The sequence below is a fragment of the Nuphar pumila genome, chromosome 4 (genome assembly GCF_984573655.1).
Source record: "Nuphar pumila chromosome 4, dmNupPumi1.hap1.1, whole genome shotgun sequence".
NCBI lineage: Eukaryota > Viridiplantae > Streptophyta > Magnoliopsida > Nymphaeales > Nymphaeaceae > Nuphar > Nuphar pumila.
Genome location: NC_143252.1, coordinates 38,575,333 through 38,639,521, shown reverse-complemented (window position 1 = coordinate 38,639,521; position 64,189 = coordinate 38,575,333). Strand labels below are relative to the sequence as shown.

Sequence of the window (64,189 nt, the reverse complement as noted above, 5' to 3'; positions counted from 1 at the left end):
ACACTCAAACACTTGGAACTTAGTATGCAAAAAAGAGAGCCATGAAAAGCGAGAAAAGTCATCCACTATGAAGAGATAAAAATGAAAATCTTCTCGTGAAGAGACTAGAGCAGGCCCCCAGACATCTGCGTGAAGAATTTCAGGTAGAGAAGTTATAGAAGAAAAATAATGACCAAAAGAAATTTTGTGAGCTTTGCCAACAAGACAACTCTTATACATTTTTATTTTGTTATTTTTTAACAAAAATAGCATGACTAGAATTTAAGTAAGAAATTATCTTATTTGCATGTTTGAGACATTGTTGTCATATATCAAAAGAAGTCACTTTGCTTGTAAATGTTGCCACCTGTACATGATCATTAGATTTGATTGGGTAGAGTCTCATATTGGATTTTGGTCTCCTAAGACGAATATTGCATGTTTGACAATCCTTAACAAGGAATTCAGAGGGAGTGAATTCAAAAATACAATCATTATCTTTAGTAAACTGACCCACAGATAAAAGATTCTTCGTAATAATAGGAACATGAAGAACATTCTTTAAATCAAAGGAAGAGCCATGAGATTTTAGAATAAGATTACTAGTGTGGAAGATGGAAAGCATCTTACCATTGCCGACCATGATTTGTTCACTCTCATGATATTAAGATTTATGGGATAATTGTTGGTCATCCATGGTTAGATGATCCATAGCACCAGTGTCAGGATACCAGTAGTCATCAGTGGATTGCTGAAGAGACATGGCAGAGAAGGTTTTGGGGATATCTCAATAAGTTTTAGCAATATGTTTGCATTTTTCATAATATTGACATGTGACTACCCCCACAACCACCTTGAGGTTGAGATACACGGTTATTGTTGGATGTGTCTGAAGAAGAATTTCTCTCTTGTCCCCTACCATAGCCTCAGTAAGCACTGCGACCACAACCTCGACACCTGAAGGCAGTGTGTAGGGGTTCAAGTGTTTCATGGAGCTTGGCATGAATTAGAAGCACTATTTTTCCTAATTAAGAAGCAAATCATATAGATCTGTGAAGGTAGACAGTACCAGATTAGTGGTGACAGAGGTTACAAAGCTTTCGTACTCGAGAGAAAGACCATTCAAAGTTATTTAAACTAATTCTTCATCTTCTATAGGGTGATTGTGATTGACGACGGTAAGGGAGTTGGCTAGAAACTTTATATGGTCTAGATAAGACAACATATCGATATTTTCTTTCTTAATAAAAGTCAAGTCTTTTTTCAGAATCATGAGTTTCAAAGAGGATTGAGATCCATATACTTTTTTCAGAACAAGTCAGGCTTCACGGGTCATTTTTGTTCTCATGATTTGACCTATAACAATTTCAGAAACGGTAGCTTTGATCCAGTTGAGGTCCAGCTGATCAGAATGAATCCAAATAGGATAATTCGGATTCTCTATCTTACCTCCATCTATTGCGGCAATAAAGAGATCTGGTTGAGGAGAAGAGACATCGACAAACTTGAGGAGATCCTAACTGATCATGACTGATTCAAGCTAAGATCTCCACAACAAGAAGTTGTCCCGATTCAGTTTTATGGAGACAATGTTGGCGATAGCACACTTTGTCATAGGAGAGGGAATAAACGATGAAAACGTCATTGAAAACTCGTTGGAGCTTAATGGCTCTGATACCACAAAAGAACTATGAACAATATGTTAAACTCAATTTTTACTCGCTTGTCCACCGAGAGGATCAAGTATTCTATTTATAAGAATAACAATTTACAATGTTTAGAATACACAGTTCTTATCGACTAATATGAACAGTTTTTGATAACTCTATCAAAAATGATAATATCGGATATGGTTAGCTCACGACACTCCTAATTGAAATCGGCTTCTAGTAGCTGCATTTGATACATGTTTCTGAACTTCAATAGACTTATACATTTAATAAGTTGTTAATAGCTGAAAATATAAAAAGTTTTCATCTTTTGACAGACAAGGATGATCGTCCTAAACCTAAACCTAATCTTTCTTTTACTACTAAAAGAGTTACATCTGCTGCATGGACCACTTAACACGCCGAGTCTGCTGCCCACATGGGACAATTACCCCCACATTTAAAAAGGGAGTGAGATATAGTGACAAAAGTAAAAAAACGACAAAATGATGACAGCCAAAAATTCACGAGAATTTGATTTTTTTTAATTCTTGTGTTTTTTTCGCAAAATATCAGCAATAAATAATCATTTTAAACTATAAAAACTATTTTTTATAAGAATATATATATATAAAATATTTAAAAACAAAAACTGCATGGTTTTTTTATTATAAATAGCTGACAAAAACATAAATATCGTGTTTAAAATGAAATATGTATGTTTTTGATGAAAAACTAGCGAGAAAATGAAAATATCATGAAAAATTACTGTTTTTAACTCGGGTAATTTCTCGCGATACTTTTGTGAGATTTTTCACTATGGAGTTCACTCAGATTATATATATATATATATATATATATATATATATATATATATATATATATATATATATATAGTGTGTGTGTGTGTGTGTGAGAAAACAATGTCCACACTCTAGAGTACTGTACCCTCTATCTGAAGATTATATATGCAAGATTTATTTGAACAGATGTGTTCAACATAACCATTTACTAGGAAATGCACTTTGGATCGACTGGTTTGGACATAAAAATATCATTGTTTCAGCCACCAAATTTTTGTGCATTATGGACCCTTGAAAGTTATAGCCTTAAAAAATTATGTCTATACAACTTGGGACATGTTTTGACTAAGAAACTATATAGACAATATCCATCGGGCTTGATTAATATAAAAAAAGGGAAATGAAGAAAATGTGAAGGAATATAAGGAATATACTATTTCTACTAGATGGTACAGTACACTCGAGAATGGCCAATAATATAAATATAGATATAAATAAATAATATATATATATTACTAATGTACTATAAATTATTGGTGTAAGTTGGACTCAATCTAACTACATACATGGTTTGTTTCTAATGATCAAGCCTTGCATAATGCTTTTTTAATGTAAAAATGTGATATTTTGAGTTATAAACACGACTCCTTTAAAAACCTATAATTGTCATAATCACATTATTCAAAATATGTTCCTTACTAAACAAACCATGTAGATCCCATTTTCAACATTTAATCTACAAAAAAAAGGTTTTTTTTTTTTAAGAAAAGAGTGATTTCTACTCCCTTTTTAATTGCCAATATTATATATATATATATATATATATATATATATATATATATATATATATATATATATATATATATATATATATAGTAGCTCCTAAATAGATTATCTTTTAAATGTCCTAACAACTTCAAAAAAAATACAGTTGCAAAGATAATTGTGATTAATCTAAGCATGTGTATATATTTATCATTATTTTTTTACTAAAAATCATGCTTTGGATTGAAGTAATTTGATTAAAACTTTTGATATTTTTATCAAGTTCTAGAGTGATATGGGCGGTTACTTTTTTATCACTCCAAGATCACATCTAAACAGGAAAAGCACTTTATATAAAGCAAGTTTTTAAACTAAATATACTATATTATATACAACACATTTGTTTTGTTCACGAAATGAAATACTTACACACGTCTTTGTAAGCCATTTAGGACAGGTTAGGTGATAAAACTGTTTTGGCCTTACATGCAATATATATAGGTAGGTGCTAAATGATACGTGCTAAATGAGTTTCCAGGGTTTTATTGTTTTATTTTTAAATTCTGACTATACAGATGTATACAGATGTGATCTATGTACTTTATTTTATAGGAATAAGCTCTTGAAGTGTTCAATTCCGACACATGGGTGGGTTTTTAAAAGGTTAGGAAAATCAACAGACTAAAAATTTTGTAAATTTTTGAGGCTCTAAATATCATTTTTTTCATCAAAAATACATGATCCATATTTGAATTCCTCGTAAATCGACCATGCCCAACACATTTATGGGGTCAAAACTACAAACAAATACCAGAAGGGCAATAAAACCCATTTAGCACGTATCATTTTAGCATGTATGAATTTGGCACCTACCCTCTCTCTCTCCCTCTCTCTTTATATATATATATATATATATATGGGCTACTAATAAAGGTAATGAATAAAAATCAATATTTTCTTCAAAGATTTTCAATTTTTTGTAAATCAAGTATTACAGCTAGATGGTTTGTTTAGTAAGAAACTTATTTTGAATAATGTGATTATGATAAGTAATTAAGTTTTTAAATGGGTCCAATAAGCAACGGCCCACAGTGTGTCAAAATTTAATAACTCAAAAGATCACATTTTTACATCATATAAACACTATCCAAGGCTTAACTTTTAGCAAACAAACTATGTTGAACACATCTATGTGGTTAGAACGAGTAAATACAACTTGCACCTATAATTTTTTGCTCATTAATTTCTGATCTTCATTAATAGAAAATATATAGAGAGAGTAAAGGGTAGGTGCTAAATGACACATGGTAAATGAGTTTTTCAAGTTTTTTGCATTTTATTTTTAAATTCCGACCTTACAAATGTGATCTATGTACTTGATTTTATAGGGATCAGTTCATACAGTGTTTGATTCCGACACATAGATGGGTTTTCATAAGGTTTGAAAAATCAACAGTCCAAAATCTTTGTAAAATTTTAAGGCTGTAAATATAATTTTTTTCATCTAAAACACATAATCCAGGTGTGAATTCCTTATAAATTGACTATGCCCAACACATTTATGGGATCAAAACTGCAAAAAAAATACTGAAAGAGCATAAAAACCCATTTAGCATGTATCATTTACACTACAAGAAATTTATGCATTAGCAACGACCTCAATCCATCACTAATCCATCGTCAATCCGTCGCTAAACAGTTTAGCGACAGATAACTTCCATCGTAAAATTCTAGTCGCTAATTAGCGATGAAAACTATATGTCGTAAGTTTCATCGCTAATTTACGACGAATTAGCGAATGCCATGATTCATCGGAAGGTCATTACTAATATGTAGAGATTTGGTTTGGCGATGGATTAAAATCCGTCGCTAATCCCGTCGCTATTGTAGCGACGAAATTAGCGATGAATTAAAATACATCGCAAAAACATTGGCCGATTCACTTTTGCGACGGATAAATATTCGTCCCTAATCCGTTGTTAAATTGGGCACTGATAGTAAATAGCGATGGATAATACTCGTTGCTAATCCGTCGCAAACAATAAAAAAAATGTAAAAAAATTGTTTAAAACATAAATATCAAGAAAAAATTCTCATGATATAATTTATATTTCTTATGTATAAAAAACAAAGTATACATAAAAATACATATAAAAAGCAACTAAAATAATTTATAACTAAAATAATTTATTGATCCAGTATAATCCTCGCCAAGTTCTAATTATTTACAAGTGAACATTTACAAAGATTTTCTTTTGAAACAATAAGAAGGTACAATAAATTCAACACATGAATCTAATCATCGCCAAGATTCTATGCGTCATCTTCTTTATTGTCTTGATCTGCCCCTTCAGCTCCTCTAAGCTGATTATCTTCAGCATCCTACAAGAGAAAAGAAAGGTTAGTATTGATAAACAAAATATAATGAAATAAATTATATGCAATGCACCTAAGTTAAGGCAATCAAAGTAACATGAGTGAATTACACATAATCTAGCTAGCAATAAAGTGAAGGATATTAACAGAATTCAGATGTGTTCTAATGCTGACATAAAAAATTTATAATAATTCAATCATGCAAATATGTGTTCCAATCATGCATATACTAGCTTGAAATCTAACGACATGAAACAAATCGCATAAAACTTTCATACCTGAGAGGTACCTACATACGAAGTTCTCCTATCCCAAAAAAAGCTGCACAACTCATTACGGACAATGTCGGAAATTGCTTCATGTAAATAGTCACGCATTGTGTCCTTAACAAGCTGACATACACCATCCCAAGAATTAGGTCGGCCAGTCGGATGCTTGGAGCTGATGCTGGCGGAAGAACTCTGTGAGCCGTGATCGGAGGAGGCAAGGACTAGTGAGGTATTCATATTACTTTCAAACCCGAACACACGACCCTTTTTGGGTTCACTTGTTGCAGTCACCCATGATGTAGGATTAAAAGGTGAATGTTGAGTAGAGTCATCGTCATATCGCTCTCTCATCTGTTACTCATATGACTCCTATAAAGTAATGATTATAGTATGAATTAATAATTAAGAATTATAATGTTTATGATAACTTGTATATTATAATGTTTATTAATACAATAAATATATATCGTTGTCGTTCTCGCCTTCTCTGATACGAACTCTCTCGTGGTCTTACATTTATGTATTTCAACAATCACATCCTTGTATGGCACAATGCCTCATTTTTTTGCTTCCTACGAAGTTAAATGATAAAAAAATTATTTAACAGGTATGCAACAATATTTATAAAATTGATAATATATATTGACGAGTTACCATTTTCTTTAGGTGGCTCATAAAAGTCCTAGATTCACCTTTGTGTAGATGGGCATCAGGCATCTTCGCTCGATTTTGTGCAGCCTTCGCTGAGCGGTTTCAAAATTCATGCTCGCCCACTTGTTGCACATTGCATCCCAAACATCTGACCTGATAGTAGGAGGTTCATGGCCCTTCCACTATAGTGGTTCATCTATCCTGCCAGATGTTTTTCTTGTTGCAGCCTTCATATTGTGCAGCATGTCTGCAAATTGACTGACAGTCACCTTCTGTCATACCTTCTTCGCGTCCTGCTCCTCCATCGTAGTCGCGAAGCGATTTGAGCCTACAAATACTTTTAGAAAGTTAGTAGACATGACTATAACAAAAAATTAAATATGAAACACATTAAATATGAGAAACGATTGTATACCATGAATGAGGACCACAATTTGTCCAACACCTCCTTCGGATACTCTTTCCATTGAGCGACCGATCCTGGTAGATGTTGAACTAGTGAATACCTAATCTCTCATATTACTTCTTGTGGATCGAACCTCGCGATACACATTAACTATCAATATACAATATTTATAAGATAAGTTAGGATAAGTGAAAATGAAATACTTACGATCGATTATCGATATACATTATTTGAATGAGTCTTCTTGTGTCAGATTGAGAAGACCTTGCATCCAACGTTGTCTCGTGACTTGTATGAACAGCTAGTGTAGGTGGGTCATGTGCAAGTGAAACATCATCTGTAAAAAAATGAGTTAGAAATTTATACAATGCACATTTAAACTAATCAAGTATACAATTAGTTAAATGATATACCTATCGAAGCAACCCATGAAGATGAAGGTTGAGACTGATTACCACTGGGTGATCGACCACTGTAACCTCCACGGACCATATTCTAACAAATAAAAAATGTCATGCAATACATTCAAACATTGTAATACCTTCAAATCATTGCAATACATTTCAATACATTCAAATAATTCACATCAAATATTGCAATACATTCAAATCATTCAAACATGTTATAATATATTTAAATCATAACTCTATACATATCGAAGATATATAATTAAAGAATAAAAAACGTCATGTAATACATTCAAACATTGCAATACCTTCAAATCATTCAAACCATTGCAATATATTTCAATACATTCAAACAATTCAAATCATTTGCATAAAATATTGCAATACATTCAAATCATTCAAACATGTTACAATACATTCAAATCATAACTCTATACGTATCGAAGATACATAATCAAAGAATAAAAAATGTCATGCATTACATTCAAACATTGCAATACCTTCAAATCATTCAAACCATTGCAATACATTTCAATATATTCAAATAATTCAAATTATTCACATCAAATATTGTAATACATTCAAATCATTCAAACACGTTACAATACATTCAAATCATAACTCTATACGTATCGAAGATACATAATCAAAGAATAAAAAATATCATGCAATACGTTGAAGTCATTGTAATACATTTCAATACATTCAAATCATTCACATCAAATAGAGGTATGTATTACAAGATTTATTTCACTAGCTCGAGAATTCTTCCTCATCACTTGTTTGACTTTTATATTCTTATTCTTCCTCCTCCTCTTCTTCATCTTCTTCATTGGCCACCCATCCGCTTGGTATATCATTTAGATCACATTCTTCCATGAATGTTTCATCGATCAATGAAGATATGACATGCATACCATGTGTGATATCGTGACCATAAGAGAAGTCATACATATCATCGGATTGATAGTAATCACTCTCTTCAGTTAACTTGTCTTCTTGTAACTGATCATACTCGGGGTATACTTTGGACTTCACCTTACAAACTGCCCATCATTCATTTCTATCTGACTTCTTTGTACTCGGATATGAAGTATAGTAAACTTGTTGAGCTTGCGAGGCTAATATGAATGGTTCATATGTTCCAAACCTTGATTTATGATTCACCTCCACAATGCCTGAGGTCTTGTCAACTCTTGTTGCAGTGGAATCAAACCAATGACACTTGAATAAAGTTACCCTATTATTTATATCTAAGTAAGTCAACTCCATTATTTATTCTATAACACCATAGTAGTTATGTTCATTTTCACCGTAGCTGCTACCCTTGACAAACACGTCACTATTCATCATTGACTTGTTTACACTGTAGTCTTTTATATGAAATCAATAACTATTTACGATGTACCCATTGTAACATTGCACAACTTTGGTCAGACCATTTTGTAAATCACATATTTCTTGATCTTTAACATCACCATGGCAGACCTATAAGCATAAACAATGACTATGATCACGACCAATTAAGTAACTTATTATTGTTTACACGGAGACAATGTATGTCATTGTCCTTACCCACTCTATCAACCATGCTACAAACTTATTTTCACGTTTTTTTTATACTTCTGCATCACTGAGATGTGAAAGTTCTATTCGCAACTCCAGATCAAATCGTTTGCACTTAACAAATACTTATATTACTGAACCATGTATGCACGTATAAAACATAAAAGGATATAGATTTGTGTTGTGTCTACATATACTTACTCGATGTATGGGTCGATCACTGAGTAATTAAAAATGATATAGATTTGTGTTGCGTCTTGCTCTCGATCTTCCAAGAGTCTTGACCGGCAACTGCCAAAGGCATGCCCAAGTGGTTGAAATATCAACAGTTTGTCAGCTACAGTAAATTGTTCTCCATCATCGTTACGAGGTGGGCATGCGTAACGTGTTGGAATGTGAGGTTCAAACTACATAAATAAGAAATTTAAAATCTCTTTTAAAATATATGCCTCACAAATAGAGCCCTCTACTCTTGCTTTATTCTGAACTTTTTTTTGAAGTCAAACATGCATCTGTCAACAATATACATCTCGAATTATAATAAATTTCTCAATAGCATTGAAGAGAAAAATATAAGAAAACATACACCTTTCAAATGAGTACATCCACCGATATTGCACAGGACCACCAACCCTTAATTCATATGGCAAGTGTATGATCAAATGTTCTATAACATCAAAAAATGTTGGCAAAAAGATCTTCTCTAGCTAACAAATAGTAGTGACGACAAAATCCTCGAGATTCTTTACCTCAGATACTACGACTTCTGATGCACACAATGTTCTAAAAAATCTACTCAATTCGGATAATGCCTCCCATATAGATTTGTCTAACATATCATGGAATGCTAGGGGTATCAAACATTGCATAAAGACATGACAATCATGACTCTTCAACCCATATAATTGTCCCTCGTCTATCTTCATAGCCCGAGCAATGTTAGAGATGTATCCATCTAAAAATTTCAACTGTCTCAACCATTGACATACCTGTTTTACTTGATCTGGTCCAAGCACGTACCTTGCCTTTGGTTTCAGTACTTTACCATTGTACTCTTTGAGTTCCAAATCTGGTCTTTTACATATTACTTTTAAATCCATATGAGTCTTCGGATTATCCTTCATTTTCCCTTTCACATTCATTACTGTATTGAACACATTATCAAACATATTTTTCTCCACATGCATCACATCCAAATTATGTCGTATCAATAAGGTCAGCCAATATGGTAGTTCTCAAAATATAGATTTTTTTGTCCAATTGTGATCCTTCTCAAATCCAAGGAAGGGCGTCGAGCTACGAGCATCTGTCAGTCCATATGGAAAGTATCGCAATCTTCTTAAAATCTTTATTCCAGACAATCTTGTGGGTGAACCTTTCATTTCAGTTGTGCCTGCTCGAAACACATTCTTTTGTCGTTGAAATGGATGATCACTGGGTAGAAATCGATGGTGACAATCAAACTAGCACAGCTTTCTTCCATGCGTCAATCTAAAAGATTTTGTATTCTCCATGCAGTACGAACATGCCAACCTCCCATGTGTGCTCTAACCAGATAACATACCATATGCATGGAAGTCACTGATTGTCCATAGAACAACAACCTTCATATTGAATTTTTTTTTTGGGTATCATACGTGAGAACACTGTCATCCCACAATACTTTCAGATCATCAATTAATGACCTTAAATATACATCAAGATTTTGGCCGGAAGAGGTCGAACCAAAGATTAATAGAGACAAGAAAAGATTTTGATGCTTCATACACAAGCTTGGAGGAAGGTTGTATGGGGTTATAAATACTGGCCAACACGAGTATGGAGTTGATCTACCCCCAAATGGATTAAATATATATGTACATAAACCAAGCTTAACATTTCTCACTTCCATTGCGAAGGTTTAATGAGTACAATCAAAGTGCTTCTAAGCTTCAACGTCAATAGAATGCGTGATCTTGTCTTCATCATCTCTAACTTTATTTACATGTCATCTCATGTGTTTAGCTATCCTCGAAGACATATACAATCATTGCAATCTAGGGGTGAGAGGGAAGTAGCGAAACGACTTGTATGACACTTCTTTTGACCTTGTGCTACCATTGCCTCTTGTCTTTGACTTGAACTGAGGATGCCCACATGACAGACAGGATCTGCTATTTTCCTAATCTTTAAAATACAACATGCAGTGATTTGGACAAACATCTATCTTTTGATACCCCATACCTAGAGCGTTGACCATAACCTTTGCACGATAGAAATTTTGTGGCAATTTCTCATCTTTGGGCAACATACTCTTCACAATAGAGCACAAACGGTCAAAACGTGATCGACTCAAATTAAACTCGGACTTCAAATTCAGTAGTTGAAGAACTGCAGACAACATAGTGTGACTCCCGCAATAATTCCAAAGTGGCTCATCAGCATCTCTAAGTAAATCATAAAATCTACTAACTGCATTGTTTGGTGCTTCTTCCTCTACCCCAGTTGTTATATTACTAGGACTCATAGCAGAACCCAGTTCTGGTCCTACGACATCAAATATTAAATCCATATATAGATTATCGTGCACCACATCCACCCATGCATCAAAATTGTTCCTAAATTCTTCATCATGAAACGTCTAATTCTGATAATCACTCACAAAACCCTTCCTGTATAGGTGATGTCTAATGCCATGAGGTTCTACAAATCGATTGTTCTTACAAATCTTGTAGGGACACCTAATCCGACCTGTGGGATCCACTGTACTGATACTTGCCGTTGCAAATTCAATAAAACTGTCAACACCATCTATATATTCAAGCGATACCTCATTGTCAACTATCCTATAGTACATTCATTCATGGTTTGCAGTCATTTTGTCGTATGATGTTACAGATATTATCCTAACCAATTAAAAAAGAATCATCAGAATGTTATGATGAAGAAAATATCAAATTTATCGTGCATTCATGGTAGATGTAATGATTTGATATATATCACACACACACACATACACACACACACACACACACACACATATATATATATATATATATATATAATGTCATACAATCACAAGAACTATGATGCATGCATTGATAACTTAATATTTTCAAGTGCAAAACCATTCATTTGAAGCATTGATAACTTATCATTCATTTTCATGTGCAAACTCATTCATAATCAGATACATTCATTTGAAGCATGTTTTCATGACACAATTTCACATGGAAGTCATAAACAAATTGAAAGTAACTTCATGCAAGCATGGATACAATCACATTAAACATTGCAATACATTCAAATCATTCATATCAAAACAATGTCAAACATGTATCTGCAACAAACACACTCCAATATCCCGCTAACTACTACCATGACTAGCATGGAATCCGAACTCCAAAAATAAGAATACTTTTATTTTCATACATTAAAATCATGTTCAGCATGATCTCTGAACTCCATCAAAGCAGTCATAGATATCCATAACTAAGTTAGTGTGTGAACAGAAAAGTGTTGCATCCAAGAAATTAAATAACCTGTGATGCACATGCATCACTTACTCACCACGGGTATTTACCCGATTTGCATTGCTTTTGTCACTTACTTACCACGGATGGCGGGGCACAAACGAGATCCGTTGAGAAATTTGCAAGAGACACTGTGTTAAAATGAAGTTTATTACACGATAACAACGAGGGTGATGCCCCCTGTCGGAAACAAGCCTCAAAACTACAGGCGACAAGGGCTTTACCCCATCCAACCTGCCAAAAAAAAAACGGTCAAAGTTTGCAGAGCTTGACCCCTACCGACCTACACAAGCAAGCAGAGAGGCAACATGGCTTGGCTGCATCCTACAGACTCACCGGAAAAACCCGAGGATGTGTCAGGGCTCGACCCCTGCCCACCAAAAGAGAAAAAAGAGAAGGAGACGACCATAGGGCTCGACCCCTGCCAACCTACCGAGAAAAAAGGAGGTGGCAGGGGCTCAGCCCCTGCCAACCTGCCTGAACAAGAGGCAGGCAAGGGACCCAACCACCTTGCTGACTGAGTTACGAGCAACCCCTCCCCTGGGAGCCCTCTACCTAACAGAAGAGGCAACGCAGGCGGCAGCCCTGCCGCATGCTGGAAAGGAGAGGGGGCGGCAGAGGCCTGGCCCCTGTCGGCCCACTCGAGCCAGCCGACGGCAGGGTCTTGCCCCTGCCAACCCTCTATAAGAGGAACATGGGCGACAAGGGCTGCCGAAAAAGAAAAAGGAAGGGGATGAAGGGGCTGCCGAACACGGCGAAAGGGGGGTCATTGGGGAGTCTGTCAGTCTTAGGGAGGAAGAAGACCCTGGAGATGGAGGGTGTACCTGGAAGGGGGCTCGACTGATGTGGCTCAGCAGAAAACATAGAGAGGGAGCAACGAGAGAGAGAATGGAAGGGGAAAGAGAGAGGAGGTCATCGGGTGGTCGATGGGCGGCAGGCGGGCGACGAGAGGTTGACGGGCGGTGGGCGGGTGACGGGCGGCGGGTGGGCGACTGATGAAATAGAAAGGAAAAAAAGGCTCGCATTAGAGATTTACGAGAAATTTAACAACGGATTAGCGATGATAATATTCTATCGCAAACGCCGTCGTAAATGTGCGACAAAAAATTTCTGTTGTTGAGCCATCGCGATTTTGCGACGGAATTGTTGTGTAGCGAATCCATCGCTAATTCGCGACGGATTTCCGATGGAATTTTTTTCGTCGCTAATTCTGCAAATAATTCGAATATTAGCGACGAATAGTTTTCTCTAGCTAATCCGTCGGAAATTTGTGATGAAAAAATTCTGTCATGAATTTTTGTAGCTAATTAGAGTTTTTTTGTAGTGTTAGCACCTATCCATTACTCTCTCTCTCTCTCTATATATATATATATATTTGATGCTATTGAAGGCACAAAATTATATGAAACTATTGATATGAACGGTTGGTTTGTTTGCTAAGAGTCAAACCTTAGATCATGTTATTTCGATGCAAAAATATGATTTTTTGAGTCATAAAATTTTTGTGCATTGTGAACCGTTAATTTTTAAAGCCCATAAAAAACTTAGCTTATGTATCGCAATCACATGATTCAAAACTCATTTTCTACTAAACAAAACTTGTAGATCACATTTACAAGATTTAATCTACAAAAGAAATTTAAGAATTATGATTTTCAGCTCAATAGTTTCATATAATTTTATGCATTCAATAGTAATAAATATTAACCTTTATATATATATATATATATATATATATATATATATATATAGAGAGAGAGAGAGAGAGAGAGAGAGAGAGAGAGAGAGAGAGATCTGCCATAGATGTGATCTACATACTACATATTTTGTTTAGTAGGAACTGGCTTTTGGATTGCCGTAATCTGACCTGTATAGGTTGCTTCAGTGATCCAAAAATCAACAGCTATAAATGTATTGACTTTACCAACTCATAAAAACATATTTTTTCATTGAAAAAACATTATCCCATAGTCATTTCTTACTAAATTAAGCATGATGAACACATTTATGTCGTTAGATTGTGTCAAAATAACTCACATTGTGAGATTCCAACTAGATTTTTGGTAGGAATGATTTATCAAATATAAACCTTATATATATGAGTAATGCACTCCTTCCCCTCACTTTCTCGTTCTGCCCCTCAAAAATCATCTTTTTTGGCATTTTTTATCACATCTAACACCATAGATGTGATCTATAGTTTTGTTTAGTGGGAACCGTCTTTTGGATCACCAGAATCTGACTTGTATATAGTTTTTTTGGTGATCCAAAATCAATGGCTATGAAGGTATCAGTTTTTTTGGACTCATAAAAAAAATATTTTTCATCAAAAAAACATGATCCAAGAGTCGGTTTTCACTAAACCGAGCAAGCTCAACACATCTAACGGTTCAGATCTATCATAAAACACTTAAAAACTATGGAACAAAATGGGGCAGAATGAGAAATGAAGTTTAATATGTTCAGTTATATATATAGTAATGCTACGGTACTCCGGGGGTACCTACTCCCACATACTATAAATCATGGTTGGAGTTTGTATCTTCTCAATTAAGCCTTATGCATGTGCTTAACATAGTTTATTTGATAGGAATCATGTTTTTTTGACATAAAAATAGAAATTTTTAAGTCATGAAATTTTGATACATTGTGAGCCATTGATTTTTAAAGGTCTTAAAAAACATGTGTACGCTGTAATCACATGATGGAAAGCTTGTTTTCTACTAAATAATGCTTATGGATAATATCTATAGGGTCTGATCAACAAAAAAAGCTTAAGAAATTTGAAAATCTTAAGTTTTTATTAGGTACTCCCAGAGCACCTTTTATATATATATATATATATAAAGAGAGAGAGAGAGAGAGAGAGAGAGAGATAATCAAAACAGTTGTCTATACTACTTTCTTCTACGTAAAAGCCATGAATACAAAGTGTATCACACAAATTAATGTGAAAAGGTCACTCTCAAAAGTACATCACAAGGCTTCCACGGCAAAATAAAGATTTATTTTCTCCTCGAGTAATATAAAAGCTGCTTCTTTTTATCGATACTTGCCCGCTAAAAGAGTATTAGATGTTACTGTGGAGCCCACAGCCTCTCTGACTGGTCCGTGCCCCATGCAAAAAATGGTCCTTGACTGCCAACTTTGGGTCAAGTTTTCACTTATAAATTCTCATGGAGCTGACCGACAAGGGTTCCACCTTTTTTTCCTTAGTGGAGAACTGGGTCACTCAGTGGGCCTGGCCTGCCTCCTCTGCAAGGTAAACCTCCGGTGAGATCACCGATACTCAAGCTCTTAGTCTACCAGTTAAAGGCACCCACACATCTAACGTGAGTCGTCAGTACCTTCTCTCTCTGTAATTTGAGCAAACCGAGCAGGTATCAATGGCTCCACCATTTAATTGGGCCAATCATAGTTTGTCACTTGATATATGATAACCACTGTGGGGTTGCCCGCCTGGCCAGTAGGGATGGTTGTGAAGGTGCTGAGATGAAGAAACTGAATCAAACTCCACTGGTGCACGAGTGTATCAGTAGCTTAATTTCAGAAATGGGTCACATAAGGCAGGGTTGTTTTGGGGACCCAGTTTGAAAAAATATAAAAATTACAAGAGCACATTTTTTATATAAAACTATGGCCCACGACTTTATTCCTTAGTTTTGGTAGTGGCAAACATATTTGCTGAAGGGGAAAAGCAAAAACAAAGGGCTCTTCTGCTTATGCTTTATAGTGGATGTCAAAACCCTAGATGCTTTACTTATTCCATTCGCATAAAATATTTACTGTAGGGATACTTTTTTTTGTTGAACCGAACTCAAAGGATGGGATGATCCCGGATATTCTTGATGAGCAGGGTTGGCTGGGATTTTTTCGAAGCTCAAGTTGTAGTTTCTAGCAACGTCAAATTTCGTTATTGGGATTTTCTTGACCAGGGAAAAACTCCTAATAAATATAGAAAATGTGATCTACATGGTTTGTTTAGTAAGAAACATATTTTGAACAATGTGATTATGACAATTATAGGTTTTTAAAGGAATCGTGTTTATAACTCAAAATATCACATTTTTACATTAAAAAAGCATTATGCAAGGCTTGATCATTAGGAAACAAACCCTGTATGTAGTTAGATTGAGTCCAACTTACACCAATAATTTCTAGTTCATTAGTAATATATATATTATTTATTTATATCTATATTTATATTATTGGCCATTCTCGAGTGTACTGTACCATCTAGTAGAAACAGTATATTCCTTCACATTTTCTTCATTTCCCTTTTTTTATATTAATCAAGCCCGATGGATATTGTCTATATAGTTTCTTAGTCAAAACATGTCCCAAGTTGTATAGGCATAATTTTTTAAGGCTATAACTTTCAAGGGTCCATAATGCACAAAAAATTGGTGGCTGAAACAATGATATTTTTATGTCCAAACCAGTCGATCCAAAGTGCATTTCCTAGTAAATGGTTATGTTGAACACATCTGTTCAAATAAATCTTGCATATATAATCTTCAGATAGAGGGTACACTACTCTAGAGTGTGGACATTGTTTTCCCACACACACACACTATATATATATATATATATATATATATATATATATATATATATATATATATATATATATATATATATATATATATATATATATATATATATATATATATATATATATATATATATATATAATCTGAGTGAACTCCATAGTGAAAAATCTCACAAAAGTATCGCGAGAAATTACCCGAGTTAAAAACAGTAATTTTTCATTATATTTTCATTTTCTCGCTAGTTTTTCATCAAAAACATACATATTTCATTTTAAACACGATATTTATGTTTTTGTCAGCTATTTATAATGAAAAAAACCATGCAGTTTTTGTTTTTAAATATTATATATATATATATATATATATATATATTCTTATAAAAAATAATTTTTATAGTTTTAAATTATTATTTATTGCTGATATTTTGCGAAAAAAAAACACAAGAATTAAAAAAAATCAAATTCTCGTGATTTTTTGGCTGTCAACATTTTGTCGTTTTTTTACTTTTGTCACTATATCTCACTCCCTTTTTGAACGTGGGGTAATTGTCCCATGTGGGCAGCAGGCTCGGCGTGTTAAGTGGTCCATGCAGCAGATGTAAGTCTTTTAGTAGTAAAAGAAAGATTAGGTTTAGGTTTAGGACGATCATCCTTGTCTGTCAAAAGCTGAAAACTTTTTATATCTTTAAGTGAATAACAAAGCATGAATTGTGAAACGAATAAATTTGGGGGCACACCCTTACATGTATAAAAGTGAGTCAATATGCTTCGAGGATAACATCACCTGAAAAAAAAAAATAGATCTTCATTAAACTCATGCGTACCCACTAGAAAAAGCACTAGAAAACTTCCTCCCGAAGGAACCCTTGTACTAATACAAACAATTTTGTGTACGGGAAACTTATCAACATCCACTTTCGGCAGATTCACAAAGTTTAACCCTTCAAGCAACTCACACTTATTAGATTTTCGTGCTGTCAGAACAATGATCGTAAGTACGGCAGGTAGAGCCAGCACGGCTAAGAACATAATGCAATTTTTTTTTTTTTTTTGCAAAATGACATAATGCCAAAAATTGATTATACAAATTCAATGCTTCAAAAAAAAAAGTTTGGTAATGATATGTTAATTTACAAAGAACTGTAATAACAAGCACAGGTGCACGTAGAGTGAATACTTTCATACTTAATTCATATGGTCCAATTGCAATATTCAAAATCTTGAAAAAAAATAATTAGATAAATATATTGTATAACATAAGCTGTGAGAATAAGATATTACTAAGTTTTAAAATATTGTTTAAACATAAGATTAGACATGAAAAACTTAGTCAACTATATGTTTACAATCCAAGATTAGATAAATTCAATGTTGTATAACTGACTCAATGACATGCTCTTACCAAATCATGAATTTCAGATCCGGAGTAGAACAAACCTATCCTAAATCAGTGTAGAACCAACCTATTAAACTTGGTTCAAAGGGATCATTTGTCTCTAGTTATTCACTTTGTATACTGATTTGAGTTGTAGAATTAATCTATGACATGTTGCATATGCTGCTTTTCCCTAAATTTGTTCTTACATCAACTTCATTTCAAGGTACCTTTACTTTTTCTCTAGCATGTTCCAATTAACTATCCGGGTCCGAACCATTAAGTTCAGACATCATACATAGTTGGGTATGGTTTATGGGATCTCATACCAAACCAGAGTCCAATCCGAGTTCAAATCTAGATCTGAAATTTTAATTTACAGAGTCTGGTTTATATAATCCTTATTGGACCTAGGTATGGTTTTCGTTGTGGTAGATCCAGTTGGACCAGGATACAGACCTGTTACCATCACTTCTTAGTTGGATCCAGGCCTGAACCCACACAACTTTGGTGTAGGTCCGACCTGTTGATACCCCTACTCCCATCCATACAAGTCAACAGTAGTAGGAGTGAGTTGACAACCTTCATAATCTTGATCACTATTTAAGCAATTTAATCAATCCTTTGATAAGCAATTTATTCCAATAAAATCTCTTGCTGAGAAATCTAAATATGAAAATTTGAAAGGTTGGTTAAAAGGGTACCTTATAGGTGAAACTGAAAGAAATATTATGTTGATTAATTAGGCATGAATTGCAAGACAGGGACTCTTTAATGACAGGTTAAAAAGCAATTTGACTTCCATTTTTGAGTTGCTTTCTTGAAGAGCCAGCTCAATCCCAAACTACGCACTTTGAACTGGGACAAGCCAAGTTCAAGGAAATGTTCAGGTTGACCAACGGGGCTCCGCTCGTCTGGTAAGAGAAACTATTGCACGTCACCTTGTGTTGGGACGTTGTAGGTTCAAAACCCAATGGTATAGTTGTATAACTGGATGGGGTCGGTCTAACCCCAGATGGTCTTTTCAAAAAAAAATTGTTCAGGTTGGATCTATTTTGAACCTGGTTTAGGTGCAAGCAAACTTACACATTACAGCTTGACATTCATCTAGCAGCTTTGCATGTTTCCTAAAGCTGCTAGATGAATGTAGCCCATACCAGATCCAACTAATCACATGTTTCCTAAAGCTGGACAATTACGTGTATTAAAGATTTCCTTGTAAATTGCTTAATAGAGTACATCTTATTAGTAACCGTATTTGATTTCCATACTGAATCCAACTAATGGGAGTTAGATTCAGGTTGGATATGGGATAAGATTCAATCTATTGAAATACCATGAAAGTAGCTTAAACCTAAACTAATCACTTCATGCAAAATTCCAACGTAGGCCAGCGAACGAATCTCCTTCAAGGAACACATGCATTTGTTAGGACCTAAGGCACGACAGGCAAGAAGAAATAAAAAGGAATTTTTTGAAAAAAAAATTACATTTTTTGATAAAGTAAAAAAAAAACTAATCTTTTCTAAACTGTTAAAAATGCACTTAAAATTGATTGCCACCTAGAAGGTTATTTAAGAGCGGTTTTTTTTTTTTTGAAAGATAAGCTGGGGTTAGGCAAACACCCACCAGTTATTATACAACATACCACACTGGGTTTTGAACCTGCAACGTCCCACAACAAGGAGACGCGCACTGACAGCTCCTACCAATCAGGTGGAGTCCCCGTTGGTGTATATTTAAGAGCCGTATGTAAATATGCAACAATTGAGGAAAGCTATTGTTTAAGATTAAGAAGAATAACCCTCCAACCTACTAGTATCATATGTTATTTAAAATAACCGTTAGATCACCTGCATATCATATAACATATGCTGTATTCATTCAACATATCCCAACATGATCAAACCAGTGACTAGCACCATATATAAAACATGGAGAAGAAAAACAAATTTTATCGACCTGAATAATCCAGCAACCAAATTGGTAAAATTTCTCACAGCTTGCTGACCTTGGAATCACAAGAGAAATAGAAAAAATGTAGATACCACACTTAACCATACATCTCTTGCCAATAGCGGCTCTTAGAATTAGCAACCTCACATCACATCAAATCAAGCATTGACAAAATAAAAAATTTCCTAATCTCATTTTAGACCAAAGTTCTCACAGTCCCTGGATGTAGGTGCTCATCGCCAATCTCTGAAAATTCCTCACTTAATTAGGTGTTTTGTTAATAGACAACTGCATGCACATACTTTCGGTTAACAATTCATCAATTAGGGATGAAGTGAATTCTGGGTTTATCAAATATTTTGCCAAAACCAAATCAACTAACTGTCATTTTGGATCGACTTGGACCGTTGAGCGACTCGGGACCAATGGAAACAAATATATAATTTGGTATTTTTGACTATCAATATAAATTTTTAAAAATATAATTTTCTAGAATGATATTATTATTTTTTGTCAATGTTGTTATTAGGTTTATTTAAAATTTAAATTAAGTTTTTATTTTAATTAAGGTTAGATTAAATTAGGTTAGCTAGGGTTCTCAATAAAAGTCGTGAAATGCATATAAAGTTAGAAGCTTCTTGATTTTTTATTTAATAAATACATGTTAGTTGTAGTAAATCTTAGTTGATAAGCTTGAACACCCGAAAGTTAGTTAGATATGATGTAATTAAATAAGTCATCTTATGTGTCTAAAATGCAATAAGTTTTTAGAAAGTGTAGTAGAGTTAAATGCATGTAGTTGAAAAAATAAACATTAAAAGATAGAGAAGAATCAAAGTAAAAAACAAGTAAGGTTTTTAGATATAAAAATAAAAATTTTAGAAGACCCTTCTTTGGCATGGTTTTTGTGTGTTTGAGACATTCTAAGAGATAAAGCTTATGAATCGTGGGTTAAGCGTAGGCTTGTTCGTTCTCGCCACTGTAAGCTACGCGTGAAACATCGTTTTATCTAGCCCTTGCATAAGCTAATCAAGCTATTGAACCCTTGACCAGTATCCATCAAACTGGTAGCTAACAGAGTTATTGTGAACAACCTATTGGCCAGTTTTATATTTGGCGTAGAGGTTGTGTCAATCGAGTTATTGTGAACAACTGCATATCACTCGTAACTAACGGTGGCAAGAAAAAACCAGCTACGCTCAAGCCTACAGTTCATCAACTCTCTCTCTCTCTCTCTCTCTCTCTCTCTCTCTCTCTCTCTTAGAATGTCTCACACAAAAGAAACATGCTCAAGAAGAGGATTCCAGATTTTTTTATTTCATTAAAACAACTCACTCTCTTAATGTTATATGAAGTTTATTTAAATAGAATACGAAACAAAAATGTAAGCCTAAATAAACCATATTTAAAAACCCTACCTACTTTTTACATTAACTCTTCCCTAACTTCCAACATCTATTTGTTCAACTACATGCATTTAATTTTACTACACTTCCTATAAGCTTCTTGCATTTTAAGCATGAGACAAAACTTATTTAATTCTATCATATCTAATTAACCTTTAAGTATCCAAGTTTCTCAACGTCTAACTAAGACCTACTACAATTAACATCTAGCCCTTAAATAAAAAATCAAGAAGCTTTCTAATCTAGTTGCATTTCACAACTTTTATTGAGAACACTAGCTAACCTAATTTATCTAACCCTAATTAAAATAAAAAAAATCATTTAAATCTTAAATAAACTTGATAACATTGACAAAAAATGAAAATATCATTATAGAAAATTATTTTTTTTAGAATTTACATTGATATTCAAAAATGCAAATATCTCTCTCTCTCTCTCTCTCTCTCTCTCTCTCTCTATATATATATATATATATATATATATATATATATATATATATATATATATATATATATATATATATATATTTGTTGTTGAAGGTCCTAAGTCACTCCAAAGTCCAAGACGATAAAAATTGGCAGCAAGTTGACCTGGTTTTTAGCAAAATATTTGATGCAGGCATCAATTAGTCTAGGACAGCATGCTCCGGCCTGGTCACAATTATTTTTAATACATAACTCATCTATGCATCCCAACCACTTACCATGAACTTACAATTAATATAAGACTAATATCTGATTTCAGACCTACAGACGATATACACAATCAACTAAAAGTATAAATCAAGAAGTTTTAAGTCCAAGAAAATCAAATATGAATCAATTCTGACACCAAATAATAAATGCACATGCTAGAAGAAACAAGCACAGACTTATGATCACTAGCAAGCAATGCAGCATTATGGTCTTATGAAGGGACCAGCCTCCACAAGCCCCAATCTATTGGCTCCTCTTTCAGCTAGACTGGACAGTCTCCAGTGAACATGTTGATAGAAGCAAGCAATTCTATGCACATGGCAGATCCATGACTTTTGATCTCACTTTTGCCAAAATATTTATGTTAAGCATATCACTAATCTACTGGTGTGCAGTCAATTCATCTCCCTCAATCAACTTCAGAATATGATTTTTAGGATTTTTTGTATCACTTCCGCACATTTTTCAGAAAGCATATCACTTAATCTATTTGTGAAATGAATTCACCTCCCTCTATCAACTTCAAATTATATTGTCATGGGAATAAAAGAGATCCGGGCCATATCATGATGTGATGAGAATCAAGCAGAAAACAACCAGAAAGTCCAAAGCAAAGAACATAATAGTATCACTTGGGAACAACTGGGTGCCGCACCCACGTCGACGCGATGCTGGTGCGGCACCTTGTGCGGTCAACCTGACCTTGGGTGTGGTCAATGCACTCAGGGTCATTTATGTCCAACTTTTGGACTATATATATATATATATATATATATATATATATATATATATATATATATATATATATATATATATATATATATATATATATATATATATATATATATTTGTGCCGCACCCCCGCACCCAAGTTTTTTGAAAGTGCCGCACCCGCACCCATGTGACATAGCTTGGGAATATCCAACCAAGATCTGAAGGTACAAAATGAGAAGCCATGAAGAATAGTTCTGTAATTAGGGTGGAAGTACATGAAGCTAATCAAGTAAATTAATCTCAGAAGAAAAGGCGGTCTAGAGGAATTTAAGAGACATTGGGAGTCATGGCCTCATGGGCCAATGAAGAATGAGATTCAACATGATATGTCTGAGGAGATCGGAATAAACCTCACTAGAATCATGTCATCATAGGCTCCATAGGAAATACATTAACTATTAGTTGAAAATTTCAGCAGAGTTGCTAAACCTCAAATTATATCGATATGATGTGAAACATATATAGCAACTAGCAAGTTAAAGGAAACTCATGTTACTTCACAGTGCAAAATTAGGCAAGAGATACAAAACATAAGTTAGTAGGGGGCCAAGAGCTTACTAAATTCAAATTGAGGAGTTCCAGAGTTTGCGCATGCAAATTCCATTATCGTTGATTACCTGGCCATCACCAGGGCCATACCTGTGTTTTATGGGGCCTGAGGCGGAGGGAAAAAATGAGTCCTCTATTAATAGCAGGAGTTCTGGGGCAGGGCCTTGAAATTTTTTGAGCCCCTATTAAAAATGGGCTCCCTAAAAATAGGCCCCCTATTAATAGTAGGAGTTTGGAGGCAGCGTTTCGAAATTTTTTGAGTCTCCTATTAATAGTAGGAGTTCGAGGGCAGCGCCTCCAATTTTTTTGGGGCCCCTATATTTTTTTTTGCTGTTTTTGGTCCCCATTAAAAATGGAATCCCTATTAAAAATGGGCCCCTAAATTTTTTTTTGGCCCAGGGGCCCTGAGGCCCAAGTCTCATTGGCCTCTTGACAAGTCTGGCTCTGGCCATCACCAATCTTCTACCTTGCTGTTGACCAGAAATATAAGCTTTAACATAGTAAAAACAAAATCCTTTAGACACATCTTATCATGCGCTCCAAAACAATCATATTCATTACAACCATCTATGAATGTACCTTCTCTTGCAGTCAGTGTCTCAATGATGGAGCATCCTTTAAATTTTTAACCAAGATGGACATATTCGGTGAGGGTATTTCTCTGAGAGATTTTCAAAAGTTGATAAATCTCAGAAATATCTCGAAAACATACAAAAAATTAAATACAAATTTTTAAAAATAAGTAAAAATACACAAAATAGAAAATAAAAGAAACAATCCCTTATTCCCTTCCTTTTGTTCCTTCCCTTCTTCTCCTATCCTTTCTTTTCTTTTCTTTCCTTTCTTCCTTTCCTTTTCTTCTTCTCCCTCCCCCAACGATTAAAATTGAATCACGATGAACTCTTTTTTAATTTATTTTTCTGTAGAACAGACCCACAAACCCACTAGACCGACTAGAAGAATCGGCTAGATGAAGATCTAGCCGATTTTCACTATTTGGGTGAAAAAGATTGAAAAACAAGATTCAAATGAAGCAATCAATAAAAATGAATCTAATCTAACGTGCTGGTCTATGCACGGAATCTACTCTAAGGTTGAAACAAAAAGGAAAATAAGAAACACACAGAAAATAAGAAATTAAAATCAAACACACAATTTCGGTTTTAGCTAGAAGAGAAGGAAGAAGAAGACCTACCTCTCGGGTGATCCGACGATCGTGGGGATGAAGAAGAGCAGACTGTGGCTTGATCTTGATGTCCAAAACGGTTTGAGGATGCTGGAACTTCACCAAGAACAACACTTTTGCAGCTGCAACACGTTGGAGATCCACCGATGATGGAATGTGCACCGATTCTCGATCGGAGGGCGTAGAAAACCGGATGGAGGTAGGGCCGACTCACCTTGATGATGTGTTTCGCACTATCAAGCAAGGTTAGTAGTCTCCACCTCTGCTACACCTGCAAAAACACAGAAAAATGGTGAAAATGCAGTAAGGAAAAAGGAAGAAACGTATAGAAATCACAAGAGAGATCGAAATATGCTTGGAAACCAAGCATAAACCGATCTTCAATGGCCAAAACGTGGAAGAATGGAGAGGAAGAAGGTGCTGGAGCTAGATGCACTGCATGGGGCGTCAAATCCAAGCCAAAGACGCCTAGGGTTCCTCTAAAAGTTTATTTATACTTTTTTAGAAATTCAGAAACAGGGTTTAAAAAAACTATTTTGCTAGGCGCCACTTTCTGGGGGGTTTTCTGCAAAACTTTTTGAAATGGATATGGATATGCGTGTGGGTTGGATTTTGGACTTTCTAAAGGTTGATCCAAGGTCCAAACAGTCTAATTGGGTCGGATATGGATCCAATCCACCTCAAAATACGTGCCCAAACACTGAAATCGCCATAACTCTCTCATTTTAACTCTGATTTCTCTGAAATTCGAACCATAACCCCTTACTATCAAAATGCATCTAAACATGGGTTTAAAACCTTAAACTTGTTACAAAATGCATGAAAAACTTGTTAACATGATATGCATTTCATGCATCATCAATACGCAACATCGAATCTTCGTTGTCGATTTCCTCCCGCTCTTGTCCACTCGCAGGATCGTTCCTTGCCTCTTGAGCCATGTCGCTGACGAAGGAGGAAGGTTGTGCTATGATACCACTTTGATGCAGCGAGAGGGGGATAACAACTGTCACACGTGGATGCCGATGCTAAAGGTTGTGGTGCAGTGAGGGGGATCGACACTGTACTGCTTGTGGATTGATGTGGATGCCCCTTTCAAGGCACGACTCTGCAATATTTGATAACTCAATAGTCTCATTGAAGAGAATAAGCTTGAATCAATGAATCCGAGCAACAATGTATTAAATGAAATGGCAATTCTTATAATCTAATAATACTAACAGAAAACACGGCAGGCTTGCGCACTCAGGCCGGCGTCAGAAGGCCTTACGACGACCCCCGCATTCAGTTGGAAAGTGTTGCTGATCTGGTTACTCGCTGCTATTGGGACATAGTTCAAAAATGGTACCATCAGCAGGAATGTCGCACGACCAACGTCCCTACGCAAGTCTTCCTCGGTGCCTTCCGGTTGCATGACATGATGACAGCTCAGTTGGATGGGTTCGATCACGGCAGTATTGACGAGATTGACTACACTTTCGTCCACACCCGTACCCATTTATGATATTGACGTCGTGTGCGGCTCTGCTAGCGACTCTAGGGTGATGAGGTGACCATCAATCTCGTCCAACCATTTGGATATTCCTGCCACTTCTTTGTTCATACGCAACATGTTTTATTGTATTTTGGTCATCATCTCCATCATACGCAACATTGAATCTTCGTTGTCGATTTCCTCCCACTCTTGTCCACTCGCAGGATCATTTCTTGCCTCTTGAGCCATGCCGCTGACGAAGGAGGAAGGTTGTGCTCTGATACCACTTTGATGCAGCGAGAGGGGGATAACAACTGTCACACGTAGATGTTGATGTTAAAGGTTGTGGTGCAGTGAGGGGGATCAACACTCTACTGCTAGTGGATTGTTGTGGATGCCCCTTTCAAGGCACGACTGTGCAATATTTGATAAGCCAATAGTCTCGTTGAAGAGAATAAGCTCGGATCAATGAATCCGAGCAACAATGTATTAAATGAAATGACAATTTTTGCAATCTAATAATACTAACAGAAAACAAACCAATAACAAAGACTAATATAAAAGAAAGTAGACAGAAGGATTGAAATGACAGAAGAAATGAAAAAACCATAAAGAACGTGTGGTTGAAGCCAAAAATAACAGAGGAACTTTTCATAATTCAATAGTCTGCACGCAACCCTAGGATAAGTATTTAAAGACTTCAGTTGGATTTGGGTCTCGAGTTCGGTCCTGTATTCAAGACAAATTCTGTTTGTTGTTGGATCTGGGGCATTTGGGTCTGTGCTCGTCTGGAGTAGGTACGCAGGGATATGGGGCATCTCAGTACCGACTAGAACTGGAATGGATCCACTGCTTGGGTACGATCCTCGATCCCATCGTGCAGGTCCGGTTCCCTGCCATGGTCAAGTTGTATGCATCTGGGTCGATCCTGCTTTGCATCAAAAATCAACACAAAATAATATCACCATTAGGTGTTTCAATTCTAACGACAACCCAAGTTCTGGATTCATTAGTATTCAAGATAAGTCCTAAACAATAGAAACCAAAACTAACCAGACACTGAAGCCTCCGATTTAGGCCAGAAAAAGGGAAAAGAGGAGGCGCCTAGATCCTCCGACCCTGGAATTGGGGTTTGCTATAGCTGGAGACGGTGGGGGCATCAGGCTGCTTGACGACGCCCGGGAGGTCGGCCATGCCGAGGGCAGTGAGCATGTTGATGGTCTCCTTGTCGAACACGATGAGGTCGGTCTTGATGGCGGACTCGTCGGGGACGAAGTCTATGCGACGCTCGCGCTCCTCCTTCTGGAGCTTGAGGGAGATGTCGCGGATGGGGCCGCGCTAGATGCGCTTCATCAGGTGGGTGGAGAAGTCGACGATCTTGTTTCGGAGGTGCTTCGAGGGGATGATGGCCACCTCCTCAAGGATCTTCTTGTTCATGGAAGTCAAGCGTCATCCTCGAGTAGTACCTCTTGATCACTTGTCGAGACGATTTCTTCACCGTCTTCGTCCTCCCTCGCCCTATCATGCGCTTTGTTGTTGTTGCCACACACACACACAGAGAGAGAGAGAGAGAGAGAGCAAGAGTTCTCCTTGCGCGTTGGGGTTTCTCTTTCTACCCTTTCGTGGAGTGGCGATGGCAGTGCCCGAGACTGGGATTTTAACCTCTCTCTCTCTCTCTCTCTCTCTCTCTCTCTCTCTCTCTCACACACACACACACACACACACACACACAGATCAATGGGTCGGACTAGGTCCAAACTCAACCCAAGTCGAGTATCTAATCCAACCTGAACCCTATTACTATCTCTAATAAAAGGGTGTCAATGGGTCGAGTTTATCCGGATTCGATCCGTACCAAACCCTATAGGGTCTGGGTATAGTGATAAAATAATAAGACCTTATTAAGACCCGGGTCTGGACCCAAAGGTCCGATTAATATATGGATTTGGGCATAGTTTGTAAAATTGTATACCAAACCCATGCCCGACCCGAGTTCCAAGTAAGACCCATAATTTTTCAATATAAAGATGATAAAAAATCATTTTACTGGGTATGGCCCGAGTCTAGTTCATGTAGTTCTTATCAGGTCCAGGTATGGTTTCTCTTATGGTGGGTTCGATTAAACCTGAGTCCAAACTCGATATCATACCCAAAAATCTGGTTTCACTTGGATCTCAACTAAACCCGACCTGTTGACACCCCTATGAATGGGTAGTAGAGTTGCAAACGGATCTCATACAAGAAGGGGTGTTTGCAAATTTTGGCTGTTTTGGATCAGATTCTATCTGACTTCAATTTGTATTTTGTGATTCGAAATCTGAACTGTTAGTCCGGTTTGTATCGATACCCCACCCTAATTAAATTTTCGGGTTTACATAAACAGTGTCGATATAACCAAATTAATGTAGTTTTTTGTTATGGATCTGTGTTTGAAATTTTATTTTCTTAACTGGATAAAACTCAAGCTCAAACCTGAACCCAATAATTTGTTATTTGAGCAGGTTCGGGTACACCTAATAGTTTGAGTATTTGACCTATTGAAAAGGATGCAAATTGACTGGATCTGGGTTGGTGGTTTTTTATTTTTGGTTATGGAATCTGACTTTCCAGTGTATTTAGCTATCCAAAATCCCATCCATTTGCATTCAAAGTGCTGGTAATGTTCAAGGTTGGCTTCTTGTAGTGAGCCAAACAATGAATCTGGGTAGGGATGGCAGTGGACTGGGGCGAGAGTGCGAGACAAGGTCTCCACCTCCGCTCTGTTTCAAAATTTGGACCTCCATTCTTGCCTCCATCTTCACACGAGTTTGGATTTTAATCTTCATCTCTGTTTCATATCCTCCATCCATGGTCTAAATGGGGTGGGGCCTCGTTTCTCCTCGATTCATTGCCAGATTCGTGATGGGGCGGGTCAGGGCAAGGTAGGAATCGGGGCAAGATGGGGAAAGTGTAAGTTCATCTTCGTCTCAATACCGGCACAGGTTTTGATTTTAAATTTTATCCCCAACTGTAATGCCCCAGAATCCCAACTTGATAAAAAATCCTTTAGATTTTTAGAGTAAATTTTTTTTGAAATACATTGCGCAAAGCAGAGAAACCATAAGGGAAAAACAAGTGGAAACTCTGGACGGGTTACAGAGTGAGCATCAATAAGAAACATTTTATTAATATTGTTTACAAAATAATACCACATTTCCATTTACAAATGACAATTTCCAAGATCATCAATGTTCTAGAGTGTGGGTTCAGTCCTCCGCTGCACATCAAGCTCCATCGCACCACGAGAAGTCACCACATGTATCCCCATAAAACGGGGTCAGTACTCTTGCGAGTTGGTGAGAAATCATCAACGATAATCTATTTGCGCAAATCATAGCATTTATAACATGATATGCATCAAATAATATAATTAACCAGAGCAACAGCACATGAGAATATATCATGACAGAATAAGTAAAATATCGCAAACAATGAATATGTACAAGTGGGCATATATGTGCATCGTGGTGAGACAGTTAACATAATTGAAGTGATTAAATAAGTGCAATTGCAACAAGTAAAGAGGCAGTAAAGGAACAATAATAAGTAATAAACGACAACGTCATGCACCAACATACTTAGGCAGGTACATCAATCATTTAAGCAAGTGAGTAAGGAAGGTGCAACTCTTGCATCATGATCAAAACAAGCAATGTGATCATGATTGAGCGACTAACATGATTAACATTAGCATTCAACAATGAATATTTCATTAATTACCTAACCAAAGGCAGACCTCTCTAGAATTATATCGCATGAGATATTCATAAGAAAAAAAGTATAGGTAACAACACATTTTTGACATAAGTGAGCTCAACTCACAAGGTGGGTTCATTGTCCACACTAACTCGACATAGAGTTTTTAGCATTCCACAAAGTCTCACAGACAAATACGCCCTTACAAGGTGCCTCGAGTCTCCTTTATACTTACGGAACAGATCAAGTGCGAAAGGTGAATCGTGTGATCAATTCAAACGTACACGAAACACAATCAAATATTCATTAAATGCTAGGACACTTGAATTATTAACATGATTCATGCAATTACTCTAAGTTTGGTAACATGATATGCAAGTTGAAGTACTCATTTATATTATAACATTTATGTCATATTGTTCTCATGTAGTGTGTAAGCGTACATAAATCAAAGCAATATGAGCATAATATTGCATGTTGGCTAATCCCAATTCGATCATATTAGATGATAAACAAGATTAATTAGGTCATTTGAGTTCAGTAACTTGGTGTCTCAGTTGGGTTGCACCCAACTCGGCCCCAAAAGGAGAGAGATTTAAAATAAGTTAAAAGAAAATCATGACTTCCAATAATAGTAGAAAGATTGATATTTTTGAGATATTTAGGCAAAGATTCAGCCATGACCTTAAACACAAAAGTTATAGAGTTATCTTTTAGCTTTCTACAGAATCAAACCAATCAAATTTATATTAAGGGAGTCAGGAGAACGCCTAAAAATACGTGACGCTGTCCAGGGCGTTCTCAACTGAATAGTGACTAACAAAAATCCGAATGTTCTACATTTTGACAAGGGATTTGAAAGACTCTGCAGACCAAATCAGGAAAAGTAATCAACTACAAAGTTGAAGGACTGTGTCTTGGATTTTTAGAATATCCAAAAACACCAAAATCTGACCTGTATCTAAGGAGATACAGTCGGTTTATCAGAGGTATCTCTGACAACTCTAGATTCAGAAAAGATCCAATGCATGCAAAAACTTTACTTTGACAAGGATTTTAGAGGATCCTACAAACCAAATCAGGACAAATCTTTAACTACAAAGATAGAGGCCTGAGTGTGAGCTTTCTAGAATGTCTAAAAACACCATACTCTGACCTGTATCCAAGGAGATATAGTTGATTTATCAGAGGTGTCTCTCACAACTCTGGATTCGGAAAATATCCAATGCATGCGAAAAAATACATTTTGACAAAGATTGTAGAAGATCCTATAGACAGAATCAGGCCAAACCTTTAACTACAAAGTTAGAGGCTTGAGTCTGAGCTTTTCATAATGTCTACGAACACCAAAATCTGACCTGTATCCAAGGAGATACAATCGATTTATCAGAGGTGTCTCTGACAACTCTGGATTCGGAAAAGATCCCATGCATGCAAAAACTATATTTTGATAGAGATTTTATAGAATCCTACAGACTAAATCAGGCCAGACTTCTAACTAAATAGTTAGAGGCATGAGTCTGAACTTTCTAGAATGTCTAAGAACACCGAAATCAGACCTATATCCAAGGAGATAAAGTCGGTTTATCAGAAGTATCTCTGACAACTCTGGATTCAAGAAAGATCCAATGCATGCAAAAACTACATTTTGACGGAGATCTTAAGAGATCCTACGAACTGAATCAGGCCAAACCTTTAACTATAAAGTTAGAGGTCTGAGTCTGAGCTTTCTAGAATATCCAAGAACACTGAAATCCATCCTTTATCCAAGGAGATACAATTGATTTATCAGAGGTATCTCTGACAACTCTAGATTCGACACAGATCCAATGCATGCAAAAACTACACCTTTTTTTTTAAACATGTGTGTGTTTGTTCACATGATGCATCTCACAATCACATACATTTCTTTGAAAAGAAAACAAGGATTTGCAAATGGAAGATGAAAGAAGATGCACCCTCGATGCTACCGAAACAATGAAGGGATCTTCTCATGGTTGGGCGTGTAGGGTGGAGTCCCATGTGGTACCCAACCCTACACACTAGCAAGAAGGAGAGAAAGAAGGGAGAAGCACGGTCGGCTATGGCGGGAGCACCATTATTTTGGGAGAGAGAGGGGAGAGAAAAAGAAGAGGAAAAAATGACTTTCTCTATCTTCTCAAAAGATATAAATATGCTAGGGTTTTAAGTGAATGGCTGAGATTAAAAGTTAGAAATGAATGGCTATGATGTATGTCACACCCTTCTAGGCGGTTTCATACTTGTAATATTTTAGTTCCACTTTTCCTATGCCGAATAGGCTTATTTCGTTTGAATTTCTTTGGAAACCTTTTAAAAATGCCACTCCCTTAGGCCCTACACGCCTTTTAGGGTTTGAAAAGGTTTCAAAAATGCCCCATACGCTTTCTAGAGCGAAAATACCCTATGTATTTTATTTTATTCAAAATAAACCTAAGTTTTAGAGAACATCACTCTAATCACCAAAAAACCCAAATTTTGATAATTCTCTTGTCTTAATTTTCTCAAAATAAGTTGAATTTAGGCAATTACACTTTCGATAAATAAAAGCCAATGCTCCTATGCATTTTTAATAAAACTTACGTGTTTGACATAATATCACTACAATATATGTGTACGTATACCTACATTCTAGGGTTTCATATATATATATATATATATATATATATATATATATATATATATATATATATATATATATATATATATATATATATATATACAAATATGTAGTCATACGCATATACTTATACATACACATATATGTACATTTACATACATAGATCCATATAAACATACATAAACTTAAAATTTTCATTTATAAGTAAATTTTCAAAGCACATCTTTAAATTTTCATCTCTTGCAAAAATCGTTCCCGTTATGACTCACTCCCTATCAATATACACTCTCCACTAATTCACATGAAATAACGAGATTTTTTTACTTGTTTGGATCCCAGATTTGGGGATTAACTAAATATATATATTATGAACTTAACTTAGGATTCTCATAAATTAATGCGTTATAGATTGTCTTCAATCATTGTCATACATCTTACGCAATTTAGGGTCTCGTGTATCCATACTTATATACATATACATATGTATAATACATAACTATATGTGAAAACCTCGTAATTAATACAATCCATTTACCATCACTGAATCACATCATACATTGCATTTTCTCAGAAAAATTTTGGGTCTTACATTCTACCCTCCTTAAAAAGGATTTCGTTCCCGAAATCACAAACATTGAACAACGACAAAATAGTCAGATCTCCTCTGACAGTGCCTAAACGACAATAACTAAGTCTCTTGTAGATTTCCTCGGACAAAACTTGGCAATATACCCTAATTGTTTACACTTGAAACATTTGCCATCATAGAGAAGGCAAACTCCGAAAGGATGATCTTTATCGCATTGTTGACATATTCGCTGGACATTTAGTCGCTGAGATTGCCTTTGTTGGCGGTTCTGATGTCCTTTCTGAAGCTTTCGCTTAGTAGGTGGCGAGGACTCCTTCCTACTGGGATTCTTCTCACTGGTATGCACATGAATCTTGGTCTGCCGCTCGGCCCAGTATTCTTCCAAAAGAGTTGCTACCTTGATGGCCTCATCGAGTAATTTTGGCCTGCTAGTGAACACCTTGGTTCTCATAGTAGGCCTCAAACCACGAGTGAACTTCATTGCTTGTTCCTTTTTTCGCGACGTAAACATTTAGACAATATCGCTCCAAATAACGAAACATAGTAATATAATCAGACAGGGTCGTCGTCCCCTGTTGTAGGTCTAGGAATTCTTACATTTTCTTATTTCATTCATGCTTAGAAAAATATGCTGAGTTAAACATTTCGACGAATCCGTCCCTCGTAACGCTCTTGTCTTTGAATTTAATGGAAGAGATCGTGTCCCACCACTTCTCAACGTGGTCTTTCAAACGATACATACTGAAGTTCACTTTTTGCTCTTCTGAAATATTCAGAATGAGAAAAATACATTCTATCTCACATATCCACGACTCCGCAACCTCAGGATCTGTCTTACCCTCAAAAGCAGGAGGATCCAATTCCATGAAGCGCTTATAGGTAATCGTACTTATGTTTTGCCCACCTTGGGCTACGTGTTGAAGGTTTGCGCCCATTTGTTGCATTACAATAACTTGTTGTTGCACAACCTCCGCAAGGTTGCTCATAGTGCCCATGATATCGTCGCACCTGGCCTTCCATGTCATCTATCAGGACAAAAAGACATAATGATTAATCGATAGGTCTGACAACTAAACTCGATAAATAATGATGGCAACAATCTTTCAAAAGCCAACGAGCGCACTACATACAACTTGGGCAAATGCCACATCGCAACTCAATTGTGTAGCAACACCATCTACGAACATGTTCTTCGAACAACCTCAAGCGACACCATACAAGGCCGCTATTGCTAGAAAAGCACCATTCTAGACGACCATTGTTAGAGAATCATCACTCTAACTTACCATACGGAGAATCACCACTCCAACATCACAAAATAAAGAGTCACCGCTCGAATGACATCGTTAGAAAATCACCACCCTAACGTCATTGTTGAAGCATCACCACTTTAACCACTTCATTAGAGAATCACCACTCTAATGACATCGTTAGAGAATCACCACCCTAACGTCATCGTTGAAGCATCACCACTTTAACCACTTCATTAGAGAATCATCACTCTAATGACATCATTAGAGAATCACCACCCTAACGTCATCGTTGAAGAATCATCACTTCAACAATATCATTAGGGAATCACCACTCTAATGACAACGTTGGCACTACCAAGAATCACCACCTGAGCCAACTCAACACCATAATCCCTTCGGTTGTGGTTGGGACAAAAGAATTCCCACAACGCTCTTAGAAGCAACAACACCCAGAAGCCCGGTGCTAAGTAGTCCCCACAATGACCCTCTCAGGAGTCAATTGCCATCACTGGAAACACAAAAGCTACATGCTAGGCACACAACTGAATGTTCTCATAACCAAAAACAATTGGGGATCTACAACATCCTCCAACGAGGAACTCAAAGGCTCAACCGACACAGACAAGGCTTTTGCCTTCTGTCCGAAGATCACACCCGGAGAGGTACCCTTCATCAAAGACAGGGTCACGAACACCTCCAACGAAGTTGGAGAAGGAAAAACACTAACTTAGAGCCCCATCAAACGACTCTTATCAAAACCACATTGTCTTTAACACGATTGGTGCAACTATTCAATATTCGTTATGATTCATCCATCATCTCCACTCAAGTAATGTGGAACGAGAAAGCAAAATACGCAAGAGGTCTCTAGGTTAGATCAACGACTTCAACTCTCGTAGGAGTTGACACAAACTAGCTTGGGAAACTATATTCGCAAGCGTAAAAGCAAAACCATTCAAGAACTCTACACCAAAATTCAACTAACGCTTAATCTCTAAGTGTCTACTCAGACCACAATAGGTGCATACACTTAGTTTACAGGGAAAGATTCGCCCCACGTGTTCTATCTTACATCTCGCACCAAAAAGTGCTTGATTTACAAACACTCGCATGCTTTGCATAATAGTCTGAACCCCTGGGTTCCAGCACTCGATACCTTGAGTCAAATCATATAAGGCTTTAAACATAAAATTGGGTCTCGCATCGGACAACAATCGAAATATCATTCAAATTTATCTAAACATGCAGGAGGAGCTATTAAGCAACAGAAACATAATTCTACTAAATTAGGCATACTTACAGTGTGATGTTCGATGCGTGTAGAGACTTGAACCACACTTCTAAAACACTGCACTGATACCAAAACTGTAATGCCCGAGAATCCCAACTTGGTAAAAAATCTTTTAGATTTTTAGAGTAATTTTTTTTTTAAATACACTGCGCAAAGAGGATAAACTAAAGGGAAAAACAAGTGAAAACTCTGGGCGGGTTACAGAGTGAGCAACAAGAAGAAACATTTTATTAATATTGTTCAAGATCTTCAATGTTCTAGAGTGTGGGTTCAGTCCTCCGTCACACATCAAGCTCCATCGCACCACGAGAAGTCACCACCTGTATCCACATAAAACGGGGTCAGTACTCTTGCGAGTTGGTGAGAAATCATTTATGACAATCTACTTGCGCAAATCATAGCATTTATAACATGATATGCATCTAATAACATAATTAACCAGAGCAACAACACAAGAGAATATATCATGACAGAGCAGGTAAAATATCGCAAACAATGCATATGTACAAGTAGGCATATATGTGCATCGTGGTGAGACAGTTAACATAATTGAAGTGATTAAATAAGTACAATTGCAACAAGTAAAGAGGCAGTAAAGGAACAATGTTAAATAATAAACAACGACGTCATACACCAACATACTTCGGCAGGTACATCAATCATTTAAGCAAGTGAGCAAAGAAGGTGCAACTCTTGCATCATGATCAAAATAAGCAGTGTGATCGTGATTGAGCGACTAACATGATTAACATTAGCATTCAATAATGAATATTTCATTAATTATCTAACCAAAGGAAGATCTCTCTAGAATTATATCGCATGAGATATTCATAAGAAAAAAAGTATGGGTAACTGCACATTTTTGACATAAGTGAGCTCAACTCATAAGGTGAGTCCATTGCTCATACTAACTCGCCACAGAGTATTTAGCATTCCACAAAGTCTCACAGACAAATACGCCCTTACAATGTGCCTCGAGTCTCCTTTATACTTACAGGACAGATCAAGTGTCAAAGGTGAATCGTGTGATCAATGCAAACATACACGAAACACAATTAAATATTCATTAAATGCTAGGACACTTGAATTATCAATATGATTCATGCAATTACTCTAAGTTTGGTAACATAATATGCAAGTAGAAGTGCTCATTTGTATTATAACATTTATGTCATATTGTTCTCATGTAGTGTGTAAGCGTACATAAATCAAAGCAATATGAGCATGATATTGCATATTGGCTAAACCCAATTCAACCATATTAGATGATAAACAAGATTAATTAGGTTGTTTAAGTTTAGTGACTTGGTGTCTCAGTTGGGTTGCACCCAACTAGGTCCCAAAAGGAGAGATATTTAAAATAAGTTAAAAGAAAATCATGACTTTCAATAACACCAGAAAGATTGATATGTTTTAGATATTTAGGCGAAGATTCAACCCTGACCCTAAACACAAAAGTTATAGAGTTATCTTTTAGCTTTCTAAAAAATCAAACCAATCAAATTTTTATTTAGTGAGTCGGGAGAAATCATGAAAATATGAGATGTTGTCCAATAACAGCAGAAAGATTGATATGTTTGAGATATTTAGGCGAAGATTCAGCCCTAACCCTAAACACAAAAGTTATAGAGTTATCTTTTAGCTTTCTACAAAATCAAACCAATCAAATTTTTATTGAGTGAGTCGGGAGAAATCCTGAAAATACGGGACGTTGTCCAGGGCATTCTGGACTAAACAGGTACTGACAATAATCTGAATGTTCTACATTTTGACAGAGGATTTGAAAGACCCTGCGGACCAAATCAGGAAAAGTAATTAACTACAAAGTTGGAGGACTCTGTCTTGGATTTTTAGAATGTCCAAAAACACCAAAATCTGATGTGTATCCAAGGAGATACAGTCAGTTTATCAGAGGTATCTCTGACAACAATGAATTCAGGAAAGATCCAATGCATGCAAAAACTATATTTTGACAGAGATTTTAGAAAATCCTACAGACTGAATCAGGCCAAACCTTTAACTAAAAAGTTAGAGGCATGAGTCTGAGCTTTCCCAAATGTCCAAGAACACCAAACTCTGACCTGTATTCAAGGAGATACAGTCGATTTATCAGAGGTGTCTATGATAACTCTCGATTCAGGAAAGATCCAATACATGCAAAAAACTATATTTTGACAAAGATTTTAGAGGATCATACAGACCGAATCAGGCCAAACCTTTAACTACAAAGTTATAGGCCTGAGTCTGGTCTTTCTTGAATGTCCAAGAATACCAAAATTTGACTTATATTCAAGGCGATACAGTCGATTTATCATAGGTATCTCTGACAATAATGGATTCAGAAAAGATCCAATGCATGAAAAACTATATTTTTACAGAGATTTTAGAGGATCCTACGAACCAAATCAGGTCAAACCTTTAACTACAAAGTTAGAGGCCTGAGTCTAAGATTTCAAGAATGTCTAAAAACACTGACATCCAACCTGTATCTAAAGAGATACAGTCAATTTATCAGAGGTGTCTCTGACAACTCTAGATTCAAGAAAGATCTAATGCATGCAAAAACTATATTTTGACAGAGATTTTAGAAAATCCTACAGACTGAATCAGGCCAAACCTTTAACTAAAAAGTTAGAGGCATGAGTCTGAGCTTTCCCAAATGTCCAAGAACACCAAACTCTGACCTGTATTCAAGGAGATACAGTCGATTTATCAGAGGTGTCTATGATAACTCTCGATTCAGGAAAGATCCAATACATGCAAAAAACTATATTTTGACAAAGATTTTAGAGGATCATACAGACCGAATCAGGCCAAACCTTTAACTACAAAGTTATAGGCCTGAGTCTGGTCTTTCTTGAATGTCCAAGAATACCAAAATTTGACTTATATTCAAGGCGATACAGTCGATTTATCATAGGTATCTCTGACAATAATGGATTCAGAAAAGATCCAATGCATGAAAAACTATATTTTTACAGAGATTTTAGAGGATCCTACGAACCAAATCAGGTCAAACCTTTAACTACAAAGTTAGAGGCCTGAGTCTAAGATTTCAAGAATGTCTAAAAACACTGACATCCAACCTGTATCTAAAGAGATACAGTCAATTTATCAGAGGTGTCTCTGACAACTCTAGATTCAAGAAAGATCTAATGCATGCAAAAACTATATTTTGACAGAGATTTTAGAAAATCCTACAGACTGAATCAGGCCAAACCTTTAACTAAAAAGTTAGAGGCATGAGTCTGAGCTTTCCCAAATGTCCAAGAACACCAAACTCTGACCTGTATTCAAGGAGATACAGTCGATTTATCAGAGGTGTCTATGATAACTCTCGATTCAGGAAAGATCCAATACATGCAAAAAACTATATTTTGACAAAGATTTTAGAGGATCATACAGACCGAATCAGGCCAAACCTTTAACTACAAAGTTATAGGCCTGAGTCTGGTCTTTCTTGAATGTCCAAGAATACCAAAATTTGACCTATATTCAAGGCGATACAGTCGATTTATCATAGGTATCTCTGACAATAATGGATTCAGAAAAGATCCAATGCATGAAAAACTATATTTTTACAGAGATTTTAGAGGATCCTACGAACCAAATCAGGTCAAACCTTTAACTACAAAGTTAGAGGCCTGAGTCTAAGATTTCAAGAATGTCTAAAAACACTGACATCCAACCTGTATCTAAAGAGATACAGTCAATTTATCAGAGGTGTCTCTGACAACTCTAGATTCAAGAAAGATCTAATGCATGCAAAAACTATATTTTGATAGAGATTTTAGAGGATTCTACAAACCGAATCAGGTTAAACCTTTAACTACAAAGTTAGAGACCTAAGTCTGAAATTTCCATAATGTCTAAGAACACCAAAATTTGACCTGTATCCAAGGAGATACAATCGTTTTATCAGAGGTATCTCTGACAACTCTGAATTCAAGAAAGATCCAATGTATGCAAAAACTATATTTTGACAGGGATTTTAGAGAATTGTATGAATCGAATCAGGCCAAAACTTTAACTACAAAGTTAGAGGCTTGAGTCTAAGCTTTCCAAAATATCCAAGAACACTGAAATATGACTTGTATCCAAGGAGATACAGTCGATTTATTATAGGTGTTTCTAATAACTCTAGATTCGAGAAAGATTCAATGCATGCAAAAACTACACTTTTTTTTTTAAATGTGTGTGTGTTCACGTGATGCATCTCACATAGGAGGTATAAACTGAATGTAAGGAACAACACACAAATCTAATCTACATGCAACTCACACACATGTATTTGTGAAATCCGGTTTTATGAAGGAAGATGTAATCACATACATTTCTTTAAAAAGAAAAAAGGATTTGCAAATGGAAGATGGAAGAAGGCTCACCCTCGATGCTACCGGAACAATGAAGGGATCTCCTCTTGCTTAAGTGTGTAGGGTAGAGTCCCACGTGGTACTCAACCCTACACACTAGCAAGAAGGAGGGAAGGAAGGGAGAAGCACGATCGACTATGGTGGGAGCCCCACGATTTTGGGAGAGAAATAGGAGAGAGAGAAAGAAGAGGAGAAAATGTATTTCTCTATCTTCTGAAAAGATATAAATATGCTAGGGTTTTAAGTGAATGACTGAGATTAAAAGTTAGAAATGAATGGCTAGGATGTATGCCACACACTTCTAGGCGGTGGCATACTTGTAATATTTTAGTTCCACTTTTTCTACGCCCAATAGGCTTATTTTGTTTGAATTTCTTTGGAAACCTTTCAAAAATGCCACTCCCTTAGGCCCTACACTCCCTTTAGGGTTTGAATAAGTTTCAAAAATGCCCCCACACGTCCCCTAGAGTGAAAATACCCTATGTATTTTATTTTATTCGAAATAAATATAAGTTTTACAGAACATCACTCTAAATCAGTGAAAAACCCAAATTTTGATAATTCTCGTCTTAATTTTCTCAAAATAAGTTGAATTTAGGCAATTACACTTTCGGTAAATCAAAGCCAATGCCCCTATGCATTTTTAATAAAACTTACGTGTCTGACATAATATCACTACGATATATGTATATGTATACCTACATTCTAGGGTTTCGTATGTACGCATATACATATACAAATATGTACTCATATGCATATATTTATACATACACATATATGTATGTATACATATATAGATCTATGTAAACACACATAAACTTAAATTTTCATATATAAGTAAATTTTCAAAGCACATCTTTAAATTTTCATCTCTTGCGAAAATCGTTTTTGTTATGGCTCACTCCCTATCGATATACGCTTTCCACTAATTTGCATGAAATAACGAGTTTTTTTTTTCTCGTTTGGGTCTCAAATTCGGAGATTAGCTAAATATATATATTATGAATTTAACTTAGGATTCTCAGAAATTAATGCATTATAGATTGCCTTCAATCATTGTCATACATTTTACTTACGTGATTTAGGGTCTCGTATATTCATACTTATATACATATACATATGTATAATGCATAACTATATGTGAAAACCTCGTAATTTACACAAGCCATTTACCATCACTGAATCACATCATACATTGCATTTTCTAAGAAAAATTTTGGGTCTTACACCACCTCCATCCCCGGTCTAAACTTGGCAAAGCGGGACGGAGCCCTGTTTTTCCCGGTCCACTGCCATCCCTAAATCTGAGCTAAACAACCTGAGTTTTAGGTGGATTGTTTAAAGAAAAATATGCTGTTTTAGAGCTTGAAAAACAAAATTATAAAAAAAATGCATCCTTTTATAACTAAAAGTAAGAAAATTTTACCTCTAAACTTACAAACCAAATAATATAATCATGTCTTACTGTACCGTAAGATATAAAATATGTCTAATATATATTTATTACATACAAAGATTTTTTAAAATATATTAAAATATCATATTTTTTTATTGATGAAAAAATAAAGCACGTGTTGTCATATCTTAATTTTCAAAAATAAAAAATAAAAACTCACATGGTATGAGTTGAGATCAAAAGAGCGTGACACGGCTAAGTGCCATAGCTAATCACATCACAGCATTGCATGGGGGCCCACAGTTAAATAGTGCAGCATGTGATTGACTGTGGCTCGTTCTGGTTGCGGGTTGTACCTGTATCTTTGTGACATATATAGTATCTCAATCTGATCCGATCCAGGACACATGTGGTGGGTCTTGGATCCAGGCAGCAGTGTAGCAACCAATCCAGGTCAGAAACGTGTCTAGCCCAACCCGTTTTGCGTTTTCTATATGAAACACAATGTAGGATCTTCTTTTTAAGTGGATCTGGACAGGAGGCTACTTTGGAACCACATTGGATTCAAGTACAAAACTGGATCCAATTGATACAAAGTCTGGTCCAGTCCATATACAATCCTTTTGTAATCCTATGTCATTGTGGGCATAAAATGAAACACAAATACTAATCTGTCCATCCGAACCTAACGCGGACAATGTACGGTACATGTATGAATTATGATATTTTTTTTTTGAAAGGCAAGCTGGAGTTTGGCAGACCCCACCAGTTATTATTCAACGTACCATTGGGTTTTGAACCTGCAACGTCCCACAAGGAGACGTGCACATACAGCTCCTACCAACCACATCGTTTGTGTGAATTATGATTTTTGTCATACCTAAGTATCTGATATGTTTTAAACATTATCCAAACCCAAGTACATGTCATTTTGTGGATTCAGTTATATCTTAATGGGTCAGAAATCCGATCTAATGACAGTGAGATAAGTCTGGTTTAAGACTAGGTGGTGACTCAATTCAAGTGGGTTTAAAACCTCAGTTTGTTAGAAAAATGGGTCAGTTTTTGGGGTATAGAATTTCCAAAATCAATCCATTTTGTGTTGAACCCCTTTTTACTAGACCCAATTCGTTTTTTATAATATGTACCCAACTGACCCATACTGGATTGCAATGTATACTCGAATTATACCACAGGAAACTCATTCCATAGAAGATTTCAATGAAGGAAAATCATAAGGTGCAAGTTGTATCGATTCAATTTGACCTCATAGATATGTTTAACATGGTTTGTTTGCTACCAAGCACAGTTTGGGTCATATTTTATATTATAAAAATATGTTTTTTTGAGTCATCAAATTTTGGTACATTGAGCTCTACTGATTGTTTAAGCCCCTAAAGGGGTGTTTGATTGCTTGTCCAAGATCGGACAGAACAACAGAACATAACATCTGTTTTGTAACAACTATATTACGCCCAATATTTGTTTCAACTGAATAAGAAGTTATGCTCCTTGTACCCAACGTTTGATTTTTATATTATGTAGACAACTTGGAGACATGGATAATAGGCTAGATATCTTCGTTTTGGATCATAAGTGTAGTACCCATGATTTTTTCCACAATTATTAAATAAATAAAGATGAATTTTTATGTCTTAATTATAGATTAAATTTTAATTTTAATTTCTATTTTTAATTAGAATTTAAAAATTGATATGAATTGCATTTGAAATTTAATTTTAAGTTGGAGTAAATTTCATTTTGAGATTTAATTTTAATTTATTTTAATCTAATTTAAATTACATGTGAATTTGAATTTGGTATTAAATTGAATTTGGATTTTATTAAATATGAATTTGAATTTTATTAAATGTGAATTTAGATTTAATTGAATATGAATCTAAATTTGAAACTTAATTAAATTTGAATTTGGATATGAAATTTATTTGGATTTGGATTCAATTAGGATCTTGAAATTAATAATTTATTTGAATTAGAATTTAATTAGATTTAAAATTTAATAATTTGTTTTAATTTAAGAAGTTAGATGGGAATTGATTTGAATTAATATAGAAATATGATCCAAGAGGGTGGGACGCCCCCTCTTATGTGGGCCCTTCCTACTTGGCCAAGGTCTCTACTTTGGTTGAAGTCAAGGTAGCCACTAAGTTTCTTATTTCATATATAAGCCTAGGTTAGTTATAGGTTTTTCAAAGTTTTCTTAATTTTGTACGAAGCCTAATTAGCTAGAATCTCTATATTTAAATAAAACTTAAATGAAATTAGTAATTAGGAAAGAGGCTTGTGAGACTTTCTTATTGGAATTGAAAATCTCATATATCCTTTATAAAAGGGAGACCTCCCACATGCCCCTGTCTTATTGAGATCTCTCCCTCTGTTTTTACTCTCTCTCTCTCCCTAATTCTCTATCCCTTCTCTCTTTTCTTCCTCCTTATCCCACGCCCCTCCCTTGGAGGTGTAGAAGCTGGTTATTGCTGGTGTGAGTGCACATCAAAAATCACATACATAAGAGGAAGCTCGGTTGGTGTTCTAAGTTTCATTAAAACCTTTTTTTTGGTCATTTTTTTTAATTTGAGGTAGGTGCACTTAACCTTGCTTGTATATACAATACCAAGATGTATGTGCATCTTGTGGTATGATCCATAGATGCTCATCAATATATGTATGTCAGTCATGCATAATGAAGATGTTGATAGTATATTGATCTTGGAGATATTAAAACTTCAAAAACAATTTTGAGAAAAATATGTTTTAGAGAAACTAATCTATTTTTCTTGAAAAAAATGTGTTAGGTTTATGTTATGTGTTTTTTTAAGCATGAATTGTATGCAGATACATGATAGAACTAATATTGGTTGTGCATGATTAAATCTATATGCAAAAGCCTAAGGTGTGAAAATCATTTTTGGGGTTCTTGGATGCTTTCTTTTGAAAAAAAATTGGTTTATGTTATTTTGATTTATTGTTTAACATGACATTCATGTATAGACAACATGTATTAGACTATGTTCATATTAGGTATGATATTATTTGTTTATGTCTGTTTTTAAAAATTCAAGAATAAGATTTATTTATGTGAAACTGATTCTTTTGAAGAAAATCATGTTTTTCTATGTAAATACATTGAATCTTGCATTTGATTTATATTATGAATTTGATCATTGTGATTCTAGCATGATTGAATGTAAACATGCATTGTATGATATATTTTTCTTGAATCAAAATCCTGAAATGTATAATTATGATGTTTTCTTTATGAAAAACATGAAATTAATTATGTGCTTCTTTAAAATATTTTATGTCATGTTATTTCTATTCTGACCAGTCTGAAAGAAATTCATGGTTCTCCAAAATAGTGAATCCAGAAATTCTCAAATTTTAGAGGGATGTTTCAGACATATAGAATCAATGTAAGAGAAAATTAGATTTGTTTGAGATCTGGATTGAGAGATACAACCTCTACAAGTTAGCACAAAATTTATATCTTAAGAGAAATTCTATGATTGTTTTACTTTTTTGTTGATTTTACTGCTCTCAAACTATTTAATATTTAAGCTCAATATTTTTATGTGTTATTGAAGAACACATGATAACAATCTTATGCACTGATTCATTATAGTTTAAGAATTAAAAATCACAAAAATTTGATTTAGAACCTGAAATTTTTGGAAAACAGTATGTCCGAGAATACGAACAAACTATAGTGTGTTAATTTTTATTCTCAGCTGGTATGAAGTTTATAATGGATTTCTTATGGAGCTTGTGTCAGACATATCCATTTAGCTATAGTAAAAAATTTAGGATTTATTTCATTTTGTAAATTCATTGGTTGATAGTTCTTTGGTAAAGTCAAATCAGACAAGTCTATTTGGTGAACAAAAAAACTAGTTTCAGTTAAAGAATTGTTATTCTATAATCGAAAATGAGTTTGGGATTAGGTTTTCTTCTATAAATAGCTAACACATATGTGCATTTATAGTGAAAATCTTAGATATAAATTCATTGTACACAGGTCGTTGTAGAAATTACACTGACTAGTAAATTTTGTTCATACAGTTCCGAGTTTGGAACTCTTGTTTACATACATGTCATAGTTCAGAAAATGGACTAGTCAAACATGTATGGGTCCTAGAGCTTGACCATATGGACACATACCTTATTAGAGTACAGTGTGTGAACTTAATGAGTCTATAAGATTGTGCCTTTAATTATGAACATGTGTTGATTTGTATGATGTAAATTTTCTATATAAGGTTAAAACGAAATGCATGCTTTATTAAAATAGTTGTATGATGACATGATATGCAACATTTCGATATTGAAAGTGCACTAGGATCGAGGCAACGAGCACTAGAGGTGGGGTGAATAGTGCTTTTAAAAAATTCTGCGGAATATTGAATGATTTTGCAAATCTCAAAGCAAACACACAAAGAACACAAGATTTTATCCTGGTTCGGTCAAACCCGACCTACATCCAGTCCCCAAGCAAAACCCGCTTGAGATTTTCCACTATCAATCTTGTAAACTACAATATCACACAGACCATAACCGGTCCCACTTTCAGTAACAATCCCACTGAAAGCAAACAAATCCTTTACACCAAGGAGTCCTTCTTTTTACACAAAAGAAATAACAACTTACAATACAACCTATGAGCCTTCCTTTTGAATGCAAATGAGATGCAATTGGCTTTTGAGGTTGTTGAAACACTCTACTCACGAATTCACTATCTCTCAAAGTGATTTGAGTGAAAAACTGAAGTGAAAATATCATGTAAGTTAGAAAACAAATACTTGAATCGATAGGAGTGAAAAGCAAGAAGTAATTCAATATAATTCTATTGAATTTCATTATTTTTTAGTGTAGAATGCACTCATATTTATAGTTAAAAGATTCCATACGTTGAGAGTATGAAAGGGTGTCAAAACTGTCCATTTTGAACGATCAAAACGTTTGAAAAATGAAAAGACACGCCTTTGTGAAGTTTCAGGAAAACGGCAAAATTAGTCGACTGAAACATCAGTTAGTCGACTAATAGTTAGTTATTAGTAGACTGACAGTTATCGTCGGTCGACTGATCTGTTAATCGAGCCGTTTGAAAATCTGAACTTTTGAAACTTAGTCGACTTGAGAAAAGTTAGTCGACTGATAATATCATCAGTAGACTGAAAACCCTTTTAGTCGACTGCTGCTAAAAACTTCTGAAAACAAACATTTTGTTCGGTCGACTGATAAAAAGCATTAGTCGACAGTTGCTAAATTTTCAGAAAACACATGTTCTGTTCAGTCGACTGATAAAACCATTAGTCGACTGCTGCTAATTTTCCAGAAATTAGACATTCTGTCCAGTCGACTGATAAAACCTTCGGTCGACTAATTTGACAAAAATGACTTTTTAGAAAATATGGCGCGAAAGGATTAGTCGACTGATAAGTCTATTGGTCGACTAATAAACATGAAAATTTAAGAAAAGAGTTTTCTAAAAAGATTTTCAAAAGAGTTTCTTTTAGAAAAGTTTTTCTAAAGACTTTTAAGGTGAAATGCAACCTAATTATGCACTCTAAGTAAGGCTCTTACAAGAATCTAAGACTTTTAATGAATTAAACTTTTACACACTAGTCTTCAAAGATTCTTCACTGAATTCTTCAATTTCTTCATAGCCTTAGCTGAAATGCAATTGATTCCACTTGCTCATCATCAAAACCTTGTACTTGAAGTATCATGTATGGCTTCATTGTTGTAACAATCTCCTCCTTTTTTATGATGACAAACTTAATCAAAGATGAAACTTTTTAGATGCATAGATGGAGATTTTACTCCCCCTATCAATATGCTGCAAAACATTAAAAGTTAGCACATTTAAAGCACATATATCACATATTGATTGGTTTGTATTTTCATTCATCATTTTTTCATGCATTTAGAAATACATTCATTTAAAGCTTTTTTTTTCTCTTAATTTTGCATTTCTCATGCAAGATCTCCTGTAATGCTATCTTTATCTTTTTCTCCCCCTTTGTCAGAATTAAAAAGAGTAAGGGCAAAAATAGCATAAGCAGAAATAGACTTTTAACTCGTATCTCTATTTTAAAACACAGCAAGAGAGTTCCGGCGTGTTTTGAAGATGCGTCAGTCACTGCAAGAGGATTCCGGCATTTCAAGATCACGGCCAGAAGATTCCGGCGTCTCCCTGTTACGGTAAGAAAATCCCGGCGAAGATGGAGTCGAACGACACTCCGAGGGTTTTTCGGAAGAGAGAGGCAAGAGAGAAAGAGGGGTTTAAGGGTTTTGTTTTTAAGAAAAAACGAAAAGGTACGAAGTGAAACGATGCCTCTTTTTAAAAAAAAACGGGTTTTAAAACAAATCCAAGGGGTGTCGGGTCCCTTCACTTAATTTTTTTTTTTTTTTTTTTAAATTTAGTCGACTAAAACTTTATCGGTTGACTAAAAAAGTGCGACTTATTCTAAAAATATCATCAGTCGACTAGAACTATATCGGTCGACTAATATGATGCGATACATTCCAAAATATAAAAACACCAGTCGACTAGAATTTTATCGGTCGACTAATATAGTGCGATTTTGAGATTTTGTTCAAAAATCAATATTTTTATAAATCCAAAAACGAGCAAATACCTAGTTCTCTCCTAATTCTCATAAAATCTTCATTTTTAAGAGGTTTAGTGAAGATATCGGCATGTTGTTCTTTAGTGGAAATAAAATTTAACAAAATATCTCCTTTTAACACATGATCTCTTAAAAAATGATGTCTAACTTCAATATGCTTAGTTCTTGAGTGCTGAATAGGATTTTTCGAAAGATTTATAGCACTAGTGTTATCACAATAAATAATTGTTGTGGAGTAATTCAAACCAAAATCTTTTAAGGTCTGTTTCATCCAAAGTACTTGTGAACATGCTAAACTAGCCGCTATATATTCAGCTTCAGTTGTTGAGAGTGATACTGAATTTTGCTTTTTACTAAACCAAGAGACTAAGGAATTTCCCAAGAAATGACAAGTTTCACTAGTACTCTTGCGATCAGATTTACTTCCTGCAAAATCTGCATCACTATATGAAATTAAATCAAAGGAAGATGATTTTGGGTAAAAGAAACTGAAATCTGAAGTATCTTTTAAATAACGAAGAATTTATTTTACTGCAGTTAAACGAGATTCCTTTGGATTAGCTTGAAATCTTGCACACATACAAACACTAAACATAATATCAGGTCGACTAGCAGTTAAGTATAATATAGATCCGATCATACCTCTGTAGAGCTTAGTATCTACACTTTTACCATTTTCATCTTTATCAAGAGAAGTAGTTGTACTCATAGGATTCCTTCTTGATTTCGATGAGTCCATCTCAAATCTCTTGAGAAGTTCTTTTGTATACTTACCCTGATTCATGAAGATTCCTTCTTCAGTTTGCTTTATTTGAAGTCCAAGGAAGTAGTTTAATTCGCCCATCAAGCTCATTTCAAACTCTTCCTGCATAGCCTTAGCAAATTCTTTACAAAGAGAATCATTAGTAGAACCAAATATTATGTCATCAACATAAATTTGCACAATAAGAATATCTGAATTAAAATGTTTAATAAATAAAGTGGAGTCTACCCGACCAATGGAAAAACCAGATTGTTCTAGAAAATTCCGTAGTCTTTCATACCACACTCTTGGTGCTTGTTTGAGTCCATACAAAGCTCTTTTCAATTTGTAGACCTTTTCTGGATATTTCTCATTTTCAAAGCCTGGGGGTTGCTCTACATAAACTTCTTCATTGATGTGTCCATTTAAAAATGCACTCTTAACATCAATTTGATATAACTTGAAGTTCATGTAACTAGCAAAAGCAAGCATCATACGAATTGACTCTAATCGAGCCACTGGTGCATAGGTTTCATCAAAATCTATGCCTTCTTCTTGATTATAGCCTTGTGCCACTAGCCTTGCTTTGTTACGAATGACTTCACCATTTTCATCCAGCTTATTTCGGAAGACCCATCTTGTTCCAATTACTGGATGATCCTTTGGTCTATCAACTAGATCCCAAACATCATTCCTAGTAAATTGGTTAAGTTCTTCAGACATGGCTAAAAGCCAAAATTCATCATCACATGCCTCATTGATATTCTTTGGTTCTAATTTAGATATGAAAGCAACATTTGCATTATATTTTTCTAACTGCCTTCTAGTTTGGACACCACTCTTTATTTCACCAATAACTTGTTCATGTGGATGATTAGGAACTTCTTTTCAAACCGGTTGAAGAGGAATATTTTCTTGAGAAGTACTCTCTATCAAGGGTTCTTCTTGAAGTATTGCTTCTTCTTCTTCGCTTAGAGGAATAACCTGCTCACAATTCTCATCAAATGCAACATTTAAAGATTCTTCAATACAAGATGTTCTTTTATTGAAAATACGATATGCTTTACTTCTAGAAGAATATCCAAGAAATATTGATTCATCTGATTTTGAATCAAACTTATCAAGATTATCTTTGGTATTTAACAAGAAACATTTACTACCAAAAATTTTGAAATATGAGATCTTTGGTATACGATCATAATACAATTCAAAACATGTTTTATGTAAAATTGGTCGAATAAGAACACGATTCAAGACATAACATGCTGTATTAATTGCTTCAGCCCAAAAATATTTTGGTAAATTTTTATCTTGAAGCATGGTTCTAGCACATTCTTGCAAAGTTCTATTCTTTCTTTCAACAACTCCATTTTGTGTAGCCGCTCTAGGAAAAGCAAAGTTGTGAGATATACCATGTAAATCACAAAACTTTAGAAAAGATTCATTTTCAAATTCACCACCATGATCACTACGAATTTTAATAATAGATGTAGATTTTTCATTTGTAATTCTTCTACAAAGTTTAGAAAATTCTGAAAAAAGCATTATTTTTGCTTTTTAGAAAATTCACCCATGTAAACCGAGAATAATCATCTACTATAACAAAAGCATACTTGCTACCATTCAAACTTTGAATTCTAGATGGTCCAAATAGATCTAAATGTAAAAGTTCAAGAGGACGTTTTGTTGAAACTATATCTTTAGCTTTAAAAGAACTCTTGATTTGTTTACCCCTTTGACAAGCATCACATAAGTGATCCTTTTTATATGGTATTCTAGGTAGGCCTCTTACAAGATCATTCTTGGATAATTTTGAAATAATTTTAAAGTTAACATGTCCAAGTCTCTTGTGTCATAACCATTGAATTTCATTTGAAACAATAAGACATTTTTCATTAAAAGAGGGTAATTCATCTAGATATAGTTCATACACATTGTTTCTTCTTTTACCTTTAAAAATGATCTTTTTAGATTGAAAATAAAAAATTAAGCATAAATCATTTTCAAAAGAAACATGAAAACCTTTATCACATAATTGACTAATAGATATTAAATTATGCTTTAAACCATCCACTAAAAGAACATTTTCTATCAAGGGAAATTTTGGATTACCAATATTACCAATACCTATCACTTTTCCCTTGTTATTGTCACCAAAGGTGACGGTTCCTCCATCCTTATTTTGGAGGGTTGAAAATAACTCCGGCCTTCCAGTCATATGTTCGGAACAGCCGCTGTCCAATATTCATTTGCTCCTTATGTTGTGGACCTACAACAAAATCAGAAAACAGAGCATTTGACCCCTTTCTATTTTCGGGTCCATGAGAGTTAGTCTTAGGAACCCATATCCATTTGGATTTTGGTTTCCTTTGATAATAAATATTTTTTCTATAAAAGGATTTAGAATAAACATTTCTAGAATAATCATTTCTAGATGCATTTCTATTAGAACTAAAAAATTTAGTTTTATGAACAAAAGGTTGAAAATAATGTCTTTGATTTTTCACCACATAGTTTGGTCTATTTTGAGTATCAAAGAAGCTATATCCCAATCCAGTTTTATTAACCGAGCATCTTTGAGAACCAAGAAGTTTTTCTAGATTCTCTTGACCATTTGTGAATTTGGTCACTATAGAAAGAAGATCATTTGACTTTTCTTTAAGACTAGATATTTCTTTTTGTAAGAGATTGGTTCTAACTCCAATTTCTTTTATCTCAAGTGCTTGGCAAGAATTTTCCTTCTTGAGATCTTCTATTTCTCGAAGTAACACTTTATTTTGAGAATCAAAAGTTAAATTTTCAGTTTTTAACTCTTTATTTTTAGAATTAAGACTCTTAAATTTAGCATATAAATCATTAAATGCTTCAAATAACTCATCATAGTCAAATTGACTTACTGAATCTTCTTGTGCTACAAAACACATGTTGGCGACTTCTTCATTTGATTCTTCATCGGAAGAGGAGTCACTATCATCCCAACAGGCTTGAAATGCCTTTTTCTTCTTGAATTGGTCCTTGGGCTTGAATTTGAGAAGAGGACAATCTTTCTTGATATGTCTTGTCTTTTTGCAGTTAAAGCACTTTACTTCATTGGGAATGGAAGAATCTGCTTTCTTTGCCTTTCTTTGAAATCTTTCCTTTTTGATGAATCTTCTGAATTACCTTGTGATGAGGGCAATATCTTCATCTTCATCTTCTTCAGAATTTTTTGAGTCAGAAGTAGCCTTAAAAGCAAGAGACTTCTTTTTAGGCTCTTCTTCTTGTCTGTCTTGAAGTTGGACCTCATATGCCATTAGGTTACCAACTAAGTCTTCAAGAGTGAGAGTATTGAGATCATTTGCTTCTTCAATAGCAATGGTTTTTCTCTCCCATTCAGGAGTTAAACACCTTAGAATTTTTCTGACTAAATCTACTTGTGAATATTCTTTTCCAAGGGATTTCAAAGTGTTAGTTATATCGGTCATTCTAGTTACCATGTCCGATATAGATTCATTTTGTTTCATTTTGAACAATTCAAATTTATGAACTAAAGAAGCAATTTTAGATTCCTTTACCTTTGACGTACCTTCGTGAGTTACGAGAAGAATATGCCAGATTTCATTAGCTGTAGAGCATTGAGAGATGTGATTAAACTCTACCTTGTCAACGCCACAATATAAGGCATTCATTGCCTTAGCATTAAGTGAAGCAGTCTTCTTTTCATCATCGGTCCATCGGCTGAAATCAGTTGATGGAGTTTGGTACTTTTCTGAAACAACTCTCCAGATATCGAGATCCATGGATTGCAGGAATGTTGTCATTCTTACTTTCCAGTATCCATAGTTTGTTCCGTCGAACAGAGGAGGACGAACAAAGGAACTTCCTTCTTTGTACTGCGATGTTGTAGTTGCCATGCTAGATGATGGTCAAATCAAAGTAATAGCAAACCTGTGCTCTGATACCAAATGAAAGTGCACTAGGATCGAGGCAACGAGCACTAGAGAGGGGGTGAATAGTGCTTTTAAAAATTTCTGCGGAATATTGAATGATTTTGCAAATCTCAAAGCAAACTCACAAAGAACACAAGATTTTATCCTGGTTCGGTCAAACCCGACCTACATCCAGTCCCCAAGCAAAACCCGCTTGAGATTTTCCACTATCAACCTTTTAAACTACAAGATCACACAGCCCATAACCGGTCCCACTTTCAGTAACAATCCCACTGAAAGCAAACAACTCCTTTACACCAAGGAGTCCTTCTTTTTACACAAAAGAAATAACAACTTACAATACAACCTATGAGCCTTCCTTTTGAATGCAAATGAGATGCAATTGGCTTTTGAGGTTGTTGAAACACTCTACTCACGAATTCACTATCTCTCAAAGTGATTTGAGTGAAAAACTGAAGTGAAAATATCATGTGAGTGAGAAAACAAATACTTGAATGGATAGGAGTGAAAAGCAAGAAGTAATTCAATATAATTCTATTGAATTTCATTGTTTTTGAGTGTAGAATGCACTCATATTTATAGTTAAAAGATTCCATACGTTGAGAGTATGAAAGGGTGTCAAAACTGTCCATTTTGAACGATCAAAACATTTGAAAAATGAAAAGACACGCCTTTGTGAAGTTTCAGGAAAACGGCAAAATTAGTCGACTGAAACATCAGTTAGTCGACTAATAGTTAGTTATTAGTAGACTGACAGTTATCGTCGGTCGACTGATCTGTTAATCGAGCCGTTTGAAAATCTGAACTTTTGAAACTTAGTCGACTTGAGAAAAGTTAGTCAACTGATAATATCATCAGTAGACTTAAAAACCTTTTAGTCGACTGCTGCTAAAAACTTCTGAAAAACAAATATTCTGTTCGGTCGACTGATAAAAAGCATTAGTCGACTGCTGCTAAATTTTCAGAAAACACATGTTCTGTTCAGTCGACTGATAAAACCATTAGTCGACTGCTGCTAATTTTCCAGAAAACAGACATTCTGTCCAATCGACTGATAAAACCTTCGGTCGACTAATTTGACAAAAATGACTTTTTAGAAAATATGGCGCGAAAGGATTAGTCGACTGATAAGTCTATTGGTTGACTAATAAACATGAAAATTTAAGAAAAGAGTTTTCTAAAAAGATTTTCAAAAGAGTTTCTTTTAGAAAAGTTTTTCTAAAGACTTTTAAGGTGAAATGCAACCTAATTATGCACTCTAAGTAAGGCTCTTACAAGAATCTAAGACTTTTAATGAATTAAACTTTTACACACTAGTCTTCAAAGATTCTTCACTGAATTCTTCAATTTCTTCATAGCCTTAGCTGAAATGCAGTTGATTCCACTTGCTCATCATCAAAACCTTGTACTTGAAGTATCATGTATGGCTTCATTGTCGTAACATAAGATTATGATATACAATATGATGTCATGGTATGCATCATGGTGGTATATGTTATTATTATGTGGTATGAGATATAAAATGCATGTTTGCACATGTAAATGTTCATGAATGAGCTTATAGTTTAAAGAACTGATTTAGTACTACGAGAGCATGAATTTGATATGTTGATTGATGCGTTGGTAGTCATGAAAATACATGCATGCACATGTGGATGAATGAATTTGTGGTCCAAAGAACCAATGTGGTGTCATATGTGTATAAATGAATGTATGTGTGACATGATATTTCAATGCCAAATAAAAGTATGTCATATGTTGTGGTTGTACATGAGACAATGAAAATCGTATGCACATGTATGCTCATGAGTGCATGTTGAACATTGGTTCCAAAAGAGAACCAGGACATACTGAATGAAATGGGTTATCCATGCGAATGAGCCACATTGACCTATGACCTTAATAAAGATAACCCTAATTTGGAGGATTTCAGGTATACCTTGCAAGGGTATATATTATTGAAAATCTCAAGTCTACCTTGGAGAGGGTATGTGGTGCAACCCCTGTGTAACAAAATAATATGTTTGGTGAGAGTATTACTGTATTGTGGCTCAGCTGGTCTCCGGTCCGCAGGTGGAATGAGGCTTGAAGTACTAATATTTATCCTAGGCAATATGTCTATGTCTTTTGTAGAAGTGTTAATATAATGACCAGAAACTTAACCCCATTTTTAAAATTTTTTTTTTTAATTCACAGCAGAATTGTTAAGTTTGCTTTACATCAAATGTCTTAGGCACATCATAGGGCAATCAAAGCAACATTATTCATTCAAGTACCAATAAAGTTTAACATGAGATAAAGTGTTAAATTCGTTACAAAATTATAAATAAAAATAACTAAAATATTTCAAGTTGTCCCAGTAACATCAAAAATTTGTGCATCATAGTCCCTACATCATCCCGCAATTGCTCTGCATCATCTATTTTTCTCCTGAAATGATGAAATAATAGGATTAGACTACAACCAGTCTAAGCAGTAGGATTACTATGATTATGTGTATGTACAATATAACAAGGATGTGCAATGCTATGAGTTTTTCAATAAAATATAAAGTTATAACATGTCATGAAATAACTAAATGAATATCACATTAAACAATTAATATCATGACTTATTTCTGACATGAGAATAAATATAACTCATTGTAAGCATTTTCATTCATAGTATATCACAAGTTTCACATAAACAAAGATCATAAAATAATAAATTTAAGTTTTCTCTTTAATTATCCTGCGGGTACTCGCAAGCCAAGGCAACCGTAACAGAAGAGAACACCCAGGGGTTTGTTATGTTGTGTATTTTATTAACCCGGGTGTCTAACTGAAACTGAAATCCTAAGAGAGTAATTTAATAATCGAGAGAACCACCCAAAGGCCAAACAAACATGATGCACCCTTAACTTCGGTAAAAGAATTTGGACTTACCACTTAGGACAAATTGGTAGTTCAGGTCCTCTAACTTCGAGTACTGGAGACCAATGAGTCATTGTCACTCAAAGCTAAATAACATATGTCTTCGGAGTTGTGTATCATGTACCGTCTCTAAGGTAAGCCCGAGTCTGAGTGGGTTACTTATCTTATTAATTTTTGTTACCTGACCTCTCAGGAGTTCAACATGTTTTGAACCCAATAGCTCAATGTTGCAGGTACTCACATAGGCAATGAATCATACAACCATAGTAGCATGATCCCCGAGATTCCCACCTTACGTAGGTAGGTCACCAATTATCAATTTATTTATGCATTACCACTCAGTGTGCTCTGGTACCTTCAAATCGGGCGAGCACAAGTGCCCTGATACCTTTAAACCCGTCAGGCAAAAATTTAGAGTTATGAGTTCTTGTGTCTTAGATTTATAAAGCTTTATATATGTGCGATAACCTGAAATCCTTTGGTTACAAAACCCTAGTTTGGCAACTCATATGTGTTCCATAACTCATCACTACACATCACATCTAATTTACATATAAGGACATAACCCATGCCTGCGTGGCACCATAATGGTTCACCCAAACCGTTGGCTCAAACATGAGCTCATTTTACAAAAATCGCAGGTGGCTTAAAATCAACAATCACCAAGCATCAATGCTATTATACATCTTAAAAGCAATAATTGCAAGGGACACAACTCCACTATCACACTAAGTCATCAACACTGTATTAAAAATTTGTGTATGAACAGTATAAAAAATATATATTCAATGAAAGATTATGCACTTAGACTTTAAGCAGATTCAAATTGGTGACACCAAAGATAAAACACATAAATCTTATTGTGTATCTAAGTTTAGCACACATATATGGTTAACACAAGTTTCTGTGTGCCTGAATCAAGCACACTCCTAATTAGTTTTCTGTGCGACTGAATTCAACACACTTATAGTCACTTAGAAATAGACTTCGGTATGCCTAACAAGTATTGAAATTTAGTGTTCATGGCCTCAACCAAAAATAAAATAATGCTAATTCATATCGGGTGTAACCGACTTGATTAACCAACTAAAAAAAAGTGTTGTAATTACAGGTGGACAGCCAAAGCTCACAACATGGGTGGACAAAGTAAATGAATGTTGGCAAAAATACGTGTTACCAAACCTTATTTACAAGATTCAACATATAATTTTTTTTTGAAAGGAATTACTATTACTACCTAAATTCGGAACATTAGCCAAGGTTAATCTAATGAGGGTCCATACATAAATGGGTCTGTAGTCATTTGCAGATTTAACGATTTAGACGTGACAAAAAAAATAATTCCATAGATGGTAAATCAGACTCATACTAGAGTTTAAAAGTGCAACCGATGTTAGTTACATAATAGAATTCATCATATTCTAGACATTTGATTGCATTTATTTTAAGATCTCCAGCCCACCTACATCAAATAACTTAACGCAGATCCTTGACAGGATGTATATATTGTCGATAATGAAATTTTAAACTATAATATTACTTAGTTGCATCTGAATTTCTGTAGTTATAGTGACAAATGAGAATTCATCATCAGAAGGGAACTATTTTTTTGAGGTTCTTCTTAGTTACTGGGACAATTTAAAGAAAATTTCATAGATCAAACATGGAGACCACTATATATATATATATATATATATATATATATATATATATATATATATATATATATATATATATATATATATATATATATATATATGTTTTTCATATTGAATCATGTTGCAGGTTAGATCCCAAGCAAAACACACAGATCAGTAAAAAATTTTGTGAACCTATTTCAGAATGTCTTCAAGCCAAATACCCAGATTGGACATTTTCTTATTGAATCAATTAGCCAAACATGTAGATCAAAAAATTTCTCCATTGAACATATTACCAAATATTTCTAAAGCAGAACACGCAAATCAAAAATTTGAACATATTTTCCAAAGCCAAACACGCAGATCGGAATTTTAAACATATTACAAAATAATTTTCTAGGCCAAACCTGCATATTAGAAATATTTTTAGTATATCTTGCAGAATATTTCCGAAACCCGAACACAGAAACTGGGATAAAAAATAAAATAAAATAAAACTATCTCTAGGTGCGTGTACAACCGGGTTTGCCAAACCACAAACATTGCCTGTGCTTTTATGTGTACAACAGGGATGCACATGGTCTATCATAGACCTATGTATTTTTCCTGTGCAACCAGCATAGGAAAATACAAGTTTGGTTGTCCATGTTTTTCTTTTCAAACGCACATTAAACTGTAACACAGATCCTTCAAAGAAGAAAAAGAAATACATAATTAAATGTAATATCAAACACAGATCAGTTGTAACAAGAAAAGTAGATCATATTTAACCAAAAGAAAAACGCAGATCAGATATGTCAAAACACGCAGACCATAGGCGATAAAACCCAATATGCATCTTTTCTTTTTCTTCGTGATTTCTGATCATGCATACATTTATGCAGTTTATGCATCTTATTTTATGCATGATCCATGTGAAAATCGATTTAAAAACCCATTTTTATCGTTGGTTTTGAGAAACCACATTAAAATTGAATTTATCGAAAAATCATGAATTTCAAGCTTTGCCCTACGTTTTTAGCGCTTTTATTAGTTTAGGATTTTTCTTAATTTTATTTTAATTAGGTTAAGTTTTGATTAAATAATTTTAATTAGTTTGGGAAGTTTGATTTTCAGAAAAATAAAACATGTTTTTCTAAACAGGGTCTTTTTGGAAATTATTGAAAACTTTTAGACTTGTTTTGAAAAATCTGTTTTAACCTAATATAATATTATAAATAGTAGTTTAGAAGGCTGAGAGGAGGTCTTTCCCCTATTAAAAAACACGCCCCTTTCCCTTGCCTCCATCTTCCCTTCTCCCTTTCTTCTTTTTCGATCTTGACTGATTTCTTCTCTTGATCTATTTCTCCTTCTTCTTCCTTTTCTTAATCTTGATTTCATCAATCTTCTAAACTTGTTCTTCATCGGTTCTTCTTGCCTACATCATTGGGGAGGAGTTTGGTTTTTAGTTGAGAAGCACCACACCCACATCGTTGGAGCAAATCGTACGGTTTGCTCTTCTCTACCCTCTTTTCTTTTTTCTTCACATCGTGCATTGTATTGCATTCCATTGTTTTTAATTTATTTTTATGTCACTACATTGTGCATATAGATCTGCATATCATTTTATTATCAGAAAACAAAAATAAAAATTAGAAAATAAACAAAAAGAAAAAAATATATGTCAACTTGATAGTTTAGCCGTTTTTGATCTAAGCATTGAATAATTACATTTTATAGATAGATCGTTAGATTTAGAATAGAGTTTCGTAGATGTTTATGTTTCTTGATTAGTTTATGATTAGGTTTAGGTTAGATCTAGCCTAGAATAACGTGTTTCATGTTTTGTTTATTTAGATATTCTTTAGATCCAATAAATAACATTTTTTTTTACTAGCCGATATATTTTTTTATTGTATTATCGTTCATTGTTGGAATCGTTTAGATTGAAGTTAGGTAATTTTTTTTGTCAATAAATAGTTAGTTTTGTTTTGTTTTGTTTCCAGAAAATTACAGTTTCATAGATTATATTAGAATTAGTCATTTTCTTTTATCATTATCGTTTTTGTTGGATTATCGTTTTCATCAGTTCAGCCGATTCTTAATAGGGTGTCTTTTCTCTTTTAGATCAAGTTAAAAGTTGATAATTAGTTAGATAGAATTAGACTCACGTTAGTCAGCACGTTAGATCAAAGTTATTTATTTCAAGAATTTGATATTTATTAGTTAGGTTAGAGATAGTGATTTAATTTCACCGATTATCATTTTTATTGAATTATTTGCTAGTCGGGGTATTAGGTTCAACATAGTTGCGTGATTCACATTAAATTGCTTTAGTTTATTTTAGTGTTCATCTTGCATATATATAGTCAATATTAGTTTTAATTGATTTAAGCTAGCCAATTAGTGTAGTTTCATACAACCGATATATATATATATATATATATATATATATATATATATATTTTTATTATTATTATTATTATTATTATTATTATTATTTTTCTTGCTTCCTTCGTTATCTTGTTAATATTAGTTTAAATAACTAGGTATCATGTTCAGCTGGGTACTTTCTTGGTTTCTTTAGTTTACTTTTGTTTCTTGAATTCTGAATTTCTTGAGTTAGTTAGATCATTCATTAGTTTCTTGATCATAGTTTGTAGAAATTATTTCTTGAATTCTAGTTAGATAAATATATTCTGCTATTTTGTCTTTTAGTGTTAGGTTGTTAGATTAGTTTGTTCATAGTTTAGTTCATATTTAGTTTAGTTTAGTCAATTCAAATCTTTTTTTTTTGTTGAATATTTTTTGTCATTAACTATTAATTTCTTGTTTAGTTTTCATCGTACTGCTTTGTTTTTTGTTTTTGTTTCTTGCAAGGAAGCATTGGAACATGTGGTAGAGCCCTTTTCGTGCCCTCGAAGTACCCAGTGAGGTCTCTTCAAGCCCTCAAAAGTGCCCTCAGAGGGACCACAAAGTAATATGCAAATAAGAAAAGCAAAAGAAGGGGACTACTAAGGACTCAAGCACTGAAGACTCTTGCTTTTATTTTTAAATTAGGCTTTATTTTATTCAATTCAATTCTTGTAATAAGGCACTTTATTATTTGTTTAAGCCCTCTGCGTAGGGCAGCACTTTCTTAGTTATTTTATTTAATTAATTCTTTTATTTTTTAAGGCAATAAAGCGTAGTTAGATTGTGTGTTGAATATGAAGTATTTATCGTTTCGTGAGTTCGACCCAGACTCCTCTACTCTTGCAAGCCCGTTTTTATTATTTGTTGTCCGGCTTTCACACTTGTTTTCATTAAAAATATTATTTTAAAATTTATTTTACAAAACTCACACCAATTTCATAGGTAAGAACCAAACATCTCTAACATGAACAACTCATCGATCATGTATCCTACATCGGTGCACATACGCTGGGCCAAAGCAACCTACTCTTGCTGCATATATACCATTTTTTTGTTTGGGTTTGTGCTGCAACCCACGACAAGCTTGAAACAAAGCATACAACAAACCACAGAAATCCTACCTCTTGGCTGCTTTCCCCCCTTGCTATAGTGCTTGTGTGAAGCTCATTCTCCGAACCATGTAAGAGAGAGAGAGAGAGAAGATGGGTCACCACTGCTAGGGTTTTTGAGATTTTCGTGAAAGGGAGAAAGAGAAGTCATGGGTGGGAGTTGGAGATGAATGGGGAGGAAGAGAGGTCGTGGGTGAGAGGAATGAGGGAAATGGGAAGTTAGAGAGGGTCCCTTCCCCCCTCTCACTCTCATGTGCGTGAATGGGTTTCACGCCCCCCTCCTTTTCCTTTTGAGTTTAGCATTTTTTTTCTATTTACTTAAGTGCCCATATTATGGTTCAACCATGACCCCACCTACGTGTGACACACGTTTATTTCCATTCCATTTTTTTTCCAATTCTACCATGCCATAACATGTGATAGTGAGAACTTAAAAAAAACTAACGTAGTTTTGGATCTTCTACATGGGGACCCACAATTCATTACATTTTGGATCCATATTTGGGCTATCTGGGTCCATCCAAGGATACAAATTTTTGGATACTAAATTTAGAGATCCAAATATCCGATATCTGATGAAAATATCATGGATCCAAATAGAAAGCTATGGATTCCATATTAAAATTTCAATCCAAGATTCAATTAAGATTCATGGATCCACTTAAAATACTATGGATCCAATATCAAAAGCCTAATTGGTCCATTGCGGTCCCACTATAAAATTCACTTAAGATATCGGGGATTCGATATTAAAGATCCGAACAAATATTTGGAATCTACTATTAGATATCCAATTAAGATATTCAGGATCCAATGTCGAAGATCCGAATAAGATATCAGGGATCCAAATTAATTTGAATAAAATAAATAAAAATATCCACATATAACATTTTGGCCATGAAAAATTCAAGTTTATTTATACAATAAAATTCATAAGTGTTACGGTTATGATCGATTCTGTTTACTGTCATTGAGGGAGCTTTTCTCGTCGTTAACCACTCTTAGTGGGTTATGACTGAGTCAGTCACTTAAAAAAACTAAGATACATGGCATAATAAACACCCAAATGGTCTCATCTATGTTTGTGAGATACTCTTCACATACCCAATATGATTGATAAGCAAGATAAATAATGCATTAGTTGAGTATGTATAGTTTCTATTATGCAATTGCATTTGTGTCATATATGGGTTGAAAGCATGCACTTGATGATGTTGATATTTAATTAATGACATGTTCTAATAATGCATTATATGAATTTAATTAATATTGTTATCCATGTGAATGTGTAATGATTGCCAAATTACATTGCATATGTTTTGAAAGAATGTTGAATACATGTATGTTTAGTACTGTATATACATGCTTTGTTAGTGTGTTTCCTACTAAGACTTGTTAATGAGTGCACAAGTTGTAGCAGTTGTGAGATGCTGCAATGGTGCCATGTGGACCAATTATTTGAATCCTAAGGACTTTGCTTTCAATAATTGTTTATTGTTCTTAAGACTTGTTTTATGAACCATTTATTTATTTGATGAAAGATTTAAATTAATATATGGAATAGTGATGATGTGTTTGAATACCTGTCACTCGCCAAAAGTTCTAACCAAACTAAATTAAATATGTTTCCCTATGTTTTCAGTATCCATTTTGTAAAACCGAGGAATTTTAATGAATTTTCAGTGAAATAAAAATGTGAAATATTTTGAAATAATATGACTTTGTCAAATTCAATGCAATTCCACTGAATCTGGGTTGGTCCACATGAATCCAACAAAGAAAGCTCAGATTTGGACTCAGATTTGGACTCCAGGGAGATCCGACCTGATTCGTGAAGGTATCTCAAGAAATTTGAATACTTTAAGACTCTGGTGTGAGATCCGAAGTATATTAAATGGAAGTTAATGTGAAGATAAGAATAATCGAGAAAAAACCACTTGGAGACGGGAAATCCGCTAAGAAGAAAAATGTCAACAAAGGCTTATATAAATTAATTTTGCGAAAACAAGCAACAGGAGAGAGTATGGTGTAGGGGTGAGGCTTGTTACCTCTTGGGGTTTGACACATGTTCAAAACCCATTGTGTGCACATGCTTTAGTATAAGCCTTTTTGACATAAAAAACCGAAAATAGGCCTAGATGAGTTAAAGAAAATAAAAAATTACACCACTTGCAACAAAATGTGAATAGGTGCACTGGTGGTGTTTGTTGCTTTTTTCGAGACTGACCTCGGTTCAAAACCCCCAGTGTACACAACTTTTTGCACAAGTCAACTAGAATTTTTCTTTTTGAAAAAGGTGAAAACGTGGGGCTAAAAAGTGATAACGTGTGAAGTTACCACTTGCTGAAAATCTTGAGAAGATATTTGCTCCTTTTTCCTTTTCCATGTTTTTAGGAGAACCCCACCATAAGAGAAGGAATCGTGGATGAGGGGACGGTTTCATTGTTTTTTTTTTCAAAAAGATTTGAAACCAACCTACTTTGAGGGAGATAAAATAGGGGAGAAGCCTCTTGGAAAATCGTGAATCCAAGTTTTTGTCTCTCTCTCTCTCTCTCTCTCTCTCTCTCTCTCTCTCTCTCTCTCTCTCTCTCTCTCTCTCTCTCTCCAAGACCACCATTGTTGACGTGGGGAGTCCTTTTCCTCACCTTACGTGGAGCTCCAACCGAGAAGAAGTAACGCCATTTTCACGGGCTCGATCCTCCGAATAAGGTAAGGGGTATTTTATCTGTGTGGGTGTGGTTAGTGCCTTGTGGCACAAATAGGTGGTAACACCCTTGTCCTTCTCCCTTTGATGACACCACCGGCATGGGCTAGTACTTAGCATCATGAGGTGCGTGTGTGTTCTGGACCCCTAGTCGTCTATAGGACTAAGCTTAGGGGTTAAGCCAGCAACATCCTCCTTAAGTTGACGCAGTGACCACAATATTTTTTTTTGTTTATAAACATTCATGTAGTCCTGCACCAATATGTATGCAGCTATTGAAGGTGTCGATGGTGGAGGGGAGAAGAGGTCATCCCACAATACCATGTCAGGGTGGTAATGGCAGGGATCGAGTCCCATATCAAGGGTGTCGTCTGTCATTAAGACCCATATTGGCAGACAGCACCCTGATAGCTTATGTATGGTGGATAAAAAAAAATTTTGTGTTGCATCCATCTTACATCGGTCATTTTTATAGATCTGTGTAAGT

General features: G+C 34.9%; 1 pseudogene; it reads right to left on the bottom strand.

Moving 5' to 3' along the window:
• Positions 1 to 26,491: 26,491 nt before the first annotated feature.
• LOC149840051 (small ribosomal subunit protein eS17-like) lies at positions 26,492 to 27,875 on the bottom strand (annotated as a pseudogene).
• Positions 27,876 to 64,189: the final 36,314 nt, after the last annotated feature.